This window comes from Alosa sapidissima, chromosome 14 (assembly GCF_018492685.1).
Source record: "Alosa sapidissima isolate fAloSap1 chromosome 14, fAloSap1.pri, whole genome shotgun sequence".
In the NCBI taxonomy this organism is placed as follows: domain Eukaryota; kingdom Metazoa; phylum Chordata; class Actinopteri; order Clupeiformes; family Clupeidae; genus Alosa; species Alosa sapidissima.
Genome location: NC_055970.1, coordinates 25,120,868 through 25,176,308, shown reverse-complemented (window position 1 = coordinate 25,176,308; position 55,441 = coordinate 25,120,868). Strand labels below are relative to the sequence as shown.

The following is a 55,441-nucleotide window of genomic DNA, read 5'->3' as shown; positions in this document are numbered from 1 at the left end:
TTAGTTAGCTGGCTCAATTTACCTGACTAGCGTCCCAAACACACTCACCTGATTAGCATCACAAACACACTCACCTGACTGATGGTGAAACCTGCCTATCAGGTTAATCTGTGACGGTGATGGATTAGATGCATGTTCAAAACAGATTTCAATCATGCTCCAGATCAACCGGATTCCCGCAGATGCCAAGACATGTCAGTAAAGATGGAACATGCCACCATGCATAATAACAAATAAAGTAATTATATACTGCATTAGGGAATTAAATAATAATATAACAATACAAACATTACATAATAACAAACCCAGAGTATAAATGTAAGTGCATACAATAAATGTGTGTAGTTTTTTATGGACATGCGATATTTAGAGGGATTATTGATCATTTGCCTATAAAACTGGTGTCATCAAAACCAATTTCTGGATATTAGCCTACACTAGCTACAAACAAAAACATTCTTTAAATGGTAAAAACCTATGATGGCACTCAACCATAAAAGATTTCTCGCACAATTTCTGATGCAACTTCCCACATAATTTCGGTTGCAACTTCCCACATAATTTCTGATGCAACTTCATAGGCAGGGCATATGATGTCTTTCTAGTTTGTTGCAATCAGTTATTTGGAAGAGATAATAACATGACCATGATAAACTCTTCCATATTGGATATGGTTATTATGGTTATACTTACCGGATGCTTTTTAACAAACTGGCTTACAACATAATAACAATTAAGCAATACAAAACAAACAAACAAACAAACATGACATAATATTGAAAGAGCATCAATTATAAAACAACCATATTAGTAAAAGGAAACCTTACAAGAGCCTCTATACAAAAGCCCTAGTGAGATGACACATATTAAAGAGATCTTAAAGGATTATAGTGAAATGACACGTATTAAAGAGATCTTAAAGGATTATAGTGAAATGACACGTATTAAAGAGATCTTAAAGTATTTCAGCAACAAGTCAAACTCATCAATATTACAATTTCAGACTCTCAACGTCAGCAATTTATTTATCAGTAAAATGAATGGGATCCCAAAGTCATAAGGTCCCAAGGTCGTAAGGCCTTATCTAGATAAGACCACCCACCCCACACACACACACACAGAAAAAAAAGTCAAAGAGCCAACACTACTCCTAATCGTCAATCGTAAGATGAGCCATTTTTTACATTCTTCATCATTCTGATTTTTCAGAGGTTTTGTTTTGTAATCTTCACACCAAACAAAATTTCAAAGTGTTCTACTACTTCTGTAATCAACAAATCTTAGATATCTTATACGGGTAAAGAGATATGCTCTCTACAACAAAGTTGGTCTTGTGGCTCAACTTACCCCATCTGTGGGGTAAGTTAGGCCAACACGAGATTTCATGTAAAATATTATTATTTTCTTCAAACAATAATTTAATTTCTACCAACAGTAACAAACACCAACATTTAACTGTGAATGTGCCAAATAGATTCAACTGAAAATTTTCCAAGACATGTTTAGGCCTATAACATTTTTTTGTTGCCTGTTTACCTTTAAATTTGCCCATTTAATTCACTTAAATAAGTCTAATTCATTTGCTGCCTAGTCTCTTTAACTCTTAGTAACACTGAGGAACCATAAAGAACGAGGTCACAAAATAAAGGCAAACTTAAAAATCTTACAGATGCAATACAAGAACTACCGTAGTTAGCTGGCTCAATTTACCCCCACCCTGGTGGCTCATCTTACCCCACAACCACCATTTTGAAAGAAAATGCTTCTCGCAACAAGCTAAGGTAACATTCATAATTCACTCTGGACATAAATGAAATCCACTTGGAGGGCAAAAAATCATATTTTTACACATATATATTTTTTTACCACATGTGCTGTACTATTCCACATATTGTAAAGAATGATCCCCTCTTCCTTAAAATTCGGTCACATGATAACATTTGTTTACAGTTTCTAGAAAAAGGGGTGGCTCATCTTATATGCTCATTTTACCCTGTTCTCCCCTACTGATATGGCGCTGTTTGTAAGCCAGACTATGATAGGAGATAGGGGACTATGGTTAAAGTTCTTTAAATAAAAGTAGACATTTTGTTTACTCAAAGGTTACTCAATTGATCTAGATACACCATTTCATTGGACTTGTGGAGGCAACATTGATAAGCTTTTTTTTTATGACACTAAAAGTTCTAAGTAACTTTATTTGAATCATTTCCTCCTTCACCCATCCAGGTTGTGCTCCCTCTAGTGGTATATTTCAGACATGTCATCCACATGCATTTAAAGCATAGTCACTGTATGTGTGCTACTACATCGGGACATATTGCACATTAGCTGATCTGTGCTCTGCTAGGCTATCTCTCACTCTATAATAGAGTCTATATTTTGCAAGAGCGGTCAGGCCTGCATCTGACCCTTATCTAATTTACCACATTTGTCCTCCTCAGTGACCTCATGTCCGATCTGTGCGTGCATTCAAAAAAAAAAGCTGGTGTCTGTGTAAGGTGAAGTCATGAAAAACACACAGACAAAACACATACTGTATTGGATGTACTGTTCTAGGCAATGGTCATGTTCCTTTAGGAGCATGAAGGGAGGTGGTGTAATTTGATTGGCTGTTAAATTCAAATATCAGGATTGTGCCCAATTCATGTTTACAGATGTTTCAGTTTAGGTAAGACCAATAAAAGCCCCGATTGTCTCGATTTGAGTGCAGAGAAGAACCTGAAAAGTACCCTTTGATCACGTGTGACTAATAAAGGTTCTGGATAATTCAGCCTAATCTCTATTTGTGACAGCTCTTTGCTCCAAGGCTTTTCATGACAGACTATGATGTTATAAACCAGACCTAAAAGGAAATGCTCAAACTCCTTGGGAAGCCCAGCATCTACATTCATAAAAAGTAGAGGGCTGAAGGCTGTTTTGCCTACTCTGCAGGATTCAGATAATTCTAAAGGTCCAGCATTGCTGTATGTCTGAATTGTGTTTATATCCTCTCAAGTGATCATGTTTAGAGGCTGTTCCGATATGCACGTAGCATAAAGCAGGCATCACAGTCCAAAAAATCTACAAAAGACTCTCTCTCTCTCTTTCTCTCTCTCTCTGTCACACATACACACACACACACACACACATACAAAAGTGTATGTTTGTTAATAGTTCTTAACAGACACTTTTGTCCAAAGCAATTTCCAATGACACCAATTACATTATGGTACATTACAGTTTAAAAAAGTAAATTCATATAGCATAAATAATTCAAGAAACAAAATTGGTATCTAAAATAGAATTAACTAAATAGAATTTAACAGAATAATAACAATACCATAAACATATTCTAATAAGCTCTACAGAGTAACAACAACAACACACACACACACACAGATGAAGAGAGAGAGAGATCACATGATACTGAACATGATTCAGCACTGGGCTGTGGTTGCATCAGAAAATCATTAAGCATTTTAAAGACTGTTATCAGTGAAGTTTGAAGATAGTTTATATAAAAGTGTCTGCTAAATATCAGTCATATTTACCTTTATATGTACTGTAAGTAGTTCAATATTATGTTAAATAATAATAATTGAATAATGCTAATGAGCCTCGTGACTCAGATCCCTAAGTGACACACAGTCCAAGAACACACTAGAACACATTCACCTGACTAGCGTCCCAAACACACTCACCTGATTAGCATCACGAACACACTCACCTGACTGATGGTGAAACCTGCCTATCAGGTTAATCTGTGACAGTGATGGATTAGATGCATGTTCAAAACAGATTTCAGTCATGCTCCAGATCAACCGGATTCCCGCAGATGCCAAGACATGTCAGTAAAGATGGAACATGCCACCATGCATAATAACAAATAAAGTAATTATATACTGCATTAGGGAATTAAATAATAATATAACAATACAAACATTACATAATAACAAACACAGAGTATAAATGTAAGTGCATACAATAAATGTGTGTAGTTTTTTATGGACATGCGATATTTAGAGGGATTATTGATCATTTGCCTATAGAACTGGTGTCATCAAAACCAATTTCTGGATATTAGCCTACACTAGCTACAAACAAAAACATTCTTTAAATGGTAAAAACCTATGATGGCACTCAACCATAAAAGATTTCCCGCACAATTTCTGATGCAACTTCCCACATAATTTCTGATGCAACTTCATAGGCAGGACATATGATGTCTTTCTAATTTGCTGCAATCAGTTATTTGGAAGAGATAATAACATGACCATGATAAACTCTTCCATATTGGATATGGTTATTATGGTTATACTTACCGGATGCTTTTTAACAAACTGGCTTACAACATAATAACAATTAAGCAATACAAAACAAACAAACATGACATAATATTGAAAGAGCATCAATTATAAAACAACCATATTAGTAAAAGGAAACCTTACAAGAGCCTCTATACAAAAGCCCTAGTGAGATGACACATATTAAAGAGATCTTAAAGGATTATAGTGAAATGACACGTATTAAAGAGATCTGAAAGGATTATAGTGAAATGACACGTATTAAAGAGATCTTAAAGTATTTCAGCAACAAGTCAAACTCATCAATATTACAATTTCAGACTCTCAACGTCAGCAATTTATTTATCAGTAAAATTAATGGGATCCCAAAGTCATAAGGTCCCAAGGTCATAAGGCCTTATCTAGATAAGACCACCCACCCCACACACACACACTCCCGCCCCACACACACACAGAAAAAAAAGTCAAAGAGCCAACACTACTCCTAATCGTCACAAATAGGAACAGAAATGGTGTGACTAAGTGTGGTGCCATGCTGTATAGCCTACTTCCTCTATATGATTCCACAGAAGCAACTAAACCTGTAATCACTTCGTCAACCTTGCCACTAAACCACATATGTCTGCTTTACCATGAAACACTTGAAAGAGAGAGAGAGAGAGAGAGAGAGAGAAAGAGAGAGAGAGAGCGTGCTGGGTGAGGTCACTCGGGAAAATTCCCGAAGTTACTGAGTAACTCATCTGCGTTGGTAGAAAGGCGTCCAGACTTGTAGCTAGTCATAAGGTGTGGTGTGGAAGGAAGTTTACCTGGGGCTGGGAGGAGGGGCGCTGGGGTGGTAGGCTTCTGCTCTCTTACTGGCCGTAAGACCTTATCTAGACAGTGACTCATGTATGATCTCATGATGTCTTGACTGCTAGACTGAATGGTACAAGGACAACTTATATAAGATACAACTTGAATTTCCCCTGGGGATCAATAAAGTATCTATCAATAAAGTATCCATCTATCTATCTATCTATCTATCTATCTAACTGTGAGTTTAAAGCAGATGAGTCTGTTTTAGGCCATGTACACTCTTGACTCAGTTAAGTGAAGATAAAGCAGCCTATATGTCTTCTTTGTGTAGACAGCTTTTGTGTGGATTAGTGTGGATACAGATATGTCTGTGTGTTAGGCTCCTGGCCCAGCTGAGGTGTTGAGTATAGCAGAAAAGAAGGCGTTGTTGAAATGGGTGAAATGGGTGGACCTAGTACCTTCCAGAGGGCAGATGTTGGAAAAAGTGGTGGGTTGGGTGGGAAGTGTCACTGAGTATTTTGTTTTCACGGATGTCATGGAAGGATTATGAGCCACTGGGCCCCTGGGCATATTATGCGAAAAGACCCTCCCTCTGCCTGTCTCAGCAAATGAGTAACTCAGCTATAGCTGAGCAAAGCTTTTTTTAAAAAAAATATGTTTTGAAAAATAGCCCCTTAATGACATCTGGCAAGTTTTGTGGAAAGAAATGGACAGATTACATTACATTACATTTGGTTGATGCCTTTTAACCAAAGGCGATTGAGACATACAAATAACCATCAAAAGATTCAAGGCATATTAAAAAAAAGATGCCAATTAGAAAGCATGATTATTGCATAGCGTAAGCTGTGTTATTTGACTGAGGGGCCCCATTCAGATATCAGAGGTGAATAACATAACCCATTGTATATGATAGAGGGGGCCTATTCAGACATATCACATAACATAGCCTGTGTTATTGAGGGGGCCCATTCAGATATCTGGAGTGGAGAAGAGTAGCGACTTCACACAGAGGCTTGGGCTTCAGGGGTCCTTTGACCTGGGGCCCTGTAGGCCTGTTCAGTTATCCATTACTGCCTACAGTAGGCTGAGGGAAAGTCACAATTGTATTGAAGGCTGTGGTGACAATCCACTCCAGTTTCTTCTTAGAGTAGATTACATTACATTACATTTAGCAGACACTTCTTGACCAAAGTGACTGACATATGTCAGCTATATTAGAAGGGATCACATTGTCCCCGGAGCAACTTGGGGTTAAGTGCCTTGCTCAAGGGCACAACGGTGGAAGCCGGGAATTGAACCGACAACTTTCAGGCTACTGCACGCTAACCCAGCTCCTTAACCACTACACTACTACCGCCCCCACTACACTACTACCGCCCAATAGTCATAGATAGTGTAGGTTACTTGTCAGAGCTCTCATACCAGGTAGCCCATGGTTATAGCCTAGCTGCTATTAGCCTAGACAAAAAGATGTGAAGTAAATGATAATGAACAGTATAAACCCAAAGGGTCAAACTAACTGAAAACATTAGAGAAAACTAGCCTAATCGCCTCCCATTTCTTCTCCTTACCTAATCACTCAATCAATTTAAGCTAACACAAATATTTGATTTAAGTAGGCTACTGGTAACTTAGGCCTAGGTAGCCTATTCAGATTTATATGACTAAAGGCAATTAAGTCAATAAGGCTACTCATTCAATGAAGTTCACTGTACATAAAACACAGGTCTTTGTGAATTTTAGGACACATTCTGGGCGAATGACATGCAGATTTAACGCCTCAAATTTATGTGGGTCTTCTGACGGCATTAGGCCTTGACCAGCCAACATTATCAGAATCAGAATCAGCTTTATTGATATGTGTCTGCCTCCTTGTTGTCCCTGTCAAGGCACGGGCAAGATGCAATAGCCTATACAGCTGAAAAAGGGTGGGAATAGTGCAATATCAGTAGCCTATAGACTGAGGTTTAAGATTAAATATAAATATAGTGCAAGCCAGTTCAGTGCAATGATAATGTATTAATAACACTATTGTAACTGGGTTGAAGTACACATGAGGTAGATGCGCAGAACAGTGTGGACTGATTCAGTGTTGATTCAGTGTAAGGGTGGGGGCTGTTACTGAGTGGTTCAACAGAGTGACTGCTTGGGGGAAGAAGCTGTCTTTGTGTCAGCACAAAAGCCATTAACAGACGGGCATAAATCAGTTAACTCTGGTTTTCTCGCTAGCCCCTCATTCCTAACCCAGGGCCGAAATCGTGCAATGCAAGACGACTGATGATTGCACGAGACTATCAGCCAGCTGACTTCACCGCGCAAGGGTGTTGCTTATGCACAGTAGCAGCTGTGTTCCCATAGTGACGGTAGTCCGTCCCACACGCGTGAGAGTTACAAGCTGATGCAATAGCCGATTACAGGAGCGAAGCCTATAAATGCGACACAGAACCTGTACCCGTTGCATTCAAGCTCTACTCACAAACATACATGGATAACATAACCCTACGACCTGTGTCTAAGGTGGGCGAAGTATCGGAGAATTTCAAAGAAAAATGGTCTATACCCCCGCTCTTGTGCTCGGAACAGGACTGTCCGTCGGGATGGAAGAAGAAAGCGTTGGGGAGTTTCTAAGAAAGTTTGCGTTTCGGTTCACCATGGACAAAGACCGCCTGAGAACCTGCGATGGACTTAAGAAAGCAATTAGTTCCTCAAGTAAGTAGGCATAGTCTGTCATATCCATATTCCATTTTCGACGTTAGCTCAGCTCTTAGGAATAGCCTATAAAAAAGTCGAGTTATGTTGGAATTGAATAGACTAGCCTAAATGTAGTCATTTGAGTTATCTGATGTAACATTTCAGGAGTATGTCAGTAACCCAGTCCCATTTTCGTTAGCCTACTGTAACAAAGGTTAATTCCAATAGTTGTTCAGTGCGTCCCATGACCAAGCACATGGACCTAGAAAGGGGCTGATTGTGTTCGTTTCCCGGGGAGATTGGAGGTCATTTGCTTAATGTGCTCAGAATAAAAACGTCACCAGTCTTAACATGAAACCATGACTAATCGTTCTCTTTGTTGCGCAGGTCTTGGATCGGAGTGCAGTTTGGAAGAGGAGAGGGAAGAGCGGAGCATCCAGCTAGATCTGGTCCATCGGATTGAGAGATGTTTGTCCGATGCCAAGACGTCCAGTCTCGGGTGCCGAGAGCTGTTGCTTCCGCGCCGAATGATCTCATATATTGCGCGAGACATCCTCGCTGCCTCCACCGATGAACCGTGCGGGCTCCGGGGCTCACTAATTCACCTGTTCTTGGAGACCAACGGCGCACTCCAGAAACTTGGCAACGTCGTCCCCATGGATCACCTCACTCCGACTTTCGAGCTCTCTGTCGTGCTTCGACCGGACCAGGACGGCTGGCCACCCCTCAGGAATCTCTTCGGGACCGACAAGATGCTCCGCCTTCGACCAGAGTACCGGCTCATTAAACAGAAACTCTACTCTTCGGCCAGCCCAACCATCCAGGAGCACAATTTATGGTTCTAGAATTTAGATGTAGGGCTAGGTCTAGTTACCCTATGCTTAGACTATACAGTAAATGGGCAGTGTCAGTATTTTCACTATCTAGGTTATCGTGCACATATTACTTTACATTTTATTTTGCATAGCTGTTTTGTTGTTTTGCACACTCCCTGAGAAGGGTTTTTTTTTTTTCTTATTAGGCCATTGTGGGTAAAATGGCAACTATGTGAATGTCATTAGTAATTCACTATAATGGTTGCTGCCTAAATTCGCTGATTTTGGATTACGGGTCAATTTAAGTATTTTACACTGTCGTGTAATTGTGTATGGACAGTTAAATGTGCTGAGGTGAGAATTGATTTAGGCATGCAATTTCTAGACAAGAGCTTCCTTGTAGGCTATTACACTAATCTAAAGTGCTCACTCAAGGTTGATCCAGCAGGGTCATGCTGTTAGCAGAACGTTAAGCTTCACAGTTCTAAAGAAGCACTCGTTCTATTTTGGATTGTTGACTGGTTAAGACCGCAAACTACTGGCACGATTTTACTTTTATGTTGGGTGGTACAACTGTGAAACATTATTTATTGACCAGCATGGGGAGGTTGTATGAGTGTCTATAGTTTGTTTATTGTGACAGCTGAACTGTGATGGATATTTGCTCAAGGATAAAAGGCTGGAGTGATTGTATGAAATTATAACTTCTACAGCTTTATTTATTTTTATTTTTTATTTGACCTGTGGTTGCATCTGACAGTATATGTGTGGTGAGCAAGCTGGTCTTGCTCACATGTCTTTGCTACGGTTTTATATGTGACCCTTGTCAGTATTCCCACTGAAGTGAACCAAGTTACATAAATATGTTTACAGACCTCAGAATCTTGTGGTTTCTCACAACCTCCTTTATTCAACTCTTACATGACAACACAGCCTTTACACTAAAAATCTGTACACATATACTGACTTTCTTATGTACAAAACTAGCTGCTTAGTTCACAACCAACACCTGGAACACATATAGGTGGTAAAACACTTGCAAGTTGCATGTGAATTCTCTTAAGCACTGCCAAGCGCACACACAATCCCGGGGGGGGGGGGGGGGGGAGAAGGCCTCCACACACACACACACACACACACACACACACGTCAGCATGAAGCCATGGAAAGTGTAAGTGTACAAGAGTTTTACATACAACCCATGTGTTACGGTTGTTCTGGGTAACCGTGGTTGTGTAAGTCAGTGCTAGACTAACTGCTTCACACCAGTTTCTAACATTGATGACCAATTCCCTAAGGCTTGAGTAAACAAGCATCTTACAAATGCTAAACATTCCAGTCATGGTGACACTAAGACACTACCCTTTCTACCACATCAAGAACAATGCAAAACATTTGATTAAATGTTTAACAGTCTGCATTGCTCTGAATATGGAAAATACTGACCAAATCAGCTTGTCACATTTGTACTAGATGTCTGTTCTCCACAACTTACAAGATATACAAATGAAATATATAAAACCTACCACAACCCTTTTAATCTTACTAGGATTTCCAGTTTGAACTCACAAAACAAACAATGGTGTTGATGGGAATCTGGGACAACTAAGGTACAAAGATAAGATGTGCACTTCTGGTACCTTGATACCGCCAGTGAATTCAAATAATTTTCTTGCAAGTGTGAGCCTGCAAACTGCAGAATTTAGACATGAATACATGGTTGCTCCTATAACTTCATCACAACTAGTACTTTTTCAGAAGTCCATGTACTGGGGGCAATGAACACCTACGCTTGATCCACAGTGTGCGCATCTGTGGGGTTTGTGTGTGTTTATGTGATGTGTAGTGTCTGTGTGTGTGTGTGTGTCTCTGATGCACATACAGTGCCACTGCATTCAGGCTGTGCAGGACCATGGCTAAAGTTAACGAGGATGAGGATGGTGATGATGGTACATTCTGAATAGCCTGAGCAGGATGAAGTACATAGATTTCCTGAATCATAATGTTAGGAGTTCTAGAGCAGAGAACTCGGCTCCTCTCCACGGAACAGAACTGGGCCACAGTCAGTGGAACCCGGCCTCTTCCCGTTCAGCAAAGCATGTCCACTTGGGCTTGAGGTCACTTCTTCATCTTGAGGTCACTTCTTCATCTTGAGGTCAGCCTCGATGGCACTGCGGCGCCCTCTGGTGCCTCCGTCCTGAACAGCAGAGGAACGGAGAGATGGAAGGAGGAGGGAGAGAGAGAGGGGGGGGGGGGGGGGTGATGGGGTAGTAGAAATCGAGAATCGAGAAAGAGGGGGGAGGTAGGCAGACAGACAAAAGGCACTTTTTCAGAACTGCAGATCATAGCAGATGAAAGGCAGCTTTCCACATACACAGCATGCAAGAGAGCATGAGTATGTGTGTGTGTGTATCAGAGTGAAAACACAGGGGAGTTTGCCAGAGTCTGAGGAAGGGGGCACGGGACAGTGAGTGTGTAAGATAATGCATAATACATAGATCGAGACACTGTGTTCAAATGTGTGTCCAATCGTACCTGTTTGAGACAACAAAATCACAATATACACCACATTTTTCATGCCTAAACCAACCAGGGGTGAATTTCTAGAAAGGGTCGCTGGCTAACCTTCATCACAGTCTTTGTAGTTAGAACTGTCATTCTTGGATTTGGTGTTTCTAGAAAGGGTAGTTCCAATGATCAATCGCAAACATGGGCGGGAAGTTTGGTACTTGGAACGACAGGTCGAGAGTAGGGATGGCGAAATTTAAAAAAAATCTTAACCGGCCACTGAGCCTCATTAAGTCGGTCACCGAAAATTCTATAACTGCCATTTATGATACCCGTGTCCTGTTTTCTCTGCCCGTGAAACAAGTTATCCCCCCATTTTTGAATGGCTCCCGTCACACAATGTTAGTTCGTACCCTTGTATTATACATTTTCCCCAATCATTGTCCACTACTTGTGGAGGAATAAGGGTTTTGTTTTGGGGAGAAAAATAATTGCTTTCCCTGCGCACCCACGCACAGGCACACATTACGCACAACGTCGACCTTCCATGCAACGTGGCACCGAGCTCGGGCTATAAAACGCTCACGTTACAGTCACAAACAGAGAACGCTACATTTGGTGGTGTTACAGGAAAGTATATTAACCAACGTCTTCGTAAAAAACTTACCGACACACACACACACACACACACACACACACACACACACACACACCAACACACACAACCACGTCCACAACATCTACTCGTCCACGCCTGCATGTGAGCAGATGCTAGCCTAGAAATCTAGACGCACCCTAGAGGCAGCAGATGTAATTTGCAGCCAGTGTAGTCTAGCAACTCTCCGTTGGCTTGCAAGCTGGAAAAAATGAAACTTCTATTAGGCCAATCACATTGTATATACAGTCGGCGACGGTTCCGCGTGAATTTCCTGCTACTTGAAAACAAAGAAGATAGATGCTGCTGCTGGCGAACAGCGCCTCGAGTTAAGCTTTTTTTAAATTGGCAAAAATTTGATCAACTAGCTAACTAGCTCCGCTGGTGGGAAAATGCATGGGACTCATGAGTTGTAGCACTATCCTATTGCGTGCAGAGGAAATTTGAAAGACAACCGTTTATCTCGCCCCTCGGATTAAGCAGTGCCAATGGTAAGTTCCCAGACCCTACATCAGTGGTCCCCAAACTTTTTCTTCCGAGGGCCAGCTTACTATGCCTGGCTGTAAGAGAGGGCCAGAGACTCGGAGTATATCAGTAACCATAAAGGGCAGCCGTGGCCCACTGGTTAGCACTCTGGACTTGTAACCGGAGGGTTGCCGGTTCGAACCCCGACCACGGCTGAAGTGCCCTTGAGCAAGGCACCTAACCCCTCACTGCTCCCCGAGCGCCGCCGTTGAAGCAGGCAGCTCACTGCTCCGGGATTAGTGTGTGCTTCACCTCACTGTGTGTTCACTGTGTGCTGAGTGTGTTTCACTAATTCACCGATTTGGTTAAATGCAGAGACCAAATTTCCCTCACGGGATCTAAAAAGTATATATACTTATAAATAGCTTAGTGCTGTGAACAACAGCAGTCTACCTTAGGTGAATATTCCATTACATTTAATCTATAGGCTATTGCAATTTAATACCATTGTTAGCTGTGTTTATATTGCCATCATGCCATATCAGTGTAAAATGTACCTCAAATTAAATAATACTAATAAAAAGACTTTTGCATTCCCAAAAGTATTAGCAGGTAGTCCCGAAAGTATATTTCATTAAAAATGTGTGAACTCTGAACTCTGAAAATTTAAAGTTCTCAAACTATGAGAATTTTATGAAGTGCTGAAGTGGTCTGAAATGACCACCATTCTAACTTTCACTCACCTGAACTTGTGAACATTGTATGAACATTTGAACAAATAAAAATAATTATCCCAGAAAGTCCCAGAAATATGACTTGAATATAAGTTAGTTAGTTATTAACAATTCATTGATAAACTTTTAGAATACTTTGAGCACTGATGCAGTCAGCATAGGCCTCTTACATTGTTTGCAGGTAGGACTACATTTAATTCCGTTTTTGATGGCAAACGCGAAACAGCGCCAAAACAACCACCAGTGGACAAAAAGAGTATTACATGTGTACTGCTAAGACTCGCCATAGAGAATGAATGGGGGGAATTGCGGAGGTTATAGTTTGACGATGTCGTACTCCCGTGTGGGCCAGATGCTATACTACCGACATGTTTTGGGGGGCCACCCAAAACGAGGTGGCGGGCCGTAGTTTGGGGACCACTGCCCTACATCTTGATGTGGGTCTGGCTTGTCAGGCTAAGCAGACGCTGCAATTAAGAAAAATTGCGACACAACAAAAACATTTTTTTTTATTAATTATGTTTGTTGTGCATTCTCTATAATTTCTATGTATGATGTAGCTCTACAGATGCTCTAGTAATGTGCAGGACACATTTTTCACCATCAACCCTGACGCCTGACGTCATTAACACTGCAGTGTTAACTTATAGCCAGACGTCATTAACACTGCAGTGTTAACTTATAGCCTGACGTCATTAACACTGAACAGTGTTTTGAACTTATAGCCTGACGTCATTAACACTGCAGTGTTAACTTATAGCCTGACGTCATTAACACTGAACAGTGTTTTGAACTTATAGCCTGACGTCATTAACACTGCAATGTTAACTTATCCTGACATCATTAACAGTGCAGTGTTAACGTATAGCCTGACATCATTAACACTGGACAGTGTTAACGTATAGCATGACGGACATCATTAACACTGGACAGTGTTAACGTATAGCCTGACATCATTAACACTGGAAAGTGCTTTGAACTTATAGCCTGACATCATTTACACTGGACACACTTTTTAGACTATCTAGGCTAGACTTCTAGACTCTGGTGTTACAAGATCGTTGTTTGAGCGAACGTTGCGTCATACCACGGTGGTTTAGCGATGACACAGCTAACTTTTGTAGAAACGCAACCCTGGTGACCATCCTAACCACAACTTACCGCTAGCATGCACGCACACACACCAAAACAAACAAAAAAAGTGTGTACTGAGTGTACTTCACCCTCACTGACACAAGGGGGTGCAGATAAAACCAAAGAGAGTTCTGTTAGAAATGTTGACTGTTCTGTAAGCAATAATTGCTAAATAATAAATGCATAAATAAATAAAAGCACACAAAGCGTTCTTATTCCTGACGCTGTCGTCGCTTCCCCTACTTAAATTCTGAAGTTGAAGAACGTCCCTTACACCTAATCAACTTTTCAAATTCTATGGCACCCAGGAGAGAGAAGGAGAGAAAAGGGCTGCAATATGCTTTACCACTTAGTTTAGCTACTGAACAGTAACAAGCCTACTCTCATCAGTGCATTCTTGGCGTTTCAGGATCAGACAGGATCTGTACGTCACGTCATGTATGTCAAAATAAGGATGAGACCATGGCCAGGTGTATGTTACTGGTATAGAACTGAATATGCCTCAATACCAAAGGCTCTTGCCGAGCCCTGTGTAACTGACGCAAGGACTGAACATGCTTTTGTACTGAAGGCTTCGGTGCTTACCTGTCAACACTCCCATTTTTCCCGGGTTCTCCCGTATTTCAAGGTCATCTCACAGCACCCTCCCGTTTTATTATTTCTCCCAGAAAACTCCCGTAATTTGCATGGCCATCAAACTTAATTTTAAAATAATTGATCCATTCATTTTTTCTGTTAGTCTGACATCTCCCAGGTTGCCAGATTGTGTATGAACTACACCCTACACATACATGATCACTTACTTTCAATTTCAACTGTTTTGTCATAAAACCTGGCAGCCCAAAACCAAATAAGGAAGCGGGTGCCGACTGCACAGCCTGAGTCTCGCAAGCGAGCTAGTTGAATAGCCTACTCCAGAAGTAGCTGTTGTCAAATTGTTGGGAATTTAATTGATTAACACATTAACATTAACACCACACTTTATCCCTTTACAGAGACATCTCACTAACAGTTTAGATATAACAAAAACTAATCAATTTATCAACAATAATTCAATCTAAATTAAAATATTTTTTTGCCACTAGAGTACTAGAGCATGGGAAGCTGAGAGATAAGGACAAGTGGCTCTGCCCTGCAGGCTGGAGAGTGAGGTCTCCGATGACCAGCCCAAAGCACCCAACTTGCACCAAACCACTCTGATCAGAGTGCTTTTGCAACACCTCAGCCTTCACAACCAGTATGTTTGTGTTGCATTGGATACATGCTATTAGATATGCTATTCTTAGGAGTGCGTGTGTGAGTGTGTGATTCATTCTTGCTATGTGTTGCATTTAAGAACTTGCACCTTTGGCTAAATTATTTAAAGGACTTGTACACTGAGCTCATGCTCTCATTTTTTTTAAAAAGTAATAGAAAAGTCACAGACAGATGCTCATGATTAACTGGAATAAACCATCAGAACATGCGCAAAAAATATTAGCACACAATAAACTGTTTACACGTTCACATTCTGCATTCTGTAAGCTGAGAGGATTCTTCTCTATTTGCGAACAAATCGATTTCAATCTTTGTGGTTGAGCTGAAACATTATATTTAAGTTAACGGAATTGCGTTGATGTTTTAGAGGACCGAACAACTTTTCTAGCTGGGTTAAGGCAAAGATTATAGTCGAGTTCTCAGAAGAATGAAAGCTTCGCCAAAAGTCAAGACATTTCCAGAGAGAGAAAGAAAGACACACGCACACACACATATGAGCGTGTGAAAGTGTGTGTTTCTGGCCCTGCACACCTTTCACTTTCCCCGCCCCGAATGTGTGTGTGTGTGTGTGTGTGTGTTCATGTATCTGTGCAGTTGCATATCTATATGTTCAAGACAGAGTATATGGATGTGTGTGTGTGTGAGTGAGAAAGAGCGAATGTGTGTGTGTGTGAATGTGTGTGTGTGTGAGAGAGAGAGAGAGAGAGAGACAGAGAGAGAGTGAGAGAGAGTGAGAGAGTGTGTGTGTGTGTGTGTGTGCGTGCGTGCACGAATAACCTGAGCCTATCCCTGGATACTTACAAAGAGAGAGAGTAGGAAAGCGGGAGAAGCCATGGGGATAGAGTCCTGCAGGAGGGCAAACAGCACAGTGAGAAGAGAGAACACGCACACCCACACAAGCGCGCGCACACACACGCACACACACACACAAAGAGCACAGTGAGGAAGAGATTGCACTCACGCAAAGAACAATGAGCAGGGATGCACGCACATTACTCAGACCAAGACCAAGTCGAGAACACACACACACACACACACACACACACACAAGTGCAGACACACACACAAAGAGCAAAGCAAGAATATAGCACAGGACCACAGAGAAAAGAGAAGACAACAAGAAAGCTATAGGAGCAGGCACATGCGCACAAGCACACATCACTCTCTCTTTCACACACACACATAGAAGAACGCACACAGGTGATAACTCTTACCCGCTGGACCCCAGAGATTGTTAGTCTCACAAACCTTGTGAACAGAAGCTCGTGTCTTAGAGCGACAAGCTTCACACACAGACGTAAACAGCAGGGCTTAGGAGACATCAGGTGACATCTGTGCCACTAAGCCCCCAATAACAACACACACATAGCACCCGATAGACAAAGCAAAGGTGATTTTCAAAGTGAACACACACACACACACACACACACACACACACACACTTGAGAAACGAGGGGGTTGTGAACACACACCTCTTCACAGATACGCCTTCTTAGGACGTCCAATGCAGGTTGGTTCTAGAACCAGATTGCCCAGAGAGAGCATAGTCAAACCAGGATGAGCACATGCACTGAATATAGGTGTGTGTTTCATTAATAAGCAGTGAACACAGAACGGTTTGCTTACTGTTAGAAAAGAGATCCTGAGATTTTCACAGAGGTAATACTTAATATTACTACTGACTGTAATTGTGTGTGTACGTGTGTGTCTCTATGCGAGATAAACTCATCTAAAAAGTTAAAAGCCAAAGTAATTTCTACATGATAAAGCATGATGAAAATGAAGTCACCAGTGACATTCAAAAACAAAGACAATCTGACAACAAAAGTGAACAATCATAAAAAGAATAACAATTTCCAACAACATTATAATCAACATATCCATTTCTGCCATTTCATGTAATCTACCTGTGTGTTACTGATACAGTTTATAAAAGTAACCATTTCCACTGGGTGAGCAGCAGGATCAAGATTTAGCACACACACACACACACACACACACACACACACACACACACACACACACACACACAGTAGAATGAGACAGCCACCAACAAAAGATGCCAGCAAGGTAAAGTCACACTGACGGCTTCAAACACAAAGGTGTGATGGTGGCAAGAGCAGCATGTACACACACACACACACACACTTGCACACAGGGTAGCCAGGAAATGAAGGGATGACAGCAGGTGAGTAGAGGAGAGGAGAGAAGGAGAAATTACCCTAATGTGGGGTAAATGATAAGAGACTGATCATTTTTTATGTCTGTAGGTGTATGTGTATGTGTATTTGTGAGCGCGTTTGTGTGAGAGAAAGAGAGAGCAAAAAGAGCAAAAGAGTCTACTGGTGTGCAGGTCCAGAACAGAGGACAGGGAAATAGCGCAGCTACAGGTAACGTTTCTAAGTATCGTAGCACTTACAGTTGGGCACAAACGGCATCTGTCGCTTTCTATCTTTCACTCTCGTTCCTTCTCTCTCTCTCTCTCTCTCTCTCTCTCTCTCTCTGTGTCTCCCGTTTGCTCTATTTCCCTCACAGTTGTTTTGATAAAAAAATCAGACTTACTGCAAAAATAAATGGTACACACGCACCATCACACTCCCACAAACACACACCACAGCTTAAATGAAAATGGACACTTACCAGCGATGATGACACTTAAACACAAATGATACTAACATTCTCACAAAACACACACCTGACCTCTCTCACATCCACCACATGGTGTTGTACATGTAGGCTAATGTACATGTAGGCTAATGTGCATGTAGGCTAATGCATTAGCTTACTATTACATAGCTGGTAACGCTCACACATTTGATTGGCGTGAGAGCGTGTGAAACCAATCAAATGAATGAATCTCACAGTTAATGCGGGAGAGTTGGCAGCTCTGGTATTGTGCTGTGCATGTCGGCTAATATGCATGTCGGCTAATTAGGGGTGTCACGATTCTCCAAATCCTCGATTCGATAATTTTTGATTTTAAAGTCACGATTCGATTTTCGATCTTTTTTTAATATTACTATTAATGCATTCCTTATATGTTATTTACTTTTTGGCCTTTTCCTTTACTGTTTCGGGTGGCTTTTATTTTGAAACCGCTTTTTATTTTGAAACCGTTCCAACCGCGAGGTTGTAATGTAAACAGAACTAACATTAGGCTAAAACAGAGACGTGAACATAGTGAAATGAAACAACACAGAATGATAATTTGATTGTTTCCGCACACTCCGAAGAGACCTAAGGTTAGTGTTCATGGAATATGTACTTATCAATGTGCATTTTAAGCCTTAAAGTAACTTTGGACTGTAACTAGATCACCTTTTCACTTGCTAAGTTGAGTAGGCAAAGTTAGTTTTAATTGACGTGAATTAATGAATACTTCCACACCGGTGATTTCAAAGTAGCAAGAGGGGCTTTGATTTCGGTAGGTTGATGTGTATATTTTAACTGGCTGCAGCCTAAAATTAGAGGACTGTTGACTAGGGATGTTAACCGGTAGCCGTTTAACCGGTGGTTGACCGAATCAATGTTGACCGCTTAAAATTGTCTGCCGCCGGTTAAAAAAAAAAACACTATTTTTAAAGCTCCCGAATGCCAGCCAGCGTCTGTTATTACACTGCGCACACACGTGACTATGGCATGATGATAATTGTAACAATGTAATGGCAAACGAAGACACGAAAGACTAACTTAGCATATGCCTACTTGTTGTGTTTTATTATTCATCTGTACTTAAATGGCATGATGACAGGAACTTATTGCAAAGGTAAGTTTTTTTTACGAAGACGTTGGTTAACATACTTTCCTGTAACACCACCAAATGTAGCGTTCTCTGTTTGTGACTTTGTAACGTGAGCTTTTTATAACCCGAGCTCGGTGCCACGTTGCATGGAAGGTCGACGTTGTGCGTAATGTGTGCCTGTGCGTGGGTGCGCAGGGAAAGCAATTATTTTTCTCCCCAAAACAAAACCCTTATTCCTCCACAAGTAGTGGACAATGATTGGGGAAAATGTATAATACAAAGGGCACAAACTAACATTGTGTGACGGGAGCCTAACCATTCTAAAATGGAGGGATAACTTGTTTCACGGGCAGAGAAAACGCGCGACAGGACACGGCTATCATAAATGGCAGTTATAGAATTTTCGGTGACCGACTTTAACCGTTTAATGAGGCTCAGTGGCCGGTTAAGATTTTTTTTTAAATTTTGCCATCCCTAGTGTTGACGCTGCAGTTTAGCACGTGCGTGTGTGTTTGTGCGTCTTGGCATACATGCTGGACGTGACATTGGGGGTGTGGCTGCATCGTCGATTCTACTTTTAAGTTCGAAGTTCGAGATTCAGATGTAATTTTGATCCATTTCGATATAAAATCGAAATCGTGACACCCTTAAGGCTAATGCATTAGCTTACTATTGTGCTGTGCATGTAGGCTAATGCATTAGCTTATTATTAGAAAAAAATGTCTTTTCATGTCTGTATTCTCATGCCATACAGTATTAAATGACATGTTCAGAAGTAGGCTACCTTAAGGAGGTTATGACACAGAATGTGTGAGTGTATGTAGCAATATATAAATTAGATTTAAATAGTCATAGACTTAATATGCATATAGGTAATACAGTCAATACAGTATCTGTGTGTGTGTGATCACTTGTACATGAACACATGTGCAGGTGTGTTTTCTTCCTGAAGTCCTTTTGTAAGTGGCAATACAGGCATAGGTACTGTGTACAGTATTTGTGTGTGAGTGTGTGTGTCCGAGATCACTTGTGTTTCCTCCTAAAGTCCTAAAGTGTGTGTGTCTGTGTCGCTCTGGTTAAGCGTCTGCTATATGAGTAAATGCAGGTAAATGTGTGCTTGAACAGGGACGACTAAGTGGCCAGGCCAAGACAGAGAGGAGAGAGGAGAGATCTCTGCAGATGGACTTCAGATGAGATGTGAGTGTTTGGATGGCACACACACATATATACTCACACACACACACACACACACACGTATGGTCTGTGGAACACATGCAGCTTACACAGCCAGCAACGCGACCACAAACAAGACCAGCAGCTCCCATTCTCACTCACACAGTCACGTTTAGCACTGTGGCGCATTGGGTTAGATGTAGGTCAGTGTGTTGATTTGTTTTTAAAAAGTATGTATTCCTGACTGTCAGTGAATCAGTAGTGGTGCTTCTGTTTCTTACCCCCACAGGCCTCTAAGTTTTTATGTCGGGCTGAGGACCAAGAGTTAAGATATATCTAGATGATATATATGTGTCTTCTGTTTAAATGTCTATGTAACTATGTGCACTGGCAGAAACGTACACGTATATGATTGAATGCATATACATTTGTGCATGTGTGTGTGTGTGTGTTACTTTGTGAAGTGTGTGTGCATCAACTTCTCATATTCTATGTGTGTTTGATATTATTGGTCTATGTGTTGGGGCTCAAAACGTTATGTGCATCTTATCTGTGCACAAATGTGCCTGTTATCACAAACGTCTATGTGTCAGAGTGTGTGTGTGATGATTATATGTGTGTTAATATGTGTGTGTGTGTGTGTGTGTGTGTGTGTGTGTGTGTGTGTGCGCGCGCAGTGGTATTGGTCTATGTCTTGGGGCGCAGCTATGAGTGCACAAGTGTGGCTGTTATTATGAATGTCTATGTGGCTGTGTGTGCGCGCGCGCGTGTGTGTGTGTGTGTGTGTGTGTGTGTGTGTGTCACACCTTCTCGTTGGCGTCCTGCTTGCGTGCGCCCTCGCGTCCGCGCAGGCTCTTGGTGCCGATGCTGGCCTCGGAGGTCTGCATGATGAGCTGCGTGGCGAGGAACTGCTGCACCTGCTCCAGAACGTCGCGCTGCATCTCCAGCGCCATGTGGAACACGTCGTGGTCCGAGCTGTTGTACATGATGGCGTTCTGGAACATCAGCATGATGTCCCGCTGGAACTCCGCCGTCGTGCGGATCACGCCCATCTCGATGTTCTTCTTGATGGCCGACAGGTCCATGGGCCTTGGGGGAGACAGGAGCAATGAGTGGGAGTGTCTATGTGTGTGAATTATGTATAGCATTCTATGTCAGTGGTGTCCTGTTTTGTGTGTGTCCCTCAATGTGTACCATTGTGTAGACAACCAACCCTACATCTGATCTTTTGAGTCTGTGTGTGTCTGTGTTCGTATAGAGGTGTGTTTACAATCCTGCAGCCATTTTCTCCTTAACAGACTACCAATGCAGTGGAAAGGTGAGCTACTTTAACACATCTGGATACAGTGCAGTCAGCACCTACCTGTGTACAATGCTGTGGTAACCAGGAGCAATGTCATCAGACACAGGCTGCAAGAAGACGCTGGCATACCTGAAACACAACATCCCATTCACATCAACACCACGAGTGGGAACTCCTGTCATTTCAGAACAGCAGCACAGCAAAAGGCTTAAACGTGCTCTTAGACAATCGTAAAGACTTAAACATGCTCATAGACAATCACTAAAATGTGTGTGAACATATAAATATGCGCATAAGCAAACATGTGTGTGTGAGTGAGACAGAATCTGCATGAATACATGCATGATTCCTTAGGCATACAAGATTTAACAAAATTAAATACAGGAAATCAATATGGTTGGTTCACCGCGGAGGCTAGTGAGCTGAGCAGGGATTGGCTGTAGTTAAATGTGAGATCAGTAACCTGACCTGTGATTGGCTGCTGCACGCCAGACCAGCATGATGGATTTCTTCCAAATCTTTTGAGCCTGAAGAGCCTCCTGATCCTCACTGCACATGGAACTGAGAAAGATGGGCACGAGTGGGGGAGGAACATAGAGAAAGAGAGGGAAAGAAAAAGAGAACGAAAGAGAAAGCGAAGAAGAGAGACAAGGGAGTAGAAGAACGGTTGAAGAAAGTGAAAACATTTATTCAGACGGTTTACACTTTGTCAATAATACTATTTAACGTTCATGCATCTTAATAAAAACCCCTACACACACACACAGAGTGAGCCTTACAACTGTGAGGAGGCCGGGCTGCTGGCGGTGGAGTCCGCCGTGGTGTATCTCTGGGAGTGTGTGCCGTAGCCGTCCTCGCTCTCGCTGGCCGGCGGCTCCACCTCTGACATGTACGAGCCCTCGCCATCCCCCTCACCACACTCCTTCTCCAGCATGGCCTCGTCTCCATCCACCTCACTCCCTCCATCCTCCTCCTTCAGCTCCTAGAGAGAGAGAGAGAGAGAGAGAGAGAGAGAGACACACATCAAAACAAATCAGAGCAATTCCTTCATTCAGTTTTATTCTAGGATTCTAGGTCCTTATGTATGACATACAATTCATCTGTGAGACTTTTCCAACACACACACACACACACACACACACACACACACACACACGGTCCTTACCTTTGAGTCTTTCCCTGATGCGGAGCTGTCCTCCGAGTCTGAAAGAGAGCGTGTATACAAACCATTATGCCCATACCATACCAGAGTGCAGACGCATTGTCTGTATTCACTCGTAGGGACCCATGGGGGATTTATAATAGCTTCTATGGGCCAATCCCAAAGTGAGCTCTGAGGACTAAAGACTCACAGTTTTAATTGATCTCGGGTGCTAAATGAGTGAGTGTGTGAGGCCACATGTGCTCAGATAGGTATGAATGGGTTTGGGACAGCACTTTATGAAATCACATGTTACCTTGGTGACGTTGGTGAAGATGTTGCTGATACTTGCCGGTTTGGGAATTTTCATTTTAAGTTTGTTACTTTTCACATGGCCAAGGCACAGGAGATGCCTGCCTGTTTCCACATTCTTTCAAACTCTTGTTTTACAAGCTGGTTGTGTGTCGTGCAGTTGTTTACCTTTGTAATTTTCGTATTTCCCTATGGTCTCTGCGGTAAACGTCACAACGCTTTGAACTGTGGGTTCCCTTTGGTGAAGTCTGCACTGATGCAGACTCACGGAAAGGGCTCGGTAAGTGTGTACTCAAACCCTCACACCCTTAGAAATACGACATTGGGACAGCCCTAAGCCCTTACGAATTTTGCGAGAACGTGCAGCAAAGTCTGAGAGTCTGTGAGTCCGGATTGGGCCTATAAGAGCTTGAAGATGACATCAGAAGTGTGCACATCTGCGACTGCATGGCTGATTCACTCTAGCAGTGTGTGTGTGTGTGTGTGTGTGTGTGAGAGACACTTACCCAGACACGGCGCGTGAGACTCCGGTTGGCTCCAGTCCTCTTGCTCCTGCTTGATGATGGGGCTGTGCGCTCTGGCCTCCTCAGTCAAACCCTCCTCCACCCCCCTTTCCCCTTCGCCTTCCCCCTCCCCCTTCATCTCCATGGCCACCCCCTCATTCGCCACCACGGCGACAGCTCCATGGACATGCCCTGTGTCAGCCCCCCTCTCCTGCCCTTGCGCCCCCTGCTGGTTATAGTCCTCCACCTCCGTTGGCACCTCCAAACCCCCCTCTATCTGTCTCTGCACCTGCACCCCAACCTCCATCGCCTGGTCCCCCTCTTCAGACGCGCCGCTGGGGCCCGGGGTGCTCGTCTCTGGGACGGGGGCTACAACTGCTGCTGCTGAAGGGCTAGGCTGGGGCTCCGGGCCCGACTCCAGGGGCTTGAAGGCCTGGGGCTCCCAGGGGCTGGGGAGAGCGTGGCCCCCAGCCTCCTCACACAGGGACAGGGCCGCCTCCACAGCTGCGGCATCCAGAGCCTCCACCGATTCGTCCACCTGCAGGAAGGAGAGTAGGGAGAAGAGGAGGGCAAGACGGTGGAGAGGGAAAGAGAGTGATACAGAGAGCAGCAAAGAAAAGAGAGACAGTATAAGGTGTAAGTAAACAGCATAGCAAAACACGCTAGTAGCATGTCAAGTGTTAGAACAGCATTAATAGCAGATATGATAGTTATATGCTGCATGTCAAGACATTTAGCCTATTTTCTTATTGGATAAGTAGCGCAACACCCCCAATTATCACTTTTGTTCGGAAATTCTAAAACAATGTTTTTTTAACACTTCAAAATAACATTTGCTAAATTAACCTTGCATTTTTCAGTAGCCATAAATGTGTAGATTTGAACAAAATCTGGTTTGGTTCTTAACGGGAGCATTTACTGCCTGAAATATCCGATTTTGTTTACCACGTTCGGAGTTATATTGCTGGCCTGATGGGTCGCCTATTTACGCCGTTTCAACGGCACATGAACGGTTAGACCGAGAATTCTCGTCATGAAATTAAAATTCCACTGGAGCTCCAAGAGGTTGTGTACACGCAGCCTTACAACACTGTTTACAGCTCTTCGAGTCACGGTAAAATGTCATTTTTGGTACATAGCTAATGTAGATAGACCTATGGTGTGGGTGCTTGCGTTTCTTTAGGAATCCGCCGTCTTGGTTTGTATAGAAATGGATATTAAGTGACACATACACGCAAGACGGCGGAAATACGGGACCGACTGTAATAGGGGGAGTTCCGATATAATGCTAATACTGTGATATGACTGGTGCATATATGTTTATGCATACATTAGACACCTGTAGCATCACACCAACAAAGACCTGTGTGTGTGTGTGTGTATATATATATGGCTCCAGCACCTTCTCCTCTATGAAGGCCATGATGTCCCCCACTGTGTGTGTATATGTATATACGGTATGTGTGTGTGTGTGTGTGTGTGTCTCCAGCACCTTCTCCTCTATGATGGCGATGATGTCCCCCACTGTGGCCAGATCCAGCTCCTCCTCCATGTATGACACGGCCACTAGGTCCTCCACCATCTCCCCCTCTCTGGGCTGCTGGAGCTGGGGGCTGGGCGGCGCTGGCCCCTCCTCCACTGCAACTAGAGACAGGACATCATTCTTCACCCACAAACACCCACACCCATAGCACGCATTAAACACAACCCCCAGGGCCACTGCTTCACATTTAAACCCCCTATCATTGTATCACCCATAAACCCATAGACTTCCAACATAAATCTAAAACCCAGTGCCCATAACTCAAGCAATTCAGTCACTTTCTCTACTTTGCCCACAAAGACATTGCAATTCAAATGCATTACAACTACACAACACTGAGCCCACAAGAGTTTACGAGCAAAACTACTGCACCTTCACACATAAGTGATCATCCGCATGTGCTCCACAAACACTACATTACCCACAAACCCACATACACATGCATGCACTAGAAGGCCAAACTACTGTGGTATAACCCCTCCTGAAGGACCTAATGCTGCAGCAACACAGGTGTTTTAAACGCTATAGGTTGTTACTCCAAAGCAGGGGAGACCCAATGACTATTACTTCATGTACAAACTAATTCAAGATAAACAGTAGGTGTGTGTAGGAAGAGTGGGAGGGAGATAGATGGGGAAGAAAGAGAGGGATAGAGAGAGAAGGATAGAGAAACAGAAAGAAGGATAGAGAAGTGAGAGAGGGAGAGAGAAAAACAGAGAGAAGGATAGAATAGAAGTGAGAGAAACAGAGTGATAAAAAGGATAGAGAAGTGAGAAAAAGAAAGAGAGAGGATGGAGGAAAAGTGTGAGAGAGAGAGAGAGAGGATGGAGGAAAAGTGAGAGAGAGAGATTGTATGGAAGAAAAGTGAGAGAGAAACAGAGATGCGAAGTGAAGGAAAAGTGAGAGGTGGGAGTGACCGACAGAATGAAAAAACAGCAAGACCTGTAGTGGGTGGGGCTGGGAGGTCCATCTGGGTGGGGGCTACTACATTGTTGCTATGGTTAACAGGGGGGTCTGCATTGTTGCCGTGGTGACTCTGAGGGGTGGTCTCCAGGAGGCGGGACAGAGTAGGCGCATCTGACACACAGACACATAAATGTACACAGATAGACACACACATACACACGTAAAGCACTAACACACTGTCTCACAAGCCACACTGCTACTGTATGGGCACTTTAACAAACAATGAATGCTACAATTAAACAGCACAAGGTGCAGTCAAGACTTAGAACACTATACTACATACACACACTAATACACAACACACACACTAGACTGGTTGGAACTTTTCTGTGCACACCATGGATTTGATCTGTGGCAAGTACAGAAAAGGCCGCAGCCCAACACGATCATAAAGCTCTTTAACAAAGGCAGCTAGAGACACAGAGCATCAGAGGGACAGGAGGCATGAGAGAGAGTAGGGCTGTGGGACAGAGCAGAAGTGGGCATGCGTGTGCTGCTGTAGGAGGGAGCAGAAGTGGACATATGTGTGCTGCTGTAGGAGGGAGCAGAAGTGGACATATGTGTGCTGCTGTAGGAGGGAGCAGAAGTGGACATATGTGTGCTGCTGTAGGAGGGAGCAGAAGTGGGCATGCGTGGGCATGTATGTGCTGCTGTGGGAGAGAGCAGATGTGGGCAGAAGTGGGCAGAAGTGGGCATGCGTGTGCTGCTCTGGGAGAGCAGAAGTGGGCATGCGTGTGCTGCAGTAGCTACCTGCTGTGATGTCCTGTCCCTGGGGCATGGTGCAGGTCGTGGTGAGAACTTCCACTCCATGAGAGCCGTTGCTCAGAGCAGCTGCCACCTCTCCCTCCACCACCTAAAAACACATGACAATCCCCATCAATCAGTCATCATCACAGCAGCTTTTACTCCAAATGGCCACTTCAACCATAAACATCATTTTTAGAGATGTTACAGTATGACAATGTAACATCACAATATTACTAATAGTGACCAGAATGATCACGGGTACTATCGGCATTATTAGAATGTTCTTACACTAATCATTTGCATCACAATCATCTTCACCATCACCATACATGATCAATATCATCACCATTGCCTCTCATGCTGCCCAATTCTCAATTCTACTCCCTAGTCCAATTCTACTCCCAATTCTCTATTCTACTCCCTAGTCTGGGTCTGCAGTCTAAACTACGTCTTTCTATGCTGCCATCACCCTTTCCCCTTCTTCTTCAATCCTTTATTCCACCCCCCTCTCACTTCCTAATCCCAGTCCTCCGTCCTGGTCTCCCTCTCTCACTTCCTAATCCCAGTCCTCAGTCCTGGTCTCCCCCTCTCACTTCCTAATCCCAGTCCTCCATCCTGGTCTCCCCCTCTCTGCTCACCAGACGTGGGCTGGCCGAGATGAGGCTCCCTTTCTTCAGGAGCTCGGAGAGGAGAGGGGATGGGGGCGGCGTGGCCTTCTGGGCCAGAAGCTTCTTCTGTGGGGAGTCGTCTACCAGAGCCCCCAGGCTTTCCTTAGGCCCAACTGCCTCCACTGGCATGAACACGGCCACAGCTGGAGCCTGAGGAGACAAAAGGGGAGAGATCAGAACAGAGCCAGTGAGGTGGGTGGAGAGAGGGGAAGAGAGAGAGAGAGAGAGAGAGAGAGAGAGAGAGAAAGGAAGAAATAAAGGGAGAGGGAGAAAGAGAGGGAGATAGGGAAAGAGAGAGAGAGGGAGAAGGGTGGGGAGAGGGAAAGAAACTGTCCATCAAATCTGACTTCCTGTAGTGTTCCATTCCTCCAACTTGAGGCCTCTCAGTACGCACAGACAATACATGATTAAGTCATGACAAGCATGGCAAGTGCTTTTCTTTCTTTTTTCATTTTTACATAAATCTCGTGATATGTTTACTACTGTTTTTTTGTTTTGTTTTTGTTTTGTTTTTCTGGGAGGGATTGCCATGCCGACACATCCAGCTGACTCACCGCAGGACTGGCGCAGGGCTCCTCTGTCAGTGATTGGCTGACGTCACTGCTGGGCGGGTCCAGGACAGGGGAGCTGGCGCCCAAAGGGGAGCGCACAGTCACGCTGGGCACACGCTTGGGTGTGTTCTTAGCAGCCTGGCGAACTACACACACACACACACACACACACACACACACACAGTGACGTCAAAACATGCTTAGAAGACAGGAAGTGAGTGTGAGAGCTGGAGAGTGTGACAGAGGTAGTGCATTGCAGAAAACGTGTGGGCATGTGAAGACAGCATGCAGTGACACACTGAGTGTCTGTGTGTGAGTGTGTGTGTGTGTGTGTTTGTTTGCCGCTGGACGCTGTACTCATCAGACAGACAGACAGGCCGTAGCGGGACGTGTGTGTGTGTGTGTTTGCCGCTGGACACTGTACTCATCAGACAGACAGACAGGCCGTAGCGGGACGTGTGTGTGTGTGTGTTTGCCGCTGGACGCTGTACTCATCAGACAGACAGACAGGCCGTAGCGGGACGTGTGTGACACATGGCACACGTGTCAGTGTACAAGTGTGGAAGGGTGTGCCTATAGAGAATGGAGGCTGTACCCTGATAGGCTGCTTCCGTGGCCCTCTTCTTTTGATCTGCTTCCTCCTCATCCTGTTTCCTCTTCCTGCCAGAGGAAAACACCGTGGGAGAGATGACAACAAGGTCAGGTACTAAACACACACACACACGCGCGCACACACACACACACACACACAAAAAACACTATTCTGTTGCATCAAACATTCTCTAAGACACCAGAGGACAGGAGAGTGTTCGTGAGACAGAGACACACAGGAAGATGGACAGCTGTCTTACTGCTCGATCTCCCCCCACACCTCGTCCAGCTTGGAGTCCATGTGGCCTGCCTGGATCAATTCAACTTCCTTTTTCAACTTCCTGTAGAGAGAGAGGAAAAAAGAACCCTGTTAAGCCTCAGTATGGCCCAGAAAACTCAGTCTAATGGCTCTCAAAGGGAAGCATCTGATACTTATTTAAATCGATGTTTGGCTATCAAAATGTTTCCCATCATTTCAACTAAAAGCTGAGCCCTGATGTGGATACCCTATAAGCTCACTCTGTGGCATAAAGGATATACACTCTTATTCAATTATGTGTCTCTCCCTCCATGACAGCCAGGAGTGTAGTGGTAAAATAAGAGGTGGGTAAACTATGAATTCTTTGGTCACGGTAAGGTGCCATGCAGTATCAGATTTTAAAAAAAGGCATTCAGAACATGTTTGATGATGGCGGAGGTTATTAATCAATGTTTATAACAATACCAATGGTATTTAATAGTTCCTAGAGTGTTGATGAGTGTACATATTGTGAATGTGGATAATACAGTGTGATTTTTTTACTGTCAAAAGTTGCAATTGGTGAATAAACTCTTTTGAGAGGTGGATAAACTCTATTTCTGAAATTTCAGAGGTGGATAAACTGCGTTTACTTGCGTTTAGCCTCCACTACAGCCCCAATGACAGCCAATTACTTACTTACTTCTTAGCACATACTTCTAATGTCTTATGTGCCTATGTGACTTCGCTTATAACCCACTTCCACTCCTCACTAACTGGGAGGGCACTAAACGCGGCACGCCACAAATGGAATGGAATTTGGTGGGAAGAGGGTGTAGTGGAGGTGAGTTTAGAAACGGCCCAAAGGCAGTCCATAGGAAACTGGTAAAGCAGCAGGCAGGTAAGGCAGAAGGTATCTGTAGGGTTAGGGACAGGGTACCTGTACTTCTCCTGTGTGTCTTTCAGGAGTCTCTTCAGCTCCTCGATCCTCTCAGCTGTTAATCTGCGCACAATCACATCTTCGATGGTCTCCACCACCTCACCCTTCTCCCCACGCTTGCGTCTGCAAAAACACACAGTTTGTTCTAGAACATTCTGCCAAGAAAGTTCCAAATGGCCTAGGGCTCCAAGTTTACATTACAGAAATGCACACACACACATGTATCTGTACACAGGCTTGTAGGTATTCTGACAAAGCTAATGCTTTAGACTTCAATTGGCAGATTTCCGAGAGTTTTGCTAGACTTTCCATGAAATGTTGATAGACTAAAAAAAACACACATAAATAACTGCAAAAATGCCAATGCAATACACCAAAACAAGATAACTTGGCCACTCACTTTGGTGCTTCTGTGGTCTCCAACAGCTCAGAGTACTGGGAAGCACAGTGCTGCAGAGGTCACAAAGAGAGCAAAGGTCAAAGGTCAACACTTAAACAACAGCACTAACATCCCTGAGCTGTCCTCAACACTTAAACAACAGCACTAACATCCCTGAGCTGTCGTGTTTTTTTTTTTTGTTTTTTTTTCAATCACTCTGTGTCCATTCTAGTAGATAGTAACTAAAGAACCTCTACCTTCTGGGAGAACCAGTCTGGGGGGCGGCCTGGCTCAGAGAAAGGCTTGATAGCTCTGCTGACTGATACCCTGCAGGAGAGAGGTCAGGGTTAGGGACAGACAAGGTACTAGGGATGTAACGATTACCGGTATAATGGTAAACCGCGATAAAAATGTTGACGATAACAATTACCGTTTTCTTTTCAAATATCATAATTATCACGGTTGATTACCGCAGTGTGGAAACCGTGTGTTTAATCCTTCCCAGCTTCATCCAAGCCTGCTTTTGACATACAGTAGGCCTGGTACAATGAAACAAAACTGGTACCCTACTGATTCTGTTGTCTAATTGATGGTTGATTTTAAAAGGCAGAACAATTTCACTGCAAAATGTGCACTGTATCATGTAGCCACTCTGCGTCTTTATGTTCGTGTCCACATTAAATCCATTCCACTCACGTTATCAAGAGAATACAGTAGCCTAGTTTTATTTTGAACGCTTACTTTGGTCTCATTGGATCCAAATAACAGAAATAGCAAACTCTAAGTTATGGTAGAGTAAGTTAAGCTATAAGCACATCACCAATTAAACATGAAGAAAAAAGTGAACAGGACACTTTTTGAAACTATTTCAGTATTTAGGCCCATCAGTGCTTTCTGAACATATTGAACACACTTTTAGAAATACCGTAATAATTTTGGTCACTATAACCGTGAGGTTAAATTTTCATACCGTTACATCCCTACAAGGTACATGGGTCATTCTGTGTTCAATCAGGTAAGACTGTAGCTGCACCATCTCTGGCTTTGTTCAATCCTTGTCTATATCATGTATGGGTCACAAAACCAAGGCCTATAAAATATTTCTGTTCAAATCCAAATGTTTTCATGTATTTGTCAGCTCTCAATATTTATTTAGTTTTACAGCCTGAAAAATGCATTTTCTGGGAAGAAATGTTTGGACATTCATAGTTTCAAATTATTCATTACCTGGCCCAAACTTTGAAGGGCGGACGATTTTCTAAGGACTAAAAAGTTGTATGTGGGATAGTTAATAGGCACGTGTGATCTATGTGGAAGAAGCTTAATGTATGGGCACTTAGTGTACAAAGTGCCAATGCTATATACAGTGGGGAGAATAAGTATTTGAACCCATGCTAAAGTTGACTAAAAAGAAAAATATAAAAACATCTGTTAGAAATTGATCTTAAAACAAATAGTAAATTTGACCTTTAAGGACACCAATTTTTCTTAGTGAATGAAGAATGTATCGTAAATAAATAAATGTTCTTCCTTAAATTACAGGGGCAATAAGTATTTGACCCCAATGTTAAATTCCCATAGAGGCAGGCAGATTTTTTATTTTTAAAGGCCACTTATTTCATGGATCCAGGATACTATGCATCCTGATAAAGTTCCCTTGGCCTTTGGAATTAAAATAGCCCCACATCACCACATACCCTTCACCATACCTAGAGATTGGCATGGTGTGTTTTTCAGTTAGCCTATTATCTGGTTTGATTTGCATTGAACCCAATGAGCATTTTAGTCAACTTTATCATGGGTTCAAATACTTATTCTCCCCACTGTAAACCATAGATTCAAATCACTGTTCTACCTCAGAGACAAGAAAGAAAAGGCAATGTAATTGACTAAGTATTTGTCTATGAATGAAATGTGGTACAACATGGCACTATATGCACTTTATGATTATACACTGACCTATTCCCACATAGATTTGTCCCTAAAAGCTATGGTAATGATAATGTCCTTCACGATTACATTCAGATAAATATGCTTTTCAAGAGCACACAATCCTAATGCCTGACACTGCACTTGTCATTATCTTCAAAATGCTGTAACTTTGACAATGACAGTTGGCAGCATAATTGCAATACGATTCAAAAGGTTTGATCACATGAAGGTCTGCTGCAAGCTCTGCTGAACTAGGTAAACAGTGGCCTACACCTTTACCTGTGTGAGGGTGCACCATATTAGCCCAACAAAACAGATGTGGCCACCACAATATTTAGGATAAACTGTAATATAGGGCACAAGTGAAAAACATTATGTAATATCATGGGGATATGCATCATGTATGGACACATACAACACTGTCTTACCTCAAACCACACAAACTTTCCGGACTATAAGATGCATTTATTACGTTACAAATTCTGAATGACTTGTTTCTCTATTTACCAGTTTTGGTCGCCACTCCTCATGACAGAAGAAGCAAGGCACAGTTTTTCCCTGACTGACCACGGCTCCGTGGGCCCCAGGGACAGCATCTTGTGCTCTGCGGGTGACAGACAAAAGAGTCGGGGCCACAGAGAGAGCTAACGTTAGCTATGACATGGATCATGGCGCTAAATTAGCTTAGCATTGGAAATAAACAATTATATGGATTGCTAGACCCCAGCAGCTTAACTACCTGATTGACAGCGGGATATCAAAGCAAAACGTGGTGTAAAATAACATTATTATAGATCTGTGTATTGTTAGCCAGCTAACGTTACCCTTAAAGAACAATGTTTTGATGACTAACGTTAACGTTAGGTTGCGCTAGTTTTCTTGCTATATGTCGAAATAACATTAGCCGCTTCGAGGCTAAACCAAATAAATAACAACTAGCTAACCCATCCACTGCCTTACAAATTAGCAAACAAAACAAAAACCCCAGTACATACAACACATCCTGTATTTCTATTTCATGGATGTATAGGTTGGCTAAATGGCTAATGTCATTAGAATATTGTTAACACCACTCACTGCTAAAGTAGCTAACATTAGCCATAGCATTTCTATTTTTCTTTTCTTTACGCATGGAAATGTCCAAATGTTTCCAATAATAATAGCATTACACGAACATGTGATCGTTATTGTATATATTATCACTCCCTTTAAATAGTAAATAACAGCTAAACCTTTAAAAACAGTATAACCTACTTCCCACTCCAGTCGACATCTCGTCCGCAAAGCTGATGTCATTAGGCCGCGGAACCAACCTTGATGTCACGATTCACAAACGTTCCAATATGGCAGAACACCAGTGGCCAGTGTTACAAAAAAAAATTCCGAACGCACCGCTCCGGCGTGGGGAATTAGCTCAAATGGTAGAGCGCTCGCTTAGCATGCGAGAGGTAGCGGGATCGATGCCCGCATTCTCCAATGTTTTCAATTTCCCTTCTAATGTTTTCCCCATTTAGCCAGAGTAAACGTTTTAAGTTTTACCTGACATACGTGACAGCCGTACAAATAGGCTGACATTGCTTTAGGCTACACACGGGTGATGAGGCGTTTATGCCACCCAAAGGTGGATTTTACACATGCAGGTATATAGTAGGGGGGCCTACTGTATGTGTCTAATTTGGGGGCTTGTGGGATTCGCATGTTCATTTTTGGAGAGTATTATATCTTTGTTCTAGGGGTTCTTAAGAGTAAAAAAAAACATGTCTCCATTTTTTTTGAAGGTTTTTAAGGACCCAAATCAATTTGGTGTTTTGTCCATAAACCTCACACTGCTGGTATTATAGCATAGGGTTTGGTGCCAAAAAGCAAAGATATTCTACAACGTAGTGTGCAAAAGTGGAGCACATAAACAATACAACATTATAAAACATTTTTTCAGAGCACAAAGTGCAGAGATCTCTGTTAAATCAAGTTTAATAGACTTTTACATAGTACCAGCTGAAGTCTGTAAGGCCTTCCGAAGCCTATGTAAGTGTGAAGAAAAGAAAGGGTAAAGGATCAGCTAGACAAACAGGCAGGTGTGTGTGTGTGTGTAAGAGAGAGAAAGAGAAAGAGAGACACTACCAGCATGGACGGATTATGAACTTTCTGGCCCCTGGGCCCAGATGTATTAAGGGCCCCCCACTAATTGTTGCGGGGGACATTTTTTACATTTATTTGATGTGATTTCCTGTATTCTGGTGCATTTTGGGGATGGCCAATACTTTATTTCAATCAGATTCATAGCCTATGGTGTTTATATGATGTGATGATATTGAGGCAATGATTCCATGCAATGGCTTGGGCCCTCTGACGCCTTGGGCCTCTGGGTTTGGGCCCGGTAGGCCCGTGCAGTTATCCATCCCTGACTACCAGTGACAGTTGGCTGTTGATAGCAGGCACTGATAGAATTTAGAATATCGAATAACTTTAAGCACATAGTGCTCTGTTCTTCATGGTTGGTGATATTAGTGACCTTCTAGCCTTCTACGTTTGAGCAAGCACATTTTCATAGTTCATGGTGGCACAGTCTAGTTTCTGAGGTGTGTCTTTCTGTTAGTCAGGTGATGGCACACATATTCTAAAAGAAACAGATTTTGGGCTATGTATCCAGTGGCAGATATGTGTGGACTGGTGAATGACCCTTCACTAGAGACATATGCCAAATTTCTTGTTTTTGTCCATGAGAGAGTATGGAGATGGGCATCACAGATCAGCCAACGATTACATTGTTACAGTGCAGTTATTTTACAACAGAACAAAGCAGTTTGGCACGGGAACTGCTACAAATCCACCTGTAACAGTGAGCATCTGCAGCATGCTAAGATTCGCTACTAGAAATCATGTGAAGCAGGCAGGACTCAGTGTCTTCAGAAAAGACGCGGTAGACCATCTTCTGAACCTGCAGCAACACCTGCAACTGCATCAAGTCCATCTAGAGGGACACTTGTTCAGCAGCAGCTGCTGCCAGCATAAATAAGTGCTTCTTCTGTCAGAAGCAGACAAAAAAGCGTCTTCATGAGAGGTCCTCTTTCAATGCAGGCAACCAACCAAGAACTATAAGTAATATTGTTGAAAAGTCAATGACTTTTAACAGGTAGCCAGTGTAAAGATGCTAGAATGGGGGAAATATGTTCATATTTGTTTGTGTGAGCAGCTGCATTTTGTATAAGCTGTAAGCTCTTTAGACAGGTATTATTACAGCCAGCATAATAGCATTGCAATAGCATTGCAATAGTCTATCCTTGAGATGACAAAACATTAATTTCTCGGCATCTGGTAAGGATAAGGACTTTCTTATCTTTGAAATGTTCCTTAAATGGTAAAATTAAGTTTTGGTGATCTGTTTTATGTGATTACTTAGTGCTAGGTCCTGGTCAATTATAACTCCTAGGTTTTTAACACTTGTGGATGAGGTCAGTGGAAGATCACTATATGTAGCCTGTGATGTGGATAGGATATCCCTCATCTTTTGAGAACCTAAAACCATGACTTGTGTTTTATCTGAGTTCAAAAGCAGGAAATTATTCGTCATCCATGTCTTTATATCTCTTATACATGTGTCAAGTTTGGCTAACAGTGTTAATTCATCAGGTTTTATAGAGAGGTATAGTTATGCATCATCTGCTAAACAACAGAGGCCTCAGTACTGAGCCTTGAGGCACTCCACATTTTACCATAATCTGGGTAGATGGTTTATTATGGACCTGTACAAATTGTTGCGGTTAGGAAGGTATGATCTAAACCAGTGTTTTTCGACCTTTTTTGTGCCACGGCACTCTTTTGACACTTAAAATGTCCCACGGCACACTAACTCACTAATCCTGTGTGAAGAAAAAATAAACATACCATGTCCTAAAATTTCAAATAATACACAGATATGGCCTTATTATGGCTTCTGTGCAAGACCTGCACCAAGCATCCTCTGTTTCATTTGTAGGTGACTATATCTAATTTAATTGTTGTTTTGAACGGGATATGTGATGATTCTGTGAATACTGGATATGGGGCCCCCGTTGTACAATGCCTGCATACCACAAATAGTGCAATCATACAATCAATGAGAGTATGTGGTTATAAATTCTTTGATGCAATAGTTGCTTTTCTGGACCAGTGAGTGACATTTGGGTAATTTTCTGCGGCACACCTGATGATCTCTCACAGCACACTAGTGTGCCCCGGCACAGTGGTTGAAAAACACTGATCTAAACCAAGCGAGTGCTGAGTCTTTGATGCCTATCAAATTTTCAAGCCTAAGTAGTATGTCATTGTCTATGGTGTCAAAGGCAGCGCTGAGGTCCAGGAAGACCAGTATCGATACAAGGCTAGGTTTTTTGAGGGAGGGCTTAATAACAGATGTCTTAAACGACTGCGGTACTTTAATTGAATTATTTATAATCTAGAGCAAAACATTATCCAGGAAGGGGAGAGCAGTCTTAAGAAGGTGAGAAGGAAAAAGGTTTAGTAGACTAGTAGTAGTAGACTAGTAGATTTTGATGAGGAAATTGTGGAGGTGAGATCTAATATGTTGTGTATATGTAAATGAATTAAATGTTGTTCGAGGTCTCATCTGTGATTCTGTGATTTTGCTATCTCAAGCAAAAGATTCAAAAGATTCACTGAACAAAAATGCTGATGTGGTACATGAAAATTTAGCCAAAAATGTGGAGAATGCAATGCAATCAAGCATTTTGGACGATATATTGGCACAAGCTGGCAGAATAGGCCCCATGCCGATGTGCGTTTTATTTGGAGACTGTTTTGCGAGACAGAGACTGAGTTTGCTGCTGATATTCTGGGGATAGGCTACAACATAGCCAATGTAGGACTTTAGCCTTTTAATATATTTGCTGCATTGGATCAGTCTTTCTAGAACAGGCAAGAGTTTTCTAGCCACGTCAGCAGTGCTGCATCACCCATATACATTAAAACAACCAGCGGATGGTGGGCGGGTGCGGTTTTGAAAATTGGTCAAAAAACTTTGGTGCTGATGGATGATAAGTTTTGCTATGCAGTTATGGTTGAAATAATAGCCCATCAGCGCATCTCTAGTGTGTGTGCTCTCGCTCAGAGGGGAGGGGGAGGCTGAGGGGTCGATCAAGCATGGATTCTAAACTCTGTGGTGGATAGGATCTACAATTAGGTGTTAATTAATATTACTACGCTAGGTCAAAGTACTCCCAAGTGCTATTGCACCACACATTGTAGTTCTCCTGTTTATTGGCTTGGAAAATCGCCACGTTTCATGTTGTGTGACTGTAGACATTTTTATCAACTACTCGTGCAACTGTATTTAAGTCGGGAAAACGTGGATATTTTTGATTACTTCTACGTCTGAGTCCGCTAGCATAGCAACATGCTAACACATTCGCGCCGCGCACCAGAGCGTTTGAGTGCACGTACCGACACGGGAGAGGTATGACTCAACTCGTGAAAGTTAAGGTAAGAACATATATTACTACTGACATTGGGTGGCGTGTTCCTTTAAGCTCACGACATTCAGACTGGCACAAAAAGTTAACGGCCCACTGGGAATCCTCCCGAAGCTCCCGATAGCCAGGGATGGATTACTGCACGGGCCTACCGGGCCCAGGCCCCCAAGCCTTTGCATGGAATCATTGCCTCAATATCAACAAATCAGGATGTAGGCTATGAATCTGATTGAATTTAGTATTGGCCATCCCCAAAATGCACCAGAATACAGGAAATCACATCAAACAAATAAAAAAAATTACATATACGACAATAAGTGGGGGGAACTTAATACATCTGGGCCCAGGGGCCCGAAAGTTCATAATCCGCCCCTGCCGATAGCCACTCCGGGGCTGCATTCAAAGCATTAAATAACTTAATTTAACAGATATTGCAACTGCATGGTTAACTATACCATGCGGGTAATAAAGCTTCCGAATTAGTCATTGAATTAATAGCTTTATTTTGTTATATAGAAGTATTTAAATAACCTGTTAAAAATGTACAAGAATTCAGGAAATTGCGTCTAGTCCAAAACATTTTTTTTGGGGGGAGGACCCCCAAACCCAAACTGAAATGTCCCACCCACTTTCAGAATGCCTCCGACGCCCATGACTGCGGTGTTCATTTTAGGACATCCTCAGATCTCAGACTCAGGTGTCATTACACTTTAGACTACACATAGACTTGACAGATTTTTCTGAGACTGATGACTTGGTCAGAAGAGGCCATTTTTTTCCGAGACCTAATGTTTTAAAGATGACAGAGGTTTTTCTGAGACTGACTTTTAGGCTACTTTGATGCCAATTCGTCTGTGACCTGATGTCACACCACCTGTGATGACAGTATCCCCTGCCCTGGCGCCTCCCCACTGACCAACGGTCCATCAGGCGACCGGGTGTGGGAGCCCCCTTCGCATGACCGTCCCCCAGACGTCAGTGAGAGTCTCTGTAGAACTGCATCTCAGGTGTGGGAAAGTTGGTATGCTCCTTCATTCCGGTTTACAGTTCTGGGGGCACGCTTTTGGATATCCACTGCTTCAGCAATCCAGTATTTGTTGCTTTCTGTTCGGATGATCTTGGCCTCCTTCCAGTTCATGATGTGGTTTTCCCTTTTGCAGTGGTCTGAGATGGTCGATTTGAGATTCTCATGCTCTGCCTTTTCTTTTTCACACGTGTGTGTTTGTGTGTGTGCGTGTCTGTGTGTGTGGATGTGTGTGTGTGCATGCGTGTGTGTACACGTGTGCGTGCGTATGTGTGTTTATGTGTGTGTGTGTCTGTGCATGTGGATGTGTGTGTGTGTGTGCATGCTTGTGTGTCTGTGCGTGTGGATGTGAGTGTGTGTGCGTGTGTGTGTATGTGTGCATGTGTGTTTGCGAGAAAGAGGGGGTTGCAAATCACAAAGGATTGGTTATGGGCTAAGTTGATGCGGGCCCTTGAGACCAACATACAATACAAGTTTTGCCATCCTGGGTGCCATGGTTCAGGTAGTTATTTAGGTAGTTATTATTAGGGGCCCAGCTCGGGGACGGGGGGGTTGATAGTGGCCCCCGGGGACCAAACAAAATGTTTCCGTAAAATCCTAGTGGGGCTTCATGCCCACCAAGTTTCATGTGCCCCAGTGTTTCAGTGTCCCAGGAATCGTTGACCAAAAAATCAGGAAGTAGATGACGGCGGAAAAAAACAAAACACTTTGACAATCCCTACAACATCACATGACTCCTCTGAAGATGACAGCAGAATCAGCAGTCTAAACTGTCAAGGTATGATAAAACACTTAAAAAACACTATTTACATAGGCTAAACACAATCTCACTTACCAACACAAATTTTGCACTGTGATGCATAAAATGTACCTGTCAAATAGACTATGTGTCTGAAACAAATCTTAGGCTACAGTAAAACAGCTGTAGGCTATAGCAGATAATTGTAGGAGTTAAGATTGTATCGTTAACACAGTGGCCCTAGTAAGAATGCACCACTCATTTCTCAAGAACTCATTTATTTCTATGTGGCCCAAAAATTGAACACACAGGAAAGGTTTGTGAAACTGTATATTTTGATATTTGATTCCTACACAGAAGCATCTTTGTTTATCGCCATGGTGAAGCTGGGTCTGCTTAGCTTTTCCTTTTGCTTATCTGCTGGCGACTATCTGAGGGAGGACCACGCTGCTGGGCTGGGATGACGGCCTACCAATCTCCTTTCTCTGGGCATAGCGTTTCTGTTGGGGAGAGAGGGAGACAGACAGAGAGAGGGAGTGAGTGAAGGAGTGAGGGAGGGAGAAAAGGAGATAGAATGAGTTTATGATTGAGGAAAAGAGAGAGAGAGAGAGAGAGAGAGAGGAGAGAGAGACTGAATGAGTGAGAGTGAGGCTGTGTGAACGAGGCAGGAAGAAAGGGAGTGTAACATGAACACACACACGTTAAGTTCTTAAGCCATTTTCCTGCTTTAACCTTTGTGTATGTGTGTGTTTGTGTTTGTGTGAGTGTGTGTTTATGTGTCTGTGTGTGTGTGTGTGTGTGTGTGTGTGTGTGTGTGTGTATTGGGGTGACCTATTTAACCCTTGTAAGGTGTTCATATTTTTGTTACTCAGCTAATGTTCTCAGGTCTACCACATTATTAGGCTTTTAAATATAGACATCATTTATGGTTCATATTTGCCATTTACCCCTGTGAGATCACATTTATGATCATATGATCATTTTTGTTTTCTGTGAGAAAACAAGGAAATTCAATTAAATAAAGGTAAAAGGTAAAGGTAAAATAGAAACAAGATTTCTTAGAACTTAATCAGAACAGGTGAAAGTGCTTGAAATTTAACAATTTTGTAACTTTGTGTGGGAAAAGCAGGTGCAGAAAGACCACATTCACGCACACAGACACCTACACTTAGACACATGCACAGATGCACAGACACACAGACACAAACACACACATCAGGCCCAGTTAGGAGGACACAGGTACATACAGTGATGGCCAAAAGTATTGGCACCCATGCTAAAGTTGACTGAAAAGAGGAATATAAAATCATCTTTTGGAAATTGATCTTAATGCCTTAATGTCACTAATTCTTAGTGAATGAATAATGTATCATAAATAAATAAATGTTCTTCCTTAAAATACAGGGGTCATAAGTATTCCCACCCCTATGTTAAATTCTCATAGAGACAGGCAGATTTTTATTTTTAAAGGCCAGTTATTTCATGGATACAGAATACTGTGCATCCTGATAAAGTTACCTTGGCCTTTGGAATTAAAATAGCCCCACATCATAACATACCCTTCACCATACCTAGAGATTGGCATGGGTGTTATTTCAGTTAGCCTATTAGCTGGTTTGATGCTCATTGAGCTCAATGCAAATCAAACCAGCTAATAGGCTAACTGAATAACATACTTATGACCCCTGTATTTTAAGGAAGAACATTAATTTATTTATGATACATTATTCATTCACTAAGAAAATTGGTGTCCTTAAAGGTTAGATATTTCCTCATTTTTCACTTAAGGCATTAAGATCAATTTCCAAAAGATGATTTTATATTCCTCTTTTCAGTCAACTTTAGCATGGGGGCCAATACTTTTGGCCATCACTGTAGGTACATAGCATTTTTTATGTTCTTCATAGAAAATGAGCCAAGGTCAATGAGTTTGAGTTAGAAGAAATAATAAATAGCATATTTATTATGCAGAACGGCCTACAGTGAAATGGTGTGTCATCACATAGCCTAACAAAGAATTGACTTCACAAAATTTCACTTTTGCTTTGAGGTTTGTTTATAAAGAGTCAAGACGTGCTTAAGGTGTGTAGATTCATAATTTAAAAACTCAGTGTTGAGAAAGAATGTTTCAATGGCAGGTGCTTCTCATAATATCAATTGATCTATGCTAACGAGACTGACACCTGCAGCTTCGAATACAGTAGAGAGATTGGCATAACAATGCCAACCTCCATTACAAACCAATCAAAAGACAGGAGAATATAAACTATGCTGCTCGACAATAGTGCAGACGACATCTGTGCAAATGTGTGGATGACTTTGGTCAAGTTGGAAAGAAATGGACAGATACGAACAAAGTAGGCTATTGGATTATGACTTCACGTTAAAACTGAAGATGCACAGTCGGTAAGCTCCAATATCCAAAGTGGTTGATTATAACAGGATTTTCCCTATTTAGCAATGTAGCCTCATGGATAAGGTAATGTTGGGAAACATCTGCTTGATACCTGACGAAGACCTCTGGTCGAAACGTTATAGCCTAATGGGTCTATCCATTTGTCTCGTAAATCCCCTGCCCAAGTTGGAAAGTGTAAATTACCCAGCTTTCTTGCAGCATTTCACAGAGGCACGCCCACTTTAACTCGGTGCTCTTGAGGGTACCCTGAGGTGGCCGTACGACCTTATGACAAACATGGCTGTGCCCATAGTTGAGATTAGCCTGGCTAACGTCAAACCTCATCTCATTGAGGTGGGGTCTGGGAACTAGACATTAATTTTCTCTTATTTGAAACGTGGTTTACGAATGCCCAGAGCCATTTATTAGGCACTACGAATGTCTATCAAATGCGTCTGTACGTAGCTCATAGCGGCTTCGGTGTGTCGTCATCGTCTTGCTGCCCTCCCTACGTACTCATATGTGAGATTGCTGTTTATAGACTTCAGTTCTGCATTCAACACCATAATACCACAACAACTCATCTGCAAACTTGACAAACTGGGACTCAGTACCTACCTCTGCAACTGGCTACTGGACTTCCTCTGTCAGAGGCCTCAAGTAGTACGTGTTGGCAACAATACCTCAAGCAGCATCACACTGAGCACAGGGGCCCCCCAAGGCTGCGTGCTCAGTCCGCTGCTCTTCACCCTGCTGACGCATGACTGCACTGCAACCTACAGCAACAATCACATAGTGAAATTTGCTGACGACACAACTCTGGTGGGTCTCATCACCAAGGGCGACGAGACTCAATACAGGTTGGAGGTCGACCATCTGACCACGTGGTGCAGGGACAACAACCTCCTGCTGAACGTCAGCAAGACCAAAGAGATTGTTGTTGACTTCCGGAGAGGTCACACCCAACACCTGCCACTGACCATCGACGGTGCTGTGGTGGAGAGAGCGAGCAGCACCAAATTCCTGGGGGTGCACATCAGCGAAGACCTCTCCTGGACCACCAACACTGCATCACTGGCGAAGAGAGCTCAGCGCCGCCTGTACTTCCTGCGGAAACTCAGGCGAGCAAGTGCTCCACCAGCCATCATGACCACATTCTACCGAGGCACCATTGAGAGCATCCTCTCCAGCTGTATCGCTGTGTGGGGCGGAAGCTGCACTGAATACAACAGGAAAGCCCTGCAGCGCATAGTGAACACAGCTGGAAGGATTATTGGTGCTTCACTCCCCTCTCTGAAGGACATTTACACCACCCACCTCACCCGCAAGGCGACCAAAATTGTGAGTGATGAGTCACCCCGCTCACAATCTGTTTGATCTACTGCCCTCTAGGAAGAGGTACAGAAGCCTGCGCTCCCGCACTACCAGACTCACAAACAGCTTCATACACCAAGCTGTAAGGATGCTGAACTCTCTCCCTCCTCTCCCCCCTCCACCCTCAGCTACATAACATCCTGGACATTGGACCCACAATGGCCGCCTGCACTACTCCACTTGCACACTTGCACACTTGTACACTTTACAACTTGTTGTTGTTGTCCTGAAAACACAACACTTCTGCTGCTCTTACATAACTTGCACCACTATGCCACTTTCTTTCTTACTTAGGTCAAACAGAACTACCCAAGCCTTTTATTGGCCTGACTTTGCACTAGTATTTTATTGACTGTCTATGCACAATTTCAACCAAATTTTGCTGCTCTTATTTTTTTCATTATTATATGTGCCCTCTTATTTACTTATTTACTTACTTTTTTGTTTACTTGAATGTTATGTTTGTCTGTGGACTTAAATTGGTAAAATATGTCTTGTCTTCACCGTGGGATAGTGAGAAACGTAATTTCGATCTCTTTGTATGTCTGGAACATGTGAAGAAATTGACAATAAAGCTGACTTTGACTTTTGACTTTTCTGTGATTGGTTCCTTCGTTGAGGTGAAAACGAAGTCCACAATGACTAGCCTGCTAATGCGCCTCGTGGCTCAAGAGAAACACGACAGCACTTGTTGAAATTGAAATAGGCGAAATTTAGTTACTAAAAAATGTGTTTATTATTAATTCACATTGACCATATCCAACAAGGGAGAATAAGGAACGTGTTCTCGTGTTCTGGACATTTGTCCAGCTGCTGCCCTGGTGGCATCATGTTCTTCTCAGAAAGACTACAAACCCCAGCATTCGCGCTAGCAACTCATTCGTACATGTCGTACGGGTGGGCGTACGAGACTAATGGATAGCCCCATAAAACACTCTCGGAGAGATACACTCTGGGTATCTCTTTATTTTTTCATATGTTGGCTCAGCCTTATAGGCTACCCAGCACCTGTTTCATTTTTTGTAGATTTGTGTGCACTTTCATTCAATGTCAGGAAATATGCCAGGGTGTGACACTGTAATGGGGAAAAACAAGCCCTATCAGCATATTAAGCACCAAATTTGATACTGTAATGCTAATTTGTAAAGTTCTGTGTAACCTACATGTATTTAGAACTAGGCCTACAGCCAACATCAAGCAACATTCTGTTTCACCTTGTAGTAGCGCGCGACCTTAATGCAGCCCTCAGGAGCGCATAGCTGGAAAGGTGCTTAAGTCAGTGGCAGAATGCGCGCAAGAGTTGTATACATAAGAAACGCTTACGCGGGCGGATTAGAATGCCTAAGTGGAAGAAATTAACTACATAAACGGAATGATTCATGTTACTTGTGTTACTCTTTTTCTTTCCTTTGGGTGATGTATGTAGTTTTAACCCTTAAAGGTGTAGGTTTTTGAACATTCTAAGTTCCGCAACAATTGAAGGTTCTAAAATTCTATGTTGAATTCAATGAACCCAGATATTCTTTAGAATGTTCATTTCTCAACATTCCCGTCACACCGGTGTGACGGTACTCCTTTAAGGGTTAATGTAAGATGACAAGTGGAGTGGACATAAAGTGTAAAAATGGACTATATGCCACACTGTTATTTCTCAAAAAGGGTGCTATACCTTTATCTAAGCTTAACACAAATTTAAAGATTTTAATGTTGCACAATGCAAGACATTATCACTTCAGTAAATAGGCTGACTGGATGATATGGTGACACCATCAGTGTTAGTGAAGGCAAACCTTGATTGACTAAGTGAGGAATAGTTGATGAGTAAGTGAATTATTGAGTGAGTGAATGATTGAGTGAGTGAATGCATGTGAGTAGGTGAGTCATGGTCATCTTACACCCAGTGTCTGTGTGTTTGTTTCCTGGGGTCTGTTTGACCTGACAGGAAACCTGAGCCCGTTGTGGTCACCTTACCCTGTTCAGCTGCCGGAACTCTTGATTTTCCTCTTGGCAGTAGTTATCATAGAGGCTGTGGGTCCATGCTTGCCGGCCTCGGGCGCCCATGGCCTGCCTGTCCAGAACGTGAGGCGGCACAAACCTGTGTGGGAGGCAGGACAGGACAGGCAGGAGGTGAATGGACGCAGAGCCAGAGGGCTACAGCATAGGTGTTGCACTGTTTACTGTACTGAGACTCAATCAGCATTCTTGCATGCCGCTTGGAAACACTAAGCTGTTGCGTGTGCATGTTTGGCCATGTCTGTGCATGCATGCATATACGAGCGGATGGATGCTTTGTGTGTGTGTGTGTGTATGTGTGTGTGCGCGCGTGTGTGTTTGTGAATGTGCATGTTTGTGTGTGTGTGTGTGTGTGTGTGTGTGTGCGTGCGTGTGCGTGTGCGTGCGTGTGTGTGTGTGTGCTCAAATACCAGCCTTTGATTTCTGCCATTGAGAACATAGGATACAAATGCCAGCTCATTGTGTTAGTGTTTGGTAGCCTAGGTCATGTGCATAGGTTGGCGGTCCGTGAATTTTGCATTGGGGGACTATACTGTATAAAACTAAGGCCAAGCAGCTAGTGAAGTACTGTTCCATATCAGCAATTATAGGAAGCATGTTTATTGGGAAGAGATGATGCTTCCTATACCCCTGAATCTGTAGACTCATGATAGATAGCTAAACTGCTTTAATCTACTGGATATTCAGAAGATTTGATTCCAAATGTAACTTGACTTGTAAAGTGGAATCAAATAAAGTATATAAAAAGTGCGCACGTGTGTGTGTGTTTGTGTGTGTGTGTGTGTTCATGTTTGTGTACTGGCCTACCATGGATTCTGGAATCTGTGAGTTATTCTGTCTTCCACTGCTGAGCGAAATTCACCACGCTGTGGGAAACAAATAAAACCTTTAGTCAACAATTCTTAAATAATGTGTCACAGTCATTCAGATGAACAATATATCCTATATGTATAAGTAAGTATATATACTTTTTTGATCCCGTGAGGGAAATTTGGTCTCTGCATTTAACCCAATCGGTGAATTAGTGAAACACACTCAGCACACAGTGAACACACAGTGAGGTGAAGCACACACTAATCCCGGCGCAGTGAGCTGCCTGCTTCAACGGCGGTGCTCGGGGAGCAGTGAGGGGTTAGGTGCCCTGCTCAAGGGCACTTCAGCCGCGGCCCACTGGTCGGGGCTCGAACCGGCAACCCTCCGGTTACAAGTCCAGAGTGCTAACCAGTGGGCCACGGCTGCCAAACCAACCAAACTAACAAGCTTTACCAAGTTAGGATACTCAAATAACAAAGATAGCCACACAAAAAAGAAGTGTAAAGAACCCATTTGACAGTAAGCATTTAGTTAATTTGACATAATATGTAATAGAGAAATAACTTGGATGCATCTGCTTGCATTCAGTCAAATGAATCAGAATAATGTAGGCTATAGCCTAGCCAACACATGGACATTGTGATATCGTGCTGCTGTTTATTGGGTAACAATAAGCTCCACTCTCATCCTTTGATGAGCGTCTGACTTCTATCAAGAAATATGTCACAATCAAGACAGGAATGATTTAATGATGATCTTAGTTCTAACAACAGTTTTTGGGATCTTCGAAAAGTAGATTTATCTATTTAGGCCTACCTTATAGCCTAACTTCCCACAGAGTCCCGTTGGTATGGTTATTGTTATGTGGCTATTGTGTTAATTTCTATTGAGTCTATTTTAAAAATATATTCAGGCATGCCTTTACTCTAAACTGTTAATAATGTTCATGTTATATTATTTGATGTCATTGTAAGTCGCTTTGGACCAAAGCATCTGCTAAGAGTTACATAAACCATTACCTTAAATCGGTTATCACTGAGCAGAGTTCTGCCGTTCAGGGCACCGCAGTACTGCACGCCCCAGCCCACACCGCCAACATAGCAGTGCTTCGGCAAGGGCGGCGGGGCGCTCGGGGCAGCGCGGAACAGGTAGTTTAGGTCTCCGGTGCTTTCGGGAGATAACGGGCCGATTCCTATGAATCTAGGGAAGTCCTGTTGCTTGGTTCTATAATCACCTACTCCGTCAGGACCTAAGACACAAATGATGAGGTATTTTCCTCAAAGTTTGTGGGCTATTACATGGGTAAAAAGAGACATTTTAATCTATGGGTTTGAATACTGAAATACATGAAAATGTCAAAATGTGCGCAGGCCTACCTGTGAATATAATTCGTTGTCCATAACGTGGCGATTTGTTTGGACTTGATGGGTTAGAGTTGTGCAGAACCCTTGCCATTATCTCCCGAACCCTGCAAGCGCACCCAGCCTACCGAATGTGGTCTCCTGCGTGCAGTGCGCACTCACAGATACACGGGACTCAGGTGTATGCCATTTGCGCGCAAGACAGGGGGCACCCACTGTTGCCATGGTAGTCATTGTTGCTTCTTTATCAACGTAATACAGGAAGTAAATGGATAACTAGGCTACGCAAAGTTAGAGAGATGGAAAGGGCCGTGTTCTGTCAAGCCATATCCATCGGTCCACATTTACATTATATAGCCTTTTCTGCTGTTCATTCCTTTTTGCTAAATATTTTTTGTTATTAATGGGTGTGTGTTAATTTTTATGTAGGCTATATTGAACAGCCTATCATTATGTTTTTCTTTTATTGTCTATTTTATACTGTAGCCTACCATGGAGGGGTCATTGCAAGATATTTTTTTGGTGTAGGCCCTATTATGCTATATCCACCACGTGCGCTAAATCTTTTTGGTGTATATCAACGCGGACTCAGTTTACTAAATTGTGTGCTAATTTTACTAAATTGGGCACAAGTTTTACTCTAAGCACTCATTTTAGTAAATTGTGCTCTCAATTTAGTAGATTGTGCACACATTCTACTAAATTGTGAGCACAATATACTAGATTGTGAGCACAGTTTACTAAAAAGTTTGCTCATTTCACTAATTTGCGCTCTCATTTAATTTGTTTGTAAACAATTTAGTAAAACGTATATAGTTAAATGTGCACACGATTTACTAAATTGAACGCACAATTTAATAAAATGAGTTGATGAGCATATTGATAACCTACAAAAGTGTATGCTAATGAAACAGTGCAATCAAAATGACAAGTCATAATGCCATTGTTTATGTAAGGATAGTCAACCTTGTCTTGTTGTTAATGTGACAGTTTACTCTGTAGGCCTAAGTATTTTCTAATGTACAATGTGCAAGGCAGCACTATTTACTATCTATTTCAAAACTACAAAGTTACACATTATTGTGTGTGGAGGGGGGTTGATTGTAAGACAGATATGTTTCAAAGTGTTTTTCTTTTTGACAGACATTGTAACAGTATAAAGAAAACACAGGCTTTCACAGCATTGTGCAATTGAAAAAAGCCAATATACAGTAAAACACCCCTTGGTCAGAGCTGTACATCTTTCTATACATTCTGATGTTACTATTTGTCAGGTCACATTTAGATATGCTAGACAGACTATGACAACTTTCAAAACATTTGCATGTAATGACACAAGTGATGAAATAAGGCCAATTTGTTTTATGGGGTAGGACTATTCAGCAGGGATCTTTTTGACCAACATGACATTATACATTGATATTTAAAAAAACAGCATTTGTAGAAAATCTGCTTCAATAATGTGCACAAGTAATAAGATGATATGGAGTATGAACAAACTGTTTTGAGAATTACCAGATCTGAGAAATGTGCCAAAGCAACTGAGAAAAACAGTATTCTTAATAGCCTACAATGCAATAACGTTAATGAAGTGAATGTATGAAATCTGTTTCTGCTCCACATCCCACATCACATCTTTACTGTGCCTTTCTAACGAGAAATAGACACTGTTCCTTTTAGTTCATTTGTTAAGCCAATTATAGTGAAGTGAATTACCATTCACTGTAATGATAAGTGTGATAGCCTATGTAATGAAAGGTTCCACTGACCTTCATTGGTTTAAAAAACAAACAAAAAACAAAACAAAAAAAAATGAATATGAATTAATGTCAGACACACAATTAAGGGGTTTTACTGAGTCTAGGAGGTTGTTAGCAGAATCAAGATTTTCCTTACATGAATAAAGTGTGGTGTTCTTGGACATGCATGCCACTTGTCTGCCTGTGTCATGTCATGTTGTAAGTGCTCTAGCACCCTCAAGTGGCCATGATGGAAATCACACTTTCATCTTATGAGTTCATAAGTTTGGCGAAAGTTGGTTGCAGTTGCTTGAAGTTGTTTACCACAGTGCTCTCTAGTGGTGATGGAAGGGATTGCAATATCTCAAGAACAAATGATACACTTCTCCTTTTGTTTAAAGGAACCGTATGTAAGAAATGTATTTCAATTAATCATAAAATGACCCTGATATGTCACTAGACATTAAGAAATCATGTTCATTTCAAATACTTATATCACTGACAACAGTAGTCTGGCCAGGTTATTGTCATTTAAAAAGTGAAGTTGCAGCCCTCAACTGATGTTGATGTTGTGTTTTGTCATGTCATGTTGTGTTTTGGCCTGATGCGCCACCCTCCACCTATCTACTAATCACAAAGTAGTGTTTCAGCATCTGGGTTGGCAACCTCAAGTCAGGGGAGAGGGGGAGGGGATACACCGCTCTACAGTAATTTGAAAGTGATTGCAGTACCAGTTTTGGCCACAATCTTACATATGGTTCCTTTAAGGTTAGACTAGCACATAACTGCTTCAGTTTCTCTCAAATCTTGGACTGGGGCATGTCCTATGGGAGAAAACATGATGCAAGTACATCTGAATGGTGTTATCCAATGCATGAAGGTGTGCTGAAATTGTGAAATCATCAACATGTTTCAAAACACTAGAAATCACATAAAATCATGGAAACAGCAACATTTCCTAACCCTGGAGGGGTCATTGCACAATATTTTTTGGTATATATCCAGAAAAAGTGCAGTGATTTTTCTATATCATGTGCTCATTTTACTAAATTGGGCACACGTATTAAATGTAAATTGAGCGCACAATTTAGTAAAACGTGCGCACAATATAGTCAAATGTGTGCACGATTTACTAAATTGAGACCACAATTTGGTAAAAATGAGTGCACAATTTACTAAAATGAGCGTACATTTTCTCGATACACAAAAATATCCTGCAATGACACCTCCTGGGTTCCGTACTACAAAACAGCTTGAAATGCAACTCTAACAACAGCTACAAACATGACCTTAAACAGGTGAACATTTTACTCAATTTCATTGAAGGAACACACTAACATTTTGGGAATTAATTTATTTGCCGCCTCCCCCTTAGATGATTCATACACTTCTCATCTGTGTGTGTGCAGTAACTCCGTCTGACGCACCCAATAGCCTAGCTTAGCATAGCATATTGAGGTGGTTGGAACCTGCTAGCTTTTAGCTCCCAAAAGTCACAAAAGAACTCCGACATTTTTTATTTACATATTGTGACACACAAATGAGACAGCAATTTTCTAAGTATATACAAACCAGAGCCTTATAGGGCTCTGATACAAACTATATTCTCATTCAGGTGAAGCACTGCTTGGGATTTGCAGAAGTAACACCAGGTCTTTTCAGCCCAAGTTACAGTGCTTTGCCTGAATGTGTTAAGTATGTATATGCCTAGAAAATAGCTGTCATTTTACATTTGTATTTGTACACATTATAATTATACTAGACACAACATGTTGTGTTGGAGTTCTTTTGTCACTTATGGAAGCTATTAGGCTAGTTGGTGTCAGCCACCTGAGTGAGCTATAGCCTACTAAGCTAGGCTTACGGTATGGTGGGTGCGTCCGACTGAGTTACTGCACGCACAGAGCCAAGATGGGTATGTATCATCTAACTCTGGGGCAGACGGAGAATAAGCTAATTTCCAAAAAAGTTGGCATGTACCTTAAAGGTTTGGCTACTTCTCATGGAGAAGGGTGAGGGGCATATTCTTTGCGGCAGTGACACATCACAAAAGTTTGCAATGTTTTCTTGCTTGAGAACAGCATGAAGACAGTTTCTGAACTGCAATGCAATGCATCGGCATACACATCTTTAATAATTACCATGCCTCAAAGCCAGAGGGACACACGCACAAAACACACAAGCCCCTGAGTCCATTCATCTCACAGAGGTTTGTCAGGTCAGCCTTCTGCAAAAAAAACAAGTCTTTGTAAAGCTGCACGGCAAGCAGGAGCGGTTCCATTTGTCTGAATGGTTTTGTGTAAAAGATGGAGGCAAATCGCATTAGCCAGCTCTCCGGCAGGCCTCTTGGGCCCACTAATGAGAGAGCTGGTGTGACAGACACAAATGGACCTGAGCTAAATGTGTAATTAATGACTTCTGGGAAGAGCTGAGATGGGAGGTCAGAGAGACAACAGAGCCGAGAACGCCGGATGAGGGATTGTGAAACTAATGAACGCAGGCACAGAAATAAATAGACACTCACACAAATACTGGAGCTCTTCTCGCGCACTAAACCGCACAACACAAACAGCCTGCAGAGAGCACTTATGTGCAGTACGCATGAGCACCAACGTAGGGCCGACTACAGCTTCAGTCTCCATTAGCCAGTAGGGGAGTGTTTGGGCTACAGCTTCAGTCTCCATTAGCCAGTAGGGGAGTGTTTGGTTGACCCTGGTGACTGGTGGTCACATTATAGGACCAAGTCTTCATTTAGTCTTTTTTTAAATAACATGAAGTTCCCATGCAAGATTGTTATTCATTCATGTCATATGACAAATAAGATAAGACCATGTTACCAACACTGGGTTTTTTCAAAAGAGGCCACGTCCAATAGACAATACAAAGGGTAGGCTATACTGGAGGCTTTATGCCAATATAGACATACTCTATTGTAGGTGGCACTAGCTCTTTCCCTGGATGCACACAGTAAAAGCATTGGCTGAAGTCTCATCATTTGGTTATGACCCTTTAGGTGATGATTTTGTGAGGCCGTTGTAGGGCGGCCAAGACAAATCCCCATTCTGCTTCCAATTCCTTTAAATTGCCTTCTTTAACCATGATCTCCACTTCACAATAATTGAACCTTGAGGGCAATTAGTGTGTGGCGAGGGCATAAGTGCATGTATTGGGATACAGCTTTTTGTGGACTCCTCAGGGCACCATGCAGTCCGAGTGGAAACACCGGTGGCGCATCAGACAGAAAGCCCAATAGAGGGCAGTGCAGGACTGAAGATGAGAGCAGTGGAGTGTGAGAGAGAGAGAGAGAGAGAGAGAGAGAGAGAGAGAGAGAGAGAGAGAAAATGAGGGTGGAATATAGTAAGAAGGCAAAGAGAAGAGGAATAAAGAAGGACCGATCAGGAGAGAGAGAGAGAGAAAATGCAGGGATTTGAGTGGATATACATTTGTTTATGTAGATATGGTTAATATGCAGGCATCTGCATTTGCGACAATCAGATTTTACCTAAACATAAGCACCTGATAAAATCAAAGGCAGATACTTGAGTGGAGAGAAGAAAGTGGAAAAGATTAGCTGGAGAAGGCCTGGTGGAGATGAGAGTCTTGAAAAGCGCTGAAGGTAAGATCGTAAGCCACAGTTAGCTAGTGAGAGGGTATTTGAGAGAAACCAAGCACCAGAAAAAGTGGCAAGCATTTGGAAGAGAATGAGTGGAAGAGGAAAGAAATTCAGACGCAGGGAGAGCAAGGATGAGAGAGAGAGAGACAGAGAGAGAGCAAGAGAGAGAAGGGAGGGCCAGGCCTGCTAATATGTTTATCGAGTGCAAGCAAGCTTGTTAGAGCAGCCAGCTATTTATGTCCATCCCCCTCTGGACGACAGATAAATGGCTATTTCTCCAAAACCAATTTTGGCTGGGTCTGGGCTTGTTTTGGAGGAAGAGACCCCGTCCGAATGGATTTGCCATCCCTAGGCGCGAGGATTTGCACACGGAAGACCATAAACCTCACTGGCAGTTGAGAACGCCAAGTCTTCCACGCCAAATATTTCATTTCCTCCTCAGATCCCCACACTATCCCATCATTCCCTCTTTCTTCGTCTTTTCTTCCTCCACCGCTAAAGGCCCGACTCCGGGCCGGATATTCCCCAGGTCGGGCCCAGACCTGCTAGTGCAGCTTCAGCTGTCTGGACTTGTGCCTGCTCTCAATCAGGCTCTCGGTAAGGCCTACGATCATGTGATCCACAATCTCTTCACTCTCTGCCTGAGAGCTGCTACCTAATCTGGCCATCACTCAGACACACTCACACACACACGCACATACACTCTCTCAGGCCACTCAGTCTCTCAGCTTTGTCTGACCAGGAGACGCATGGCGGAGGACAGCACGTACCCCGGCGAGCGTGATTGCAGGTACGGACTCTGCTAGGTCGTCTTCTAGTTGTACTTATGCCACTGGAGAGAATGGGAGCCACACACACACACACACACTCAAACATGCAGGATAATGGGAGCCACACACACAGACACACACACACACACACACACTCCAACACGCAGGAGAATGGGAGTCTGTGTGGACATCGAGGCGATTGGCTGCAGCTTTTGCACATCTTTTCTCAGAAAGGGACAAAATGTCCTGTCCATGAAATGTGTTAGATTTTTCTGCCTTGACATTAAAGTGAATGGCTATGTGCTCAAGTTGACCAGACGCCTGGTATGTGTGTGTGTTTGAGTGTGTCTGCAGAGTCTGCTGACACTAAGAAGAATCAGAGAAATTCCATCAAAGTGGTGACAATGAAGCCAGAGGAGAGCAGAAGCGAAAAAAAACACAATTACAGTAAACTTCATGGATGATTCATTAGCTGCGTGCGCGTGTAAGTGTCTTTCCGCTGTGCTTTCTTCTGTCCACCTCCATACACCTCCGACTCCTCCGACTCCTCCGTAGCTCTTCCCACCTCCTCCTTTATCCTGCCTTCTCATTTATCACCCTTTTTCTCCTCCATTTAAAAGCAGCAGCACTTTCAGATGTATGGCAGACTGCACATTGAAACACATACCCACTCACACACACACACACACTTAAACACGCACCACATACACATTTATATATTCAACCATTCAATTCCACACTTCTATGCACATGCAGACACACACACATTCATAGACACACATACACATATTCTTATTCTCACGTCCACTGTCACTGTCACACAGTGGATGGCTAGACAAAGTGGGTGGCCTGCTAACACAATCAGCATGTAGTTTTTCATCTGCACTGCCTTGGGAATGACAGCAAACCAGCGCTCTCTCTCCAAGACAACAAAAGGAGTGCAAAGCCAGATCGGCACGCAGCCCTACACAGCGTCTTCCCCCACAGTGTGTCACACATCTTGACACCAATGAATACACACTTCATATGTCAAGTTGCTGCTTCCTCTCTGAGAAGGAAACAATGAATTATACACTAAGTGTGTCACCAACTTCTCCATGGGTCAAGGGATTTTCATGACATGATGTTTCACAACTTGGAGATATTTGATTCTCCATCACTGTAAAGCAGATTTGTTAAAACTGCTGCATTGAAGTTAACTCTGCTAAGATCTTATCACAACATACTGTAGTAGGCTACATTGAAGAGACTAAACTAAGTTAAGTTATGCAATCAAGCAGTATCTCAAAGCTAACGTTAGAATACTGTTTGGATGCCGAGCATGCTTAGCCTACTTACAGCTGCTTGTCAATTTTGTTGAAGGTCTCATTTTATTGACTCTGACACTGAATGTTTGCAAAATCCCGATGTAAATGGAAGAATGTTTTCCAAAACTCAAAAGTGCTTGTCCCAAGGAGAAGTACGAACCTTTATTTAACTATGTAGAAAACGTTATGAATTGCATCCACACATCAGCAGCCTTTAAACTGTGTTACAATTGCAATTTGCAAGGGTTCCCTCAAGTGACAGGCACTCAATTAGACCTATACACTACCAAGACGATGCGCCCCCCCCCCCCCCCCCTTGTCCAAGTCAGCTACCGCCACAAATTGAATCCAGTTCTGTGGGAAACACTGAAGTACTAGACAAAGTGTGGTAGGAGGAGGAAGTGGTAGAAGAAGGAGGTAGAGGAGAGGGAAGTGCATGCTACTGTAAGTGTGTGTAAGGTGGGTTAGCTTGTTAGAAGTGTTAGGTTGTTAGACGCGTTGGGTCTTCAAGAGCTTCTTGAAGATAGAGAAGGATGTCGCTGCTCTGGTGGCACTTGGCAGGTCATTCCACCTTTGGGGGACTACAAATGAAAATAGTCTGGACTGCTGTGTGTGTAAGGGTAGCAGTGCCAGACGCTGTTTCTTGGAGGAGCGCAGGGGGCAAGGGGTAACATTGAGCACTGAAGAAAGTGGGGGCAGACCCAGCAATCCCTTTGTAAGCAAGAATTAGTGATGTAAATTTAATGCGACTAA

At 42.7% G+C, this 55,441-nt stretch overlaps 3 protein-coding genes and 1 non-coding gene across 6 annotated transcripts; 2 read left to right on the top strand and 2 right to left on the bottom strand.

Annotated features, from left to right (window-relative positions):
• The first annotated feature begins 7,518 nt into the window (after positions 1 to 7,518).
• Positions 7,519 to 9,469, top strand: si:ch211-39i2.2 (uncharacterized protein LOC449866 homolog). The gene is made up of 2 exons (XM_042061161.1): positions 7,519 to 7,793; positions 8,163 to 9,469. The coding sequence occupies exons 1-2, from the start codon at positions 7,634 to 7,636 to the stop codon at positions 8,618 to 8,620; spliced, it is 618 nt and encodes a 205-aa protein (XP_041917095.1). The 5' UTR covers positions 7,519 to 7,633; the 3' UTR covers positions 8,621 to 9,469.
• A 5-nt stretch (positions 9,470 to 9,474) lies between these two features.
• On the bottom strand, positions 9,475 to 33,466 carry brd8b (bromodomain containing 8b). Of its 3 annotated transcripts, XM_042061158.1 has the most exons (20): positions 33,327 to 33,466; positions 32,580 to 32,676; positions 30,398 to 30,467; positions 30,162 to 30,211; positions 29,762 to 29,884; positions 28,844 to 28,924; positions 28,588 to 28,652; positions 27,996 to 28,138; positions 27,412 to 27,591; positions 26,777 to 26,879; positions 26,003 to 26,137; positions 25,010 to 25,161; positions 23,521 to 24,055; positions 22,727 to 22,764; positions 22,341 to 22,543; positions 22,030 to 22,122; positions 21,622 to 21,690; positions 21,065 to 21,347; positions 16,145 to 16,189; positions 9,475 to 10,787 (listed from the first exon to the last, which is right to left on the bottom strand). In XM_042061158.1, exons 1-20 carry the CDS (start codon positions 33,343 to 33,345, stop codon positions 10,728 to 10,730), a joined length of 2,544 nt encoding a protein of 847 aa, XP_041917092.1. In that variant the 5' UTR covers positions 33,346 to 33,466; the 3' UTR covers positions 9,475 to 10,727. The 3 variants fall into 3 exon arrangements, with proteins under 3 accessions (XP_041917092.1, XP_041917093.1, XP_041917094.1); XM_042061159.1 differs by lacking the exon at positions 16,145 to 16,189; XM_042061160.1 differs by lacking the exon at positions 26,003 to 26,137.
• Positions 33,467 to 33,475: 9 nt separating this feature from the next.
• Positions 33,476 to 33,548, top strand: trnaa-agc. Its single transcript has one exon. It is a non-coding gene; the product is annotated as a tRNA-Ala (tRNA).
• A 6,016-nt stretch (positions 33,549 to 39,564) lies between these two features.
• LOC121681853 (uncharacterized protein C4orf45) lies at positions 39,565 to 47,457 on the bottom strand. Its single transcript, XM_042061800.1, has 5 exons — positions 47,275 to 47,457; positions 46,918 to 47,147; positions 45,893 to 45,951; positions 45,044 to 45,167; positions 39,565 to 39,803 (listed from the first exon to the last, which is right to left on the bottom strand). Exons 1-5 carry the CDS (start codon positions 47,351 to 47,353, stop codon positions 39,717 to 39,719), a joined length of 579 nt encoding a protein of 192 aa, XP_041917734.1. The 5' UTR covers positions 47,354 to 47,457; the 3' UTR covers positions 39,565 to 39,716.
• Positions 47,458 to 55,441: the final 7,984 nt, after the last annotated feature.

Coding starts and splice junctions, on each gene's coding strand:
- si:ch211-39i2.2 (XM_042061161.1), top strand. CDS start 7,634: ATGGTCTATACCCCCGCTCTTGTGCTCGGAACAGGACTGTCCGTCGGG. Junction 7,794..8,162: donor GAAAGCAATTAGTTCCTCAA/GTAAGTAGGCAT, acceptor TTTGTTGCGCAG/GTCTTGGATCGGAGTGCAGT.
- brd8b (XM_042061158.1), bottom strand. Junction 29,885..30,161: donor GAGACCACAGAAGCACCAAA/GTGAGTGGCCAA, acceptor GTGTTTTTGCAG/ACGCAAGCGTGGGGAGAAGG. Junction 21,348..21,621: donor TACCACAGCATTGTACACAG/GTAGGTGCTGAC, acceptor GTCTCCCCCAAG/GCCCATGGACCTGTCGGCCA.
- LOC121681853 (XM_042061800.1), bottom strand. CDS start 47,353: ATGGCAAGGGTTCTGCACAACTCTAACCCATCAAGTCCAAACAAATCG. Junction 47,148..47,274: donor ACAACGAATTATATTCACAG/GTAGGCCTGCGC, acceptor TTTGTGTCTTAG/GTCCTGACGGAGTAGGTGAT. Junction 45,168..45,892: donor CACAGATTCCAGAATCCATG/GTAGGCCAGTAC, acceptor CCTCCCACACAG/GTTTGTGCCGCCTCACGTTC.